Below are 61,486 nucleotides of genomic sequence, written 5' to 3' on the forward strand. Positions count from 1 at the left end.
CCCTTTCTAACAAAAGCTGTCAAAAAGTGACATCCCCGCTTGTATGCTACAAGTTACAAGAGAAACTGGCTCAAGTCGTCGCGCCCATAGTCTAATAAAACATGGTCTTCCATTCCCAGAGTGACACGGGGCTACGTCACAACAACATGGCCGCTATATATAGCGCTATCGCATATTATCATATAGCGCTGTCGCATGATGACGTAAGCCCGTGTCAGTTAGGTGACCTAGAAAAGACGGGAATGGAGCACCAGGCGGAGTATATTATTATACCATGGTCGCGCCATCTTTTTTCGGTAGTATATGAAATGGGAATTCCCCAACACCTAATATATCTGGTACAAAGGCTATATGTCGACAGTACTGCAGCAGTTCGCGTGGACGGAGTTGACTCGGAGAGTTTTAAGGCTGAAGCCGGTGTACGTCGAGGTTGCATTCTGTCACCACTCCTATTTAATATCTATACCGAATATATTATGCGAATCGTTCTCGAGGACTGGAAAAAGGGTGTGTCCATAGGAGGCCGGTAAAAATTAGTAACTTGAGATACGCTGATGATACTACACTTCTAGCAAACACAAAACAAGATATAGAGGACCTCTTGACGCACCTTGAAGAAACCAGTCTAACTTTGGACTTGCAATAAATAGGGATAAAACCAAGATGATGATAGTGGACAGGGCCAAACAGAACAGTCAAAATATTAATAAAATAGCGAACTGTGAAGTGGTACAGAACTACATATATCTTGGTTCCTCTATTTCCCATACCGGGGGATGTGATCAGGAAATAAGACGTTGCGCCATCACTAGGTCTGCAGTGGAGAAGTTAGGCAAGATCTGGAAAGACAGGAGAATAACCAAAGCAACAAAGGTTCGATTGATGAAGTGCCTTGTCTTGGTCACTAGATTTTTATACGTCAACCGTAAGATGTTACATCTGGGGCCCATTTCTCAAACGGTATTAGTCTAATATAATTAGTGTGTTGACATGGTAACCCAGACGACTTGACAGTTCGTGGACTAATAATATTAGTCTAATCCCGTTCGAGAAATGGGCCCCTGCTATGAGTGGTGTTGGGAATAAATGTGTCAAGTAGGTAGGTACCTTACTTTAGGCGCTTTAGCGATATAAAAAGTAAAAACAACATTCAGTTCTCATTATTTTAATGGGTAAACATTCGGTTACGAACAATTGATCTGCTATCTTACACTAGTCACTGGTTATGGACTCTCTACAACTGTACGTAATATACCAGCATTTTGACGGGCCTTACGGGCAATAAGAATGGGGCCAGGGGCCCATTTCTCGAACGGTATTAGACTAATATTATTAGTCCACGAACTGTCAAATCGTATGGGTTACCATGGCAACACACTAATAACTAATAATATTAGACTAATACCGTTCGAGAAATGGGCCCCAGCGGTGTCACGCACACGAATTCGAGCCAATCGTGCAGTCTAACGCCACAACGCGATTGGTTGATGAGTTCGCATCACGCACGCGATGGGTCGCAACTAGTTGCGTTAGACTGCACGATTGGCTCGAATACGTGTGACACCGCTGTACTGGCCCCATTCTTATTGCCCGTAAGGCTCGTCCTTAGATATACAATGTATGTTGTATGTCAATGAGCATTTCACAATTATTTTAACACTTTTTTTTGTAAGATGTGACGAAAACTTGTAAACCATTTGCGCACATTTAATAAAAAGTTAATACAGTTTCTAAGCGAAAAGTATATTTCATACAGTAGTAGAGTCTCATACAAAAATTGGCTTATCTACTTAGACCGTTTCCTAGTGCTTATTTAAAAAACGGCATTTCATTCATTTTACAGTAGTTTTAAGGATAATATTAGTTTTTGATTTGAGAAAAGATTATTTACAGTGTTTCTTTTACGCTGGAGTTTTCGATATAAGTATTCGTCTCTTTCTAATAAGGAAGTGTGAAAGAGAGAAATAGATTATATCGGTTTGACATGATACTGTTAGTCCCATTTTTGAAACTATTTGAGACATTACATAATTAGTTATTTATGTCTAGGTTGGAATAATCAACTCACTCAATTTATACTAACTATTTTTTATTTATTAGTCCTCAAATAATTTCAAAAAACCTCACATTTGTAGTTATTATTTTCGTTTGTATTGTTGACATTTTATTTCATAGAACTTTAAAAAAATCATGATTATACCAGGTGTGGCCTGTAACACGAGCAAAGAATTAAAACATAGATTGTACTCCTCAAACGGTGACACTTTTGTTCAACAACTTTTCAAAATTATGAAGTATTTATACTCCCTATTTTTCATACAAAATAAATATTATCTTCAATGGACGCCATCGCCACGCCATATCATTGTGATTGACGTTGCTTGGCACGCCTTAAACATAACAAAATTCGTAATACATTGCGTCTTAGAATAAAGTTTAAAGTGTAATAAAAATCAAACCACAAGTTATTTTAAAAAGTAGCTGAACAAATGTTGGTCAGTATGAGGAGTACAGCCTACAGTTTAATTTTTTGCTCATGTTACAGGCCACACCCAGTATAAATATAATGATTTGAACTATTGACACAATGTATTGATCTGACAACTTAATATGTATTGATAGTAGGTTTAGAATTCATTATTTAAATATAATTAATCTAACTACTTATTCTTTAGCTGTTTATAAAACCCCCCGCCTAGTCCAAATTTTAATAATTTAGAGTAAGTATTTACATTACTTTACATTTTATTGGAGAAGAATGAGTATTTAAAAGAAATTATTTGTTAATACTCAAAATGTTTCATTCAAACGATACAATTTTCCGAATTTAAGTCTAATTTTTGTATTTTCTAGGCATAAAGGTTCGTAATCAATATATATTTTTAGGTAAGTAAATCCAAATATATATAAAAAATACAGGAAATAATCTGGTATTGTAAAAATATGTTCAAATCATACTCAAAAATTTAAAATGTTCGAGTTTTCAACACATTAACTCACATTTATAGACGGGTCGGTAAATAAAGGTAATAAAATAAATTCGCGATAGACCCGTCTATAAATAGTATAAATATGAGTTAATACTCAAAAATGTCCCATAGCTCTTAAGACAGCGAATTAAGAACTATGGGACATATTTTTGAGTAAGTTGATGTCTACACCCGGAATTTTACACTTGACTGTAACAATAATCCAACATTAACATAAACTAATCCAATATCGAATAAAAATAATATCCACTTAATTTGATTTTGAACGTACCTACTTAGATATTATAATGCGGGATTTTTTTATTATCGCCAGTATAAAAGGGCCTCTCAATGAATGTAAACCTAAAATACTTAAAAAAATAGCTTGCAAAGTTTTTGCTTTAACAATAACCCTCAACCCCTCATTTAGTAAAAAGAGTCCGTCTAAGAGCGTTTTCACACTGTCCGATCTGATATCGGATGTCGGAAGAAAGTATAATGTAAGAAATATGTTTCTCTGTATTTATTTATACATTAAATATATCATTATAAAAAAACGATAGACAACACAAAAAAGGCGGACTTAATGCCAATGACACTCTCCTGCAGCTGTTTTTGTCACAGGCGCCTTCCGACATCCGATATCGGAAAGGCGCTTCCGATAAAATCTGCCATATCGGAGTCCCCCGTCAGCTGTCGGCCCGATAATATTTGTTTGTGTGCGTATGTGTAGGCATAATGTTTATTGTAGTGTGCGTGACCGCTAAAGTGAGCACCCGGGCGCCTCTGCGCGGCCTGACTACGGGGATGTAGGATCCCACATCCGATAACGGACCGGACAATGTGAAAACGCTCTAACCTAGTGCGTCGATTTGAACATAACAAAGTGAGGGAGTGTCATAAACGTCATAATTTCATAGAGGTTTGACGTTTAAAATAACACTGGCACAGTCTGGGCTATCAAAATAGCTGCAGACCTATCTTGATCTACTCGTAACTCTAACCGCCTGAGATAAGTGGTAGACGAATACCTACCCTCATGCTATCAAATAAGGTTCCTATTAGCTTGCTTATGCCAATGATGTTGGCACATTATGTGTATGTGTTTAAGTATATCCTCCTAAAGGGGCCCACTGATTAACAGTCCGCCGGACGGTATCGGCCTGTCAGTTAGAACAAAATTTTGACAGTTCCGAACAACTGACAGACATCAGTGGGCCCCTTCAGGCCCAGCCATACAAATGCAAAAACCAAAATTTTCCAATGAAATTTGAACCTATAGTGAAGGGAATAGGATTGATTTTTATTTGTTGGAAAATTTTACGTAAAAGAAATCTAACTCTGTTCCAATTAAATATGGTTTAAATTTCATGGTACTGAAGAAGTACAATAGATAGGACCTTGGGCCTTAGGAGGTATTAGCTTGCTTGTGGCAATGATGTTGGCACATGTGTGAAAGTTTTATACATATGTGTGTGTGGATTTGACAAATGACGGTGCTTAAGAGATTAACTTTAAACCAATATATCAATTCATTACAATTACCAAGGTTTTGTGAAAAGGTTATATTAGATAGGGTTGTGGGCTTATTTTTAAACAAAAAAACAGTATTTCAGTATTCAAAATTATATTCTAAAAAATAAGCACCTGCGTTTGCGAGGAAAACTTAAAGCTAATTAACATTACGTAATAAAATATTTAATAATGTAAAACAATTTCAATTCTTCGTATTATGTACAATCAATATTTCATTTTAGAATAAACAAAAAAAATTGTATTGATATATTATGTAAAATACAGAAATCCATTCTTCATTGGAGTATAAAAAGCTATAAGAGTGAATTGCAAAAAAATTGTACATAGTTAAGCACCTGTAATTAGTCTAAAGTTAATTGATTCCATTGTGTTACCACAGTTAAGCCATTTCTATTTAAGTTAGGTAGATGCATGAAAGTGTGTTAGCGTATGTTATAGACTTATATGTGTACGAATTAATTACAATAAATACAATACAATTTACATAGTTAATTTTCGTAACACAAATGAATCAATTAAGTTAAGACTAATCACAGCTTCTTAACTGCGCTTAATTACGTACAATTTTTTTGCAATTCACTCATACAATATTGTATAGGCAGAAACAAACGGTTCTTTATCTTCAAAACAAATGAATGATAATTGATAACTTGATAAGAAATATATTTTTCCACACATTTTTCCCTATTTTCTTAAACGACCTCATGCCGTCAATAACATGTAGGTAGTTACTAGTGTCCGACCGAAACATGTTTTTTTGCCGAAACCGAAACCGAATGTTCGGCTTTGGCTCTAGTTTCGGCCGAAACCGAAACCGAAACCGAAACTTTTGTAGACCGCTTAAAACCGCTTTTACACACATATTATGGCGCTGTCAACAACCAATGTCCTTGAAATTGATGTTACTTAAGCAGTTTTGTAAGAAAATTACTAGAGTTAAACCAAGATAATTCTGCAACGATTTTGATAACACACGCACTGCAAGTGTTATTTTAAACGTCAAAACTTCTATGAAATTATGACGTATAAATAACATTTACACTAGTTGCACTGCGTATGCTATCAAAGTCATTGAAGAATTTTCTTGGTCTAACTCTATTCATTCACCAGTCAAGCTAACATGTAGATGTACAGGGTCAACCAAAAAACCAACCAAAAACGCGAGCGCAGCGAGCGCGAAATTTTTTGTTAACAATATCGCAAGGCCGGGTACCGATCTTCACCTGGGCCTACAAGTCCGAAGTACCCCAGTGAGGCGAACTTTCATGCGAAGTCAAAGCCGTGCTTCAGGCTTCAGGATAAGTAGTTGAGCACAGACTTCAACCATTGTCCATTGTATTAAAAAGCGAGACCACAGGCCGAGCATGGCGCAGCGAGGCCAAAGGCTAAGCTGAAGTAGAGGACATGTGGAACACAAACCAATGGTAATTTGAGGTAAAAAGTGAGGCTAAGGTCGAGCATTCGTATGAAAACTGTACTGGGGACACTTTTAAGGGTTTTTTCTTCGTTTTAATCTATAGTCAGCTGTTCAGCCTCGCAAAATATTAACTATTGAGAAAATCAACTTTGCGGCACTAGTTGAGCGTAGCCTTTAGCCCCGCTTAAAATTTGCCATTAGAGGTAGATAGGAAAATGACTGATTAAGTGAGTGAATAAGAGCGAAAAAGACATCGTTCGACTCGGGCCGAGCTGATACTCGGACAACTGCTACGTGCGACAGTGCTATCTCATTCACTCCGATACAATTAGACAGTGTGCGCGTTATAGGTGTTGACAGCCTCTTAAAACTGCGTCGACCGTCCAATGGCGCCCTCATTAGTGGAATTGTGTTTTATAATAAACCAATTAATGTACATACATGTACGTACTGTACATGAATCAGTATATGCAGGTATTAATATTGTTGTCCTACTTATTCCCCAACTTTTGGTCTTTATCCGAAGTATCATTTCGTAAGTTTCGGCCCGGCCGAAAGGTTCGGCCGTTTTTTGGCCGAAACCGAAACTACAGCCGAAACATGATTTTTTGGCCGAAACTGGCCGAAACCGAAACCGAAACCGAACCTTCGGTCGGACACTAGTAGTTACGCTCAGATAATAAACTTTTCCTTATGCGTCTTACAGAGTGAAGTAGAGATGCGCAAACGCTTCACTGACTTGAAAAGTCCTCATATCTTTCGCTCGCGGTGATATATATCACTCAATTCGTTCATTCCGCTCAGTGGATCTGTAGACTATAATGTTCACGAGTGAGTTGAGAGGAATGTCAACCAATCAGATAGGTACACACAGCCATAACCTCCTGAGGCCAGCCATACAAATTAAAAATCCAGAATTTGCCACTGAAATTTGAACCTTTATTGCAGGGAATAGTGTTGATTTAGGTTTTGTTTGAAAATTGAACGAAACAAAACAAATGCGACTCTGTTCCAATTGAATATGATTTAAATTTCATCGAACTGAATAAGTACTATAGGTAGGACCTTGGGCCTTAGGAGGATAAGTGGGACCAAATGGCTTAACCCCTCGTATGATTAGACACGGATCCGTGCGTGTGAATTTAAATCTATTGTTGTAAATGTCAAGGTCGCTTTTTAATGATCAAATATGACAGGCCGCATAGGGGTCGTCCAGAAATCATGTGATCGTTTAGAGGGGGGGTGGGGGTAAGAAAAATATCACGATCGATCACGATGGGGAAGGGGGTTCAGAGATGATATCACGTGTAATGTTTTTTTCAAAGCGGGAAAGTCAAAAACATCAATATTACGCAAAAATTTAATCAGATCAAAAAATCCGCTCTATTTTATATGCCTTGATTGCAATTATCACGGGGTCTTGTGGCTGGGGGGGAGGGGTTGCGTTAAAATCACAAAATATCACCAAGAGGGCGGGGGGGCTCAAAAATAGGCCTAATATGATCACATGATTTCTGGACTACCCCATACGAGGGGTTGAATCTAAAAATGGAAACTTGACAGTGCTTCGTGGCAATGAATAGGCACTTTAACTATGTATAATTGCATCTGTCAGTTGTGTTCAAAATAATTTGTTAATTAGGGTATTTGACTGTATTTAAAATAATTTTCACCATGCATGATATAAAGCACCAGAAGATTAATAGAGAAACGTAGACAGCTGTTAGTTTTAGACATAATTTCTATTTTAAAACTCGCATAAAACTATAAAGAGTAGGTAATTTGATTGTGACGTCACATGCTAGTGTTTCATCTCCTAGCAAAATCGTTTTGACGGTTCGAAAAAACCTTGTCGACCTATCCGCAGCCTACGATACAGTGTGGCGACATGGCCTATACTTAAAACTGATGAGGGTTATCCCTTGTCGACGAATGACAAGCCTAATTATCAATATGCTTAGTAACCGAAGGTTTGTCGTCCATCTTGGAGATAAGCAGAGCCGCCCTAGAACTCTCCACAATGGCCTCCCTCAAGGTTCCGCACTTGCACCCTTACTCTTCAACCTTTACACCCACGACATACCGGAAACAGCGTCTAGAAAATTTATCTACGCTGATGACATCGCCCTAACTCACCAGCATAAATCCTTTAACTTCTCGGAAGCACAACTAACTTCAGACTTACAACTGCTGAATACCTATTTTAAACAATGGAGACTGGTTCCGAACGCGTCCAAAACGGAGATCTCAACTTTCCACCTGAACAACAAACTAGCTTCATACAACCCCGCAGTATCGTCTGATGGTAAAGCGCTTGTGTATAACCCACAGCCCAAATACCTTGGTGTAACCCTTGACCGTTCTCTGACGTACTGTGCCCATCTAAGCAAGCTAAGCAAAAAGCTCGGAACCCGCAACAATATCCTGCATAGGTTGACCGGAACAACATGGGGAGCTACCGCAGATGTACTCCGGACTACAGGCCTCAGCTTGGTTTTCTCTGCTGGGGAATACTGTGCACCCGTATGGCTTAATAGTGCCCACGTGGAGAAGGTAGATGTTCAATTGCGGAAAGCCATGCGCTGCATATCTGGAACCATACAGTCGACCCCAATCCAGTGGCTATCAACACTGAGCCACATTTCCCCACCACACCTCAGAAGACAGCAAGCCCTGCTCAGCGAAGCCACCAAAATCTCTAAAAATCCAGAAATGCCAGCCTATCCTGAATTCATGTATCCTCCCAGACAACGCCTAAAATCCCGCCACCCGTCTTACTCAACGGCACACGGACTAATGAAGGATAACTTCAACATCGGAGATAAATGGATGGAGGAATGGAATTCCAACCTGCCTACAGCGAATACAATCCCACTGAAAGGCCCAAAGGCTTCTCGGCCCCAAGACGGGAATGGTGCCAGCTTAATAGACTTCGCACAGGGCACGGTCGATCTGGCGATTTTATGTTTCGGTGTGGGTGAAAAAACTCACCGGAATGCGATTGCGGAGCGCCTATACAATCTATCCACCATATAATTCACGAGTGCCCAAAACGAATGTACCCTGGTGACCCTCTGGACTTAATAGCGTTTAGTGATAACGCAGCCCAATGGGTGAAGAACCTAGACATTAATTTGTAAATAAAACTATGGAACGACTCATAATGAATGCCATACGAATAAATAAATAAGTTCGAAAAAAGAAACTGATTTGACTAGAGTCAGACCAAGAATAGTCTGCAGCGGATTTGATAGCCCACGCAGGGCAAGTGTTATTTTAAACGTCAAACTTCTATGTAATTACGACGTATAAATGACACTTGCGCTGCGTGGGCTATCAAATCCGCTGCAGACTTTTTTTGGTCCGACTTTAGTAGTCAAATACCATATTGTCTTCGGTTACCGCGATAGTTACTCACGAAATAAAACTATTGGAACGGATTGTATCGCGTATATTGAATTCATACTACACCCCGACGTTTCGAACACTTTACAGCGTTCGTGGACCCGAACCACCCGTTGACCACGAACGCCGTAAAGGGTTCGAAACGTCGGGATGTAGTATGAATAGGGATGATGACACATGTTGAATTTTACAACAAAATCTAGTAAAATAGATAGCAAATGAGCAATTTATCACAATATTGTGGATATTAAAAAAATATATGGAAACAATACAAATGTACAGCACCTGAAAATTTCAACATTTTAGTTTTTTTTTTTTCAACTTCCAAAAACGACAAAAATAAGGATACCATTCGATTCCTCACATTTTATCCAAAAAAAGATTGTATCGAAACTATATACATAAACGCGATATTTCACCGACAAAATCGCAATTTTCTTGTTTTGTTCATACCACTCATACTTCAAGATGGACTCTCAGTGACCTTGATGTCACGGTGACATGCCGTTTTGTTCGGGGCGTTCCGCGAGTGAAGTACGACTGTCGGACTTTGACTATCATTTCTGACTTTTGTATTGCTTTAATGCAATGGGTCCCATATAGACATTTGATCCTAAAAACAAACCTGATCGATTGATACCATAAATAAAAATTAGTCATCTAGCCTATTCAATATACGCAATATAATCCGTTTCAATAGTTTTATTTCAATAAATCTACACTGTTCCGTATTCGCTCGACTATAATCTATCTAATAATTTATTCGTTCTAAGATAAAACACTGATTGTACATAATCTTTTAATACCGAGTTTAGTACAGCGCCCTTACAACACGTCAGTAACGTACTGAGATTATATTATAGGATTATTTGACGTCAATTAAGATATTCGGGTATTGACTCCATATTCTAGTCATCTTTTTAGAGTTCCGTACCTAAAGGGTAAAACGGGACCCTATTACTAAGACTCCACTGTCCGTCTGTCTGTCACCAGGTATCTCATGAACCGTGATAGCTAGACAGTTGAAATTTTCACAGGTGATGTATTTCTGTTGCCGCTATAACAAATACTAAAAAGTACGGAACCCTCGTTGGGCGAGTCCGACTCGCACTTGTCCGTTGTTTTTTTATTAGAGGACATAGAAATGTCGCTCGTTATCGGTAATATAGCTACTAGCTAGGTACCGTTTATGCAACACTTAATCATGTAGTTCATACGAAGCCATATATAGCAGCAAAGAGATTTTGAAATAGAGATAAATAAATTATGTAGCCAAAGTAAAGGACCATGGGCAACTTTGTATGGAGCCTGGACCCAACGCCAACAGAAATGAGAGTAAGGTCATTAGATAGGTATTTCTATGTACCTACTTCATTTTGTTCTATGGGCACCTAGCGGAATTCCATTACAGAACTGAGATATTGGCATTTTAGCCAAAATGTCGTCACCCTTATTACCTAGGCAATAGAGTCAAAGTAAGTAAATTAATTGCTGCAGGGTAGATGTTCGCGCACCGCCGGGCGAGCACACTGAATGATTTGCCGTGCTCGCCCGGCGGTGGACTCTATTGCCTAGGTAATAAGGGTGACGTCATTTTTGCTAAAATACCAATATCTCAGTTCTGCAATGGAATTCCGCTTGGTGCCCATAGAACGAAATGAAGTACAGATAAATACCTATCTAATGACCTCACTCTCAACTCTGTTGGTTTTGGGGCCATTTCGACGCATAGTCCTTTACTGCCATCTTTCGACAGAAGATTAAAACTATTAGAACGCCGTTTGACTATGATCCTTATTCATCAGCAATGTATACTCTCTCTACTAGTATGTGGATTCAATATTATGCCCAATAAGTGTTATGCTTTTATTATTATGCCTGTTCAATGTTATGCACAATTATGTTATGCCAAATCCGTTATGCGAATTCATATGACAATTAATGTTAGACGTATTAAGGGGCACCCGGTCTGAATGCCAAGATGAATTTGCTTAAAGGTGACATTCGGATGGCAAGGTTATGTATATATACCAAGATTAGCTAAAAAAGCCCGACGGGCCGCAGGTGGATTATCGCTGGGCTAATGTTTTATGCTTTCATTGTAGCTTAGTGCGTATGACAGCATTTAGAAAAGTCCTTATTAGGGAATGCAAATCGGTTATAGCCGTAACCGAAATAATCGGTTATAACGGAATATTTTGTCAAAATTTCATAACCGAATATTGGAAAATGGAATAACCGGTTACGGTTATTTTCGGTTATTTATTTATAACTTAAATTCTATGTTTCTATCGTCTAATGACTACAAAATCCTGTCTTTTTTGGATGTGACGCCTGTGACTATAATTTTTAGGGTTCCGTACCCAAAAGGTTAAAACGGGACCCTATTACTAAGACTTCGCTGTCCGTCCGTCCGTCCGTCCGTCCGTCTGTCTGTCACCAGGCTGTATCTCACGAACCGTGATAGACGAAAGACAGCTAGACAGTTGAAATTTTCACAGATGATGTATTTCTGTTGCCGCTATAACAACAAATACTAAAAACAGAGTAAAATAAATATTTAAATGGGGCTCCCATACAACAAACGTGATTTTTGACCAAAGTTAAGCAACGTCGGGCGTGGTCAGTACTTGGATGGGTGACCGTTTTTTTGCATTTTTTTTTCATTTTTTTTTTCATTATGGTACGGAACCTTACGTGCGCGAGTCCGACTCGCACTTGCCCGGTTTTTGTCATTCCTGTACTTTAATAATGAAAATATACCAAATTTACTTCCCTTATTTATGAAATATTTTTATTGAATATTGTATCACGTCCAAGGTCATATTTTACTCTTACTGTATTTTGTGTTTTATTAAAAAATTAAGACTTATACTCACATTCCCTAATACTGTTCCTTTATTTTCGTAATTAGTCTTCCGTACAAAACTTTGTTCACGGAACACTTATGGGATCACTTCGGTCTTGCAAATCAGTTAAATGCGTTTTTTTAAATTACTTCATTGTAAAATTATCATTATTTTTCGGGCATAACCGTAACCGAAACCGGTTATGAAGATTGGCCGGTTATTGCATTCCCTAGTCCTTATGTCTTTATTTAACCTCGTAAGACCCACCATAGAAAGCTTACCAATTTTTAATTTGAACCTTGTTCTATAAGTAAATTAGAATCAATTTCGCTTGTTTTAAAACGCAATGAAACAAAAGAAATGCTTCTTTATTTGCTTGATGTAAGGTTCAAATTAGATTGCAACGAATATGTACATTTTAATGTACATTTAGACTCAAGAGAAGTTATAATAAAATTGTTATAGATAGCAGTAAGATGACAGTTGTCATATGCAGAAAGCTAAAATGCAAACATTAACAGCGCCATCTACAATGATGAGGCACGCGTTGTATGGAGATTGTCAGTCTTCTATGTCTACTTGTCTTTGCTTATACTCAATTTCCATTTAAATTTCGAGATCATTTAAAATCACTGGTTATATTTATAAAATTAAAACCTTATATCATTTTTATAGGGTTTTAGAATAACATAACTGGATCCCTTTGTTTGACATAATTATTGAAAGTCATAATGTAATGATTGTCAGATTATCATTAATCGCAATTCTGAAACCGTTAACTTTTCAGGATTTTCGTAAGGATATCCTATAGATAGGTTAGGTTAGTTGTTTTATGGCAATCCTGAAAAGTTACGCGTTTATGAGAAAAACCAAATTATGACTAACGAAAATCTGGCCAAACCATACATTATGACTTAAAACAATAGAGACCCTAAAATAACTTATTTAACAGTCTTTTATAGCACTGAAAATGTTAAAGGACTCTGTACTAAAATATATTTCCGATTCAATTATAAAAACAACAAAAAAAATCACAGATGCCGAATTAAAAAAATATAAATTTCATATTTCACTTAAATAATAACTTAAAATAATACATTTTAATCCATAATACTCAATTGAAATTCAGTTCGAATCATATTTTAAACTTAATTCATAATTATATATTTAAAACTGTATTCAGATTCTAATGTTAGTTCTTATTTTAATAATTAGGAATATAAAATTATCGAATATTTGCATTTATGCCAAAATAATTTCATTCCACACAATTATTTTGTTCAAATATACTTAAGAAAATAAAATCCATTCATATATGTTTTGTTTTTATTTTCTCGCTCTGACATTCCTCTCTTTCTATCCATGATTAATTGACAGTGACAATTCTTAACATTTCCAAATATCTGTCAAATATTCGATACTTTTACATTAAAGTACTTAAAACCGTATTCAGACATTTCATATTTTAACTTTCTTTTACTATTGTTTTAATAAACAATAAATACATAATTGAATTTCGAAATTATACTCTGTAGGTATTTAAATAAAAGTAAACAAAGTCTACCCTCAAATGGCTCCTTAAGCCAGTTGAGGGTAAATGAAAATATTACATGATCAAATAATGTAGGTTAAAGTCAGGTCGTCCAGTGACTGATGGCGGTTTTGTATTTGGTTGGTTAACCAATAAATGTTATAACTACCCGAAAATTTTAAAATTGTTTGTTTACTTTTATTTAAATACCTAAAGATACAGACTATAGGACTTCTATTCACCTTAAAAAAGGAAAATTATTTCTTAAGATTCTTGAGTGGTGGTCTCCAACTGAGCTACCGAGGTACTAGCTCTAGTCAGCGAAATGATTCACATTTATTTTATGGGGAGTTTTGAGAAGATCCTTATACTTACGGAGAATGTCTGAATAATATTAGTTAGTTAGTTAGTAATATTTACTGTGGTTTATCCGGGGGGAAGGTAGCTGAAGAGGCGGTATTTATCCCTTATGTGTGGGCGGACGTCTTCTTTCTGCAAAAAAAAGAAACTGTAAGAAAGGGAATGTTGAAATTTTCATTTTCACATTTAACAGCTAGGTGATATAGTTTTAACGGTCTTAAAATCCAACCTGTTTTTGTGACGCCCCCTTATTCTAAAATATTCTGTTTTATAACCAATTTCGGTCTGCCTGAACCCCGGCCTGTACAGTCTATGGTGTTCCGTCACGTGGGTCCCACTCAGTAACCATTTTGGCCCACCTTTCCGGGTGCATGCGGCAGACATGTCCAGCCCAGTCCCACTTAAGCTTAGCGGTCTGGAAAGGAGATGGCGGGACGACTTGGACGCATTCTACCCCAAATGGTGGGATGGAGAAAACGAGGGGAGGCCTTTGCCCAGCAGTGGGACACCAAAGTAGGCTAATAAAAAAAAACAATTTGTGTCTTTATAACCAACACAAATACCAAAATGACAGATAGGGCTTATATAGTGAAACCAAAGGCTTATTAGATTTGACAGTTTCGGACCTGGGTATGTCCTACTGCGTCCAAAAAAGAGGTATGGGCACTGTGAATGTAATCTCGTTTTGTGTGTGTGGGCATAGCAAAACGGATGTCATTCCAGATCTAGAGCAGACCCCAACTGGGGAAGTACCTCCACCTTACAGAAAACCGCAGCCAAATAACACTAGACCCCACGCATAGTGTTGTGTTCCTGCCGGTGAGTAAGGTTGCCAGAGCTCAACGAGGGTGCGGAGAGTTAAGGTCGGCAAAGCGCATGTAACACCTCTGGACTTGCAGGCGTCCATAGACTACTGTGACCGCTTACCATTAGTCGGGCAAATTGTTTGCCACCGACGTAGTATTAAAAACGAATCTTACTCAGTTACCCATAGAGTAATATAAGGAAAGAAAGAGTGGTAACTCCATACATAAGTTTTCTTACCAAAACGCACGTTATTTCGTAGTCGACATCTAACGTTAAGTAGTAGAACTATCAGTACCGCTACTTGACACCAGATGGCACAAATGTCGCTACTGACGAAAAATATACTGCTAAAACAATTTACAACTAATATTAGAAGCAGAAGGAGTTGAAAATATAGTTTCGAGTTATCCGGTTATAATATTATCTGAAAATTGTTGAGCATTAGAGTTTTTGTTCGTCGCGACATCTATTGTCGACTAGCAGTACTGATATATTCCGCTACTTGACGCTAGATGTCGACTACGAAATAACGCGCGTTTTGGTAAGAAAACTGATGTATGGAGTAGAGATGCAACGGATATGTACATAGTTGTTTGGCCGAATACCTGATATTCGGCCAGACCATCGGCCTATATTCGGTATCCGGCCGCCGAATATTCGGCCGGAGGAACTATACCTACATTTCGGTTTCTCAGGTGTGCAGGTGTTGACTACTTTTGACCTGTTTCGTAGTTCGCGCGGACTCATTTCTAGGTTCGAAATGAGTGCACGTGCAACTGAGTGGAATGTTTAAATAGTTTTAAAACAATAAACGAGTACGATTATGACCGTGACTGTTTCTTATTCCAATTTTGTTTACTCCGAAATCAAGCAATGTTACTATCCGGTATCCCGCCGGTTAGTAAGCCACTATCCGGTATCCGGCCGGATGGGCCGTATACCGGATAGTAACCGAATATCCGGTGCATCTCTAGTATGGAGTTACCACTCTTTCTTTACTTATATTACTCTATGGTTTATTCAGACTCACCGTGGTCAGGTCCTCGAGGAAAGGAAGCAATTTCAGCAGCTCATTGTCGCTGCGGTCCACGAACCAGCTGTCAATGGGGATACCATTCTCTAGCTGGTAACCAAACGCCTGCAATAAAAAAAAGTAGTAAGCTGACTTTTATCAAACATGCGCGAAAAAATAACACTTTAAACTCTCGCGTTTTGTACACATATTTAATTACACAAACGGGTCTACCGCGATATAATTTCATTGTTCATCAGTCTTTCTTAAACGTCGGAATTTAAGGTAAAGACAATGAAATTATATCGCGGTAGACCCGTTTGTGCAATTAAATATGCGCAAAAATATCAGATCGCGTAATATAGGGAGCCTGCATGAACTATAGGGGGCAGCACAGGAGCCGCCAGATTTTTGGCGCGAGGCGTAATATGAAGGTTGTGCTTCCGATGTAACCCACAAGATGGTAGAACCTACTATGCACAAGAAAACGTACGAAAACGGTAGACGCAGCACTTGCTTCGGCAATATATTTACAATGTTTGTTTCCGATTCAGGCCACAAGGCAGACCCTCCAACGCGCACGGTCCCTGTTTTTTTTTTCAGATTATAAATTGTATAACCTCAAAAGTAGCGGTAACTTTTTTCCTCCAAAATTAAATCTGAGTAACTATGCACTGAATTATAGTGTCGTTTACATATGTAATGTAGTAGTAGTGTGTAGTGTGATGATATCTAATATTATTATTATGTATGTCTTTCCCATCACGGAACAATGGTGTTCCGGACCTTTGGGAGGCGTGCGCCGAGCCGAAGCCAACACGTAGAGGCCCTTTTGACACTTTAATGAAATGTAAGGGGTACACCGAGCGGATGCTGCCCTTACCCGTGTCATGGGACGCACGCAGAGGCAGCACCCGCCAGGGTGTAAGGGCTATTGAGAGTTGATGGAATCTAAAATGAACTAGGTCATTGGGTGAAAGCGATGGACTAAGTACTGAGCTATGGGGTAAAAAACCGGACGCCTGCCTAATAAAACGGTATGCAATTTTATTTCCGGCAGACGGTGACTCGCCCTCACAAGATGGGCCCCCACAAAAAGCGACATCTAGGATGGCTCAAGGGCAACACCGGTGTGAGCGGCTCAGGGGTGTCGAGAGGTGTGCGCCGCATATTATTATTTATTATTATTAAAGCTTTATTTATTCCATAGATTTAACAGTTTTTTTTAATATATTATTTGACATGAATCTATGATAGTTTTATATGGACCCCGTTTGGGTAAAAACCTCCTCCAACCCTAATATAGCGATACAATAATATTATTGTCAACCTACCATCAACCCTAGCATTTCGGAAGAAAAAGTTAATTACCACTATTTTCGAGGTTAGAAAAATTCAAATCAAAGGGGGGTTTAAATACAAATTCGTTAGTCATTTGTCCTTGGGTAGTGCCTTCTAAATTTTAAAGTTGTTAAGGGCGATTTGTAATAACCGTTAACGTCAGCTGCCGCTCCGTTGGTTTATATATTATGCAATCCTCCTCGATGACTGACTCAATGTCATCAGGTCCTCGCCTGTTTTCTCCTCGAAATCAAAATTACTGCACAACCAATTTCAGTTTTTTCAGTCTTGTCAGTATTGTGCCCTTGGATAATGAGAATGGGTTAAGGCGCTCTTATACTCGAGTTTTACGTTTTCAAGGGGGTGAAGCAGACGCGTGGTAGAACGGGCAGGCGGGCGCCCCGCGCGGCGCACCGCACCATTCCCGCGCAGCACGTCTACGTCCTTATTCTGACGACATCGGTATTCTGAATTGTCAGTTCCGGGATTTTTTCCGGCAATTAATATTGAATAAGATTTATTAGCAAATTCGAATTTTGATGAGTACTTAATGAAATTAAAAATGGTAGGTAAGGTGAGTGTAAATAATTATTAATTATATACAATATAAGTGTATACCGCGACAAACTGAGAATCTAATCAAATGATACCAAATTATTATGAGACAAAAGGGGGGGTGAAGGTTCCTTTTTTTAGTTTTTCGTAAATAACTCGTAAATGGTGGCCAATATTAAAAAATCTTGTTAAACGTTAATAATCTACACAAAATTTTGTACAAAAAAGATTCAGTACACTTTTAGCAGGGATCAATATTTAAAAAGATAATAAAGAGAGAAAGTTAATTATATTAAATTCTAAGGTTCCTTGTTTTTATTTTTTCGTTAATAATTTGAAAAGTATGACTCATAGCAAAAAAAATCTTATACATAAATAATAAACATAAAATTTCCTACAAGAAACATGTAGGACACTTTTCGCTAGGATCAATATTAAAAAAAACCGGGCAAGTGCGAGTCGGACTCGCGCACGAAGGGTTCCGTACCATAATGCAGAAAAAAAACGGAAAAAAATGCAAAAAGAAAACGGTCACCCATCCAAGTACTGACCACGCCCGACGTTGCTTAACTTTGGTCAAAAATCACGTTTGCTGTATGGGAGCCCCACTTAAATCTTTATTTTATTCTGTTTTTAGTATTTGTTGTTATAGAGGCAACAGAAATACATCATCTGTAAAAATTTCAACTGCCTAGCTATCACGGTTCGTGAGATACAGCCTGGTGACAGACGGACGGACGGACGGACGGACGGACGGACGGGCGGACGGACGGACAGCGAAGTCTTAGTAATAGGGTCCCGTTTTACCCTTTGGGTACGGAACCCTAAAAAGGGACCTTAGAAGTGATTATAATTGAATTTCCCGCCTTAATAATTAATATCTCTTTGAATGTTGATCCTAGCAAAAAATTGTACTAAATCTTTCTTGTAGGCAATTTTATGCAGATTACTTATGTAATAGAATATGTTTTGCTATGCACCACCGTTTAAGAGTTATTTACGAAAAACTAAAAAAAGGGTCCTTTAATATCAAATATCTCACTTCCGGTCAAGAATTCGATCAAGCAACCGGCAAATTCTGATTCAGCGGGGTCTAATTAGGTTAAAAAACCCGGTTGCCAAAAAGTAATACGATTTGCCAGTCGAAATCGATATTATGAAAAATATGACCATTCTAAAATATTTGAATCTTGTATATCTATGTTTAAAAATTATTCAATTTGATTAATTTTATAGCTTTTTAAAATATGTTTACACAATTTATCAATCGTGACTGAATTCCGGATTGGTTAGATGGGTGTGTGCCTTTGCTGCCCAACTTGTTATAAAATGACAATATGACGGACGAATGTCTGAAATGTCACCGTATTTAAGAATTATTTTGCTTTTCTTCGTAAGCATGTTGAAAAACATTGTGTGCATAACATATTTGCGTATTTATACTGTGATTACCCATTTTATGAAACGTCCGCTAAACTAGCATAGGTCCGACGCCGACAGTGGTCACGGGCGTACTGGCGTGTGATGGGTAACTCAGGAGTGATAGATAAAAAAGATATATATCTTTCTCGTTTCATGAATCACTCTTCTTGTCTTTACGAATCCGAATGTATCAGTATATCCGTACCGCTCACTCCCTCGGCAACGATTTACTAAAGCGAAAGCTATGACTCGGTCGCGCGTCGACCGAAGTAACACGAACGAGCGACAGCGGTCTAGGCTTGGGTCGGTCACGAACGAAGAACTGTTAGGAATGAAATCCCATAAAGGACCGAAAGGAACTAAATCCTATTTCTCGGTCTTAATCGGTCTTTAGGTCCTTTAGTTCAGTAGAGAGCGGTGACCGGTGAGCGCTTGACCGAGTGAAACGGAACGGAAAATGGACTGAACGTGAACGAAACGGTTGTACAATGTCGCCGCCACAAGGGCGAAAGAGATGAACGATTTTACGCTGCCGCGTCTTCAGGTTTGCTTTGGGGTCTAATAGCAATACACAGAGGTACAGACCGTGTCTATCGCCATCTTTGTCACTAGATAAGTAAGAGCGACAGAGATGAATATTGTCAAATTTCTAAAACGCACTTCATTTCATGGATATGTTTCGATTCGAACGAGATACTTAAAAGCCCTGCTACACGGCAGCCGACAAGCCCCCAAACCGCGTGGCCTTGGTCTGTCCCGGACCGTGTAGACAGTTGTTACCAACAAAATTTCGTTTGACCTCCGGACGCCCTTGGCATGCGAGCGCGCGCCAGCGACCGCGGTCTGAGCGGTCGGTCCGGAACCGTGTAGCCGCCCGACGCCGACCGCACTAGGCCATTTCGCTTGGAGGACGCGCCGTGTGCGCTCGTGTGGTTAATAGCCATGCCATGGGTACTCAGTAGCATTTCTAATAATTTATCAAATACTTTCCTCTTCATTCTCAGAACGTTATGTATGTCCCCGTAGCGTAGTCCAGCGAATTCATTAAGTTGAAATGACTCAACAAATGCCGTTTTTTGAGCCAGTGTTTCATTCATATACCCTTTTCTTTTTTTAACAAACTTTTTATTAACTTGCAATATACCTAATCGTAAGTATATAAATATGTTTGTACGGGTCAAATCTTGCAAGTTAAATTAGACCCACTTTCTAGTTTCCGATGGAGCTGAAAATTTGCATACATATATAAGTCGGGTGACAATGTATTATTATGGTACCATAGAGCTGATCTGATGATGGAGACAGGAGGTGGCCATAGGAACCCTGTGATAGAACAACGCGACCTAATTGTGTTTGGGGTTTTTAGAATTGTCTCGACGAGTATTAGTTGCCTATGGAAAGAAAAGTACAGTCAGCGATAAAAGCTTGTACCAAAAATTATTTTTTTGCCAAAAACTTATTTTTTTGTCATTGCACTAGTATGAGTAGGTAGGTCCGCCCCAGAAGTGAAGGAAGAAAAACAATATGCAATCCGCCAGGGGTGGCATACGCCGCCCTTAGGGCCATACGCCACTGAGTAGGTACTAATGCCACGCCAACTTTCTGAAAGGTTAGGGGCCATTTTGTCCGCTTGCAATACGTGTTGTCCGTCCGCGAGTTCTGAACACACTGTGGTAATGTGGTTTGCCACCGTCTAGCCAGACAACTCAGACGGACCCACACACCAAGGACAGACCAAGGTCAGACGGTTAGTAGGCTTGTCGGCTGCCGTGTAGCAGGGGCTTAATAGGTAGAACCGACACCGTCCTTGCCACTTACGTTACGGAAATCTGAATATTATGATTAACGTGTTAAGGATCAAATTGTTTTATTAGAATAATAAGCGACGTTCCTAATGTTGTGATACGCTTTCGTTGTTTATTACTTTATCAGTTAAACATTGTAAACAAACTTTGGTTTTGGTGGATAATTTGTGAATACATATAATATATGTAAATAATAGTGAAGTGAAGAGGATATTGTAATATTGTAAATAAGTGGAGTTGGTACTGTATAAGTGTATATGTTTTTTAAGTTATTGGACAAGTAAAAAGTACATAGTGAAAATGCCGCCAGTTAGAAAAAGAAGTAATATTTGGCAGCATTTTGCACCTGCAGATGAGCATCATGCTAAGTGTAATTATTGCCATCAGACTATTAGTACCAAAAATGGTTCTTTAGGTAATTTGAACCGGCATTTAAAGAATAAACACCCTACGGTGACTTTAACTATTGAAAGACAGCCGTCGACAGTTGAAACCACAAATTCTTCACCACAAAGAGACCTAAATTCTGTCCCCAATGTCTCCATCCCCACAACAAGTACAGGCTTCGCCGGCCAGCCTCAAGCTTCGTTGACGCACTCAAGGCCACCTCCATCCGGGCCTGTTACGAACACTATTACTAATTACGTGCGACGACCACCTGCTGCAAGCCGTGTCGAACGGATAGATCGACAAGTCGTGAAGATGGTGGCTAAAGGTCATCATGCATTAAGAATGGTAGAAGAACCCGAGTTCCGCACACTTATTGAAATGGTTTCTACATGCCCGGGTTATCAGTTGCCTGCAAGAAAAACTTTAAGCAACACACTGATACCTAAGATTTATCAAGAAATTTTTGCCGAGATCCAGAAAAAAATAGCTGATACCTATTCCGTCTGTTTAGGCACCGACGGCTGGACGGCCACAACCTGTGATGGATACATAGCGGTCACGGCCCACTTCATAGACGACAATACAACTAAGTTGTCGTCGGTATTACTGGGCTGTATACATTATAACGATCGGCATACCAGTGTAAATTTGTGTGCTTTTATTAAGCAATTAATAGAAGAGTGGCAAATTACTAACAAAATTTCAGCAATCGTAAGTGACAATGCCGCTAATGTGTTGGCTGCTGTGCGCTTGGGGAATTGGAGGTCCCTGAGCTGCTTCGCACACTCGCTAAATTTAGCTGTGCAAAGGGGCCTCGTCGACATAACAGACATTGTTACGAAAGTTAAATCAATTGTTGAGTTTTTCAAGAGGAGCAATGTCGCTCAAATTAAAATAACGCAAGTGATGCAACAAATGGGTTTGCCAGTTTTGAAATTGAAGCAAGATTGTCCAACACGTTGGAACTCTTGTTACGACATGCTGGATAGAATTTTAAAGATAAAAGAAGCTGTCCAGAGTACATTGGGTATTTTAAGCAAAACTGACTTGCTTCTTGACTCTCGAGAATGGATCATCGTCGAAAAAGCTGTGCCCATCTTGAAACCGTTCTACGAAATAACCAATGAAATAAGTGCGGAGAAAAATGTCACTCTGTCGAAAGTTCTCGTATTCGTACAATTCATGAACAAACACATGGTTGCTTGCGCCAACGCCAATGCCAATCTAAGTGAAGAACATGAGGAGATTAAGACTTTAATAGACACACTTACAAGGCAAATAGATCTCAGGTTTCATGACCTTGAAAAGAACATTGTGTACGCAGACAGCACAATTCTGGACCCCAGGTTTAAGAAGAGGGGATTTCGAACACCAGAGGCTTTTGAAAGAGCCAGCGAAAGCCTTCGTAAAAGAATAAGCGAGGTCCGGCTTCCTCTCCCCTCTCAGACAGAGCAACCGCAAATACAAGTACCACAGCCAGTACAGCCACTGCTGCAGCCTACCGAATCTACTGAGCCTCTACGACCAGAGCCTCAAGAAAGTACGATATCGAATATATCGATCTGGGACGAGTACGACCTGGAACAAGCTACAGTTATACAGCCGGAAAACCAAACAGCTGCAGCTATTAGAGAGTATGATGGATACCTTAAGGAACAATATATCCACCGAAAACAAGATCCTCTAGAATGGTGGCATAAAAAACGGGACATATATCCACGCGTGTACCTGTATATGAAACGAAGATTATCTATGCAGGCTACCTCGGTGTCTTGCGAGCGGGTGTTTTCCAGCGCTGGGCAAGTACTTAATCAAAGGAGAACACTTTTGGCGCCAAAAAAAGTGCAGCAGTTATTATTCCTGCATCACAATATGTAGGAATGTGAAAATGTATATAGTTAATAAAATGTAAATATATGTAAAAGTCGTAAAAAAAGAAAAAAAAAAAAACAAAAAAGAAAAAGAAAAGGCAAAAAAAAAACAAAAAAAAATTAATTTTTAATTACATTGTATATTGTGTACATAAAGAAAGAAGAGTTATGTAAATATGCAGATTTAAATCATCAACTAAAATCAGTAATCATTGTAAATATTTGATTTTTAAATACGCCTACGTCATTCTTTTTAAAAACATATAAGAATGACATGACAGTCCTAAGCCTGAAAAGTATGAAGGAAAATCAAATATAAATTGTTTTATTGTGTCAAGGAGTTTTCATTATTTAATCGTAATATCGTATCATACAACTTCATTTCATGTACACATGTACAATTTGATCACAGCTCATCGCTCAAATACGCAAGACCGCTAAAGGCAGGTAAAAAAAATTCAATTTTCGGTCGGCGCTCACCGCTCAGGTTCCTATTCATTCCCAGCTCTCAAGGACCTAACTGAACTAAAGGAACTAAAAGACCGAACTAGTTCGTTTGACCGATTGACCGAGAGCGGAGCGCTCTCTGAAGTGACCGAGCGGGCACAAGCCTACAGCGGTCGTTCAGTTCAGGCGGATTCGGACGCGTCATTCGCTATTCCGCGGGAACGAGAAGTAGATAGTATAGTATTTCTCGCTCGCGCAGGATGCAATGCAAATTGCAATGATGAGTTATTAATTCGGTTAATGAGTTAAATTGCATTGCATTTAATAAAATGTAAACAAAAAGCAATAAGGTAAAGGTATTTTATTAGGCAAATATATTCTTGCGCATGACAATACGAACCAAATCAAGCTTCCTTGTGAATGTACCAATCTATATCCATCGTGATACAAAATGTAAATGAAAATGTCGCCACGTTATAATAACAATTCTGTCTCTCTCATTAATAAGATGACGCAAAGTCAGTAAGTGTCGATACAGTTACGAGCGGGACAACTGATACACACGGATATAAAGATATAAAAGAGTGATACATATCCCAGTGGTAAAAAGATATATATCAATCTTTTCCCTCTACTGACACATTTCGCCCATCTCTACTGGCGTGAGGAATGGGCGCAAGGTATTGCCGCGTAGGGTGTAATTTAGTAAGCAAAATGTTGAAATCATCAAATGATGAATGAAAACATTAACGTTTCGATTAAAGGACAAGCAATAATGAAGATTTACTTAAAAGCTATCGACTGAAGTAAGTTTCATATACATTTTCGTCGTAGTACTTCTAACATAAGGAAATAAAGACAGTGTTAGGCATGTTTTCAACTTAAGATTCTATCGAGAAAATTATGAGCCGTCGTGTTTCTGACAAGCAATAACGTAGTTCAAGGACTGAAGTTATACATACTAGAAAATAATGCATGAAATCCTTGTAAAAGTCTGTAAATATGGTGACAAAAAAGCGCATTTTACTACACACCGCGCCTTAAGATACATATAAATATCTATCAATACACATACCTGTGGGCTATTGTCCACTATAACGGTTTTGCGCAGATCGCGGCCCAGGATCGAGAGGTCCTTCACATAGTTTCCGTTCACCAGTAGGCAGTGCTCCCGGAATAACCTGGGGACAATAATATAATATATAATAATCAAAATATTGATATTTAAAACGTGTTGAAGAAGTTTGTAAATAGTATTTTATACAACCGTGAGTAAGTTGAGGAAAATATGGAGGAATCGCAACATATATAGAGCCACAAAAATCCGACTAGTTCGGGCACTTGTATTCCCCATATTCTTGTATGCCTCAGAAACGTGGACCCTGCGGGAAGTCGAGAAGAAGAAGATAGACGCCCTAGAGATGTGGTGCTGGAGAAGAATGCTCGGAGTATCGTGGACTGAATTCCGTACCAACGAGTCTATACTTCGAGAACTCGGCATCAAGCAGCGTTTATCATCTTTGGTGCAGTCTCGTATCCTCACCTTTTTTGGTCACGTATGCCGCCGAGGGGAGGTGGCTATTGAGAGACTTGTGGTCCAGGGAAAGGTCGAGGGTACCAGGCCACGAGGAAGATCGCCTATGAGGTGGACTGACCAGATAAAGGCGGCAGTAAATGGCTCATCATCACTACATGAATGCACGAGGAAGGCGGCTATCAGAGAAGAGTGGCGACGTGTTGTGAAGCTTGCCACCAACACTTGAAGTGATGACCACGACCACTCTGTCAAGAGTGATACCGACGAAGAAGAAGACAACCGTGATATAATAGAGAGCTTTTCAGTCGAGTACCGTGTTTAGGCAACGAAGCTTGCTGAGTACATTGAAAAGCTTGATTATATCACTATTGTATACAATACTTGTTCTACGAGTCAAAAATAATAATACTTTAAACTAGTATAATCAAGGTAAACAAACCAAAATTATACAGCTAAGATACGCGAGCAGCCGCGATATCTTCATACTCGTAGCTATCCGGCCGCGGCCCGGCGGGTTGGTCAACGACACCTCGTAACTCATGAGGCCCTGGTACTTGCTCCGTGCTAAATTCAATTTTTAAACAGTTTTTTTCTAGATTTTAGCCACCGTAGCCTATGGAGACTAACAAGTAACGCTAAGCGGTTTTCGTAGTTTATGGCTGTTCCTATATTAAGGGTGTCACATGCGCGTTTCCGACTTATGCAGCAATTGTTCCTACAACCTACAATAAATAATTAATTTGAGCTATGGTTTTGTTTCGTCCTCTTGACTATAAGTCCAGCACAATTCTGCCGACTTACGGCGTGCAAATTTTACTATACATACTTAATTACTAACATGGTATATTTACATTTTACAGATTTATTATTACTTAATAACAATGTCAATATTTATAAATTGTTAATTACCAAAATGAGTATATATGTATATTAACGGATGTCTTACAGAATACTTGCATTAATTAATAATTAATAATGACATATCTTCTTCTTCCTCGCGTTATCCCGGCATTTTTGCCATGGCTCATGGGAGCCTGGGATCCACTCGACAACAGATCTCATGATTTGACGTAGGCACTAGTTTTTACGAAAGCGACTGCCATCTGACCTTCCAACCCAGAGGATAAACTAGGCCTTATTGGGATTAATCCGGTTTCCTCACGACGTTTTCCTTCACCGAAAAGCGACGGGTAAATATCAAATGATATTTCGTACATAAGTTCCGAAAAACTCATTGGTACGAACCGGAAATAACGACATGTATCCTGCTACAATGCTTGAAAGCGCACCCTCGCCCGATTTTTGGTATACAGTGTGGAAAGATAAATCGGGCCCTGGAGGGAAACTACCTTAAATCCTTAAGCTGGCTCGTTTTGCTTAAAGGAGACATTCCTTTATTTTTAAAAAGAAACAAAACTGCATTCATAGATTTTCTAAAACTCGCTTGCCTCGCCCGGGACTCGAACCGACTAAAAATTCAAAAAAATAAAAACTCGCAATTTTATTCTACTAGTCGATACCGTTAATGTTAATGATAATATTTCTCCAAGAAACATTAGGTCTTACACTCGTCTGTCGTACAAAATATCCATTAAATCTAATATTTAGTACTCAAGATTTTTATAGACAAGCCAAATTGAAGAAAAAAAGAAAAATATTTTGAATACAGTTTTGTTTCTTTTTAAAAATAAAGGAATGTCTCCTTTAAGTAAAATGAGCCAGCTTAAGGATTTAAGGTAGTTTCCCTCCAGGGCCCGACTTATCTTTCCACCCTGTATATATACTCTACATCAGCACTCGAAAGCGCTACTGTACTCTGCCTCGAAAGCTCTGCTTCGAAATCAGGGATGTTGCGGATGCAGATTTTTTGACATCCGCGAATGCGGATATTTAAAGGCTCACATCCGCGGATGCGGATATTTAAAGGCTCACATCCGCGGAAGCGGATGTCAAGATTAGGTACTTAAAAAACGTCAAATATTACATTTTAAGTATTTTTTATTAAGACTTTGAGCAAGAATAATAGGTGCGTTATATTTTATAAAGTTTATAATATAAACAGTAACTTGGCCGACTTTTCTAGTTCTAGACGATTTCGTTATAGGTAATGACGAAATTACCTAGCACTTACGCCGCCGCTAAGACGTTCCTGTACCGACTTGTTCGACATCGGCATCCGCATAAGCTCCGCATCGATTTTATGCGGATGCGGATGTTGAAAATAATGCGGAAGTTCCGCGGTTGCGGATGCGGATGCGAATATTCGCAACATCCCTGTTCGAAATGTGTCTCACTAATGATACAATACCTGTATTTGATCCAGCGTCGCTCCGGATCCAGCAAGTTGAGCAGCCGGTCCGCGTACACTCGCTTGCTGGCCGTGAACAGGATCACTTCGTATGTGCTATCTCTGTCACTCGTAACTAACGTCTCTACATGAATGTCTATAGCTACCTGTATTTGATCCGGCGTCGCTCCGGATCCAGCAAGTTGAGCAGCCGGTCCGCGTACACTCGCTTGCTGGCCATGAACAGGATCACTTCGTATGTGCTATCTCTGTCACTCGTAACTAACGTCTCTACATAAATGTCTATCTATAGCTACCTGTATTTGATCCAGCGTCGCTCCGGATCCAGCAAGTTGAGCAGCCGGTCCGCGTACACGCGCTTGCTGGCCGTGAACAGGATCACTTCGTATGTGCTATCTCTGCCACTCGTAACACGTCTCTACATGAATGTCTATAGCTACCTGTATTTGATCCAGCGTCGCTCCGGATCCAGCAAGTTGAGCAGCCGGTCGGCGTACACGCGCTTGCTGGCCGTGAACAGGATCACTTCGTACGTGCGCGACACGCGAGCCAGGAACTCTGCGAAGTGTGGCCGGGTGCGGACGAACACCTGGAAATACAATGACAGTTAAGAAGTAGTCTAGTTAGACCAAGCTAAGTTGGCAGCGATTTTGATAGCCCAGACCAGGGATCGGATACCGGTATTTTTTGTATGGAAACGAAAACGGTATTTTTCCGTTCTTTGTTATTTCATTTCTAATTGGGCAATATATTAATACGAAGTCGTTACTTAACAACACAACTGAGTCCTACATTTGGAGTATAAAATAATTCGAAATATATTGTTATTTCGAAGTTTTTGCAAAAAACCGGTTCTGATCCCTGGCCCAGACTGTACAAGTGTTACTTAAGGCTCATAATTAGATATAATATTACGCTTTGCTACTACAAAAGTATGTACAACCAATTCAATCGATCGATAAAATACGGCAAAGCGGAGACAAGTTCTGGCACCATTTAAATGAGTTAGAAAAATTGCTTCCTAAGTAGTAATGCTTTCCTTACCCAACTATAACTTAAATTAAATAATTACCTATCTATCTATCTAATTTTAATAACAAAACTTCCGTGAGACACAGACATATTAAATATATTAAAAACCCCCGAGTCATCGGGCGCGAAGAGCTGCGGCCCGCAGTCTGCGCCGGTCCGTCACCGTAAACGCAAGCTCCTGATGACACTCCTCGGTACGATGAAACATGTCGAGTGTTTTTCGACTTAAAATACGTGAGTGACCCGTTTTTAATATATTTAATATATCTATCTAATACCTTTAAACGAGCAATTCTTGTTTATTTATATATATATTTCGGGGATCTCGGAAACGGCTCTAACGATTTCAATGAAATTTGCTATATGGGAGTTTTCGGGGGCGATAAATAGAACTAGCAGGGTTTTATCTCTGGGAAAATGCGCATTTTTGAGTATTTATATGTTTTCCAGATATTACTATAAATAATGTACTAACCGTATATCGGCAGTCCTGGAACAGCACCGGAAAATGGAAGCTCGCGTCCGGAAGCTCCTGGAGGGAGCAGTGCACCAGCGTCTCGTCCAAATCCAGCACCTGGAACAACAATTAATTTAAATTAAGAAAATTTCCTAAAAAAATACTGCATAAGTAAGGTTGTGCACAAATCACGCGAGGTGTGTTCGGCTACTTTTTGACCCCCCCCCCCACTTGGTGATATTTGGTGAGGTTTTTGGCTACCCCCTCCCCCCCACACAACCTCACGTGTATTTTTTTTAAATTTTTCATTCGCCCTAATTTTAAGATAAATAGCATTATATATAGAATATCTTGTTTATTTTTCTATTTTCGTTAAATAGACTCGCTATTTTGAAGTGCAGAGTGAAGATTTATGTTTAACGAGACCGAGAAAAAGTATCTACTCATGTGGTAGGTTTTTTTTCTTAGTTTCGTTCACTGTAGAAAAATACACGAGAGGTCCCCTTATACCCCTCCACCCCAACGAGATCTGTCGTGATTTTTTTCGTGATCTCCCCCTCCCCCTATCGAACCTCGCGTGATTTAGGCACAAGCCCTTATTCAGTTCGATGAAATTTAAATCATATTCAATTGGAACAGAGTCTCATTTGTTTCGTTCATTTTTTAAACAAAACCAAAGTCAACTCTATTCCCTGGCACTAAAGATTCAAATTTCAGTGGCAAATTCTGGATTTTTTATTTGCATGGATGTGCCTTAGGAGGCTATAAAAAAACCGGATAAATGCGAGTCGGACTCGCCCACCGAGGGTTCCGTACTTTTTAGTATTTGTTATAGTGGCAACAGAAATACATCATCTGTGAAAATTTCACCTGTCTAGCTATAGTGAACGAAACTAAGAAAAAACCTACCACATGACTAGCTACTTTTTCTCGGTTTCGTTAAACATAAATCTTCACTCTGCACTTCAAAATAGCGAGTCTATTTAACGAAAATAGAAAAATAAACAAGATTTTCTATATACAATACTATTTATCTTAAAATTGGGTCGAATGATAAAATTTCAAATATCACCAAGGGGGAGGGGGGGTAAAAAGTAGCCGAAAACACCTCGCGTGATTTGTGCACAACCCCCAAGTTCTATAGGTAGGTCCTTGGGCTGTAGGAGGATAGAACCCCCCGTAGGTAAGATTACTCACCAGACTAAAGTCGGGGCTCGTTCTAGTCTTGAGCGGTAGCGCGGGGTAGCGCGCACGCAGGGCACCAGTCGCTACGCTCTCTAGCGGGGGCAGCTGAAAACATTTACTTGGTAAGGCAAGGCACAGGCAATAGTTATACAATACACCTCACACAGTTTACAGTAAATATACTTGGTCAATCAAATCATGTCAGTAACAAAAGGCGAGAAATTTGATAAATCGCGTGTGTCTGTGTTTTATCTGTGAAATGTGGATCGTGAATGACAGCCATCTTGTTTGTTTACATTCTGAATCGATGCTATTTTAGGAGAAATTTTTGCTGTCAATATTAAATACCACTATACTAAATAAGATTGGGCATGAACTTTTTAAGCAAAGTCAAGGTGCCTACAATGTATAATCATGCCCGTTGATCGTAAGTTTTGTAAAATTTGAGGTTATGATAATTAAATGTTTTGGTTCGATGTGCATTGCTGCTTTTCTTAGCGCAATACTGCTCTTTGAGTGTTGCCGTACTTCACTTTGGTGTACATTGCGACTGGCATACTTTGCTTGACAGACTATACAGGGTGTCCCATAAGTGACACGTCACAGTGACACTGGAGGTAGACCAGGCCAAGAGGAACCAAACCAACTTAACATGACCCCAGTAAAAGTGGCACGGTTTTTGAGTTATTGCCAAATTAAGGTTTTTCATGAATTTTGACCGTTTTTAACATTGTTAGTGCCAGTGTGCACTCAGAAAGGTCTCGAAGTTAGTTTTTTTTTGTATGTACGGCATCATGAATAGTTAATTAAGATAACAGAATAGGTATTTTATCGATAAACAATGTAAAATGCAAAAAAGTACTGGTTTAATCTTGAATTAAATTCACAGCGAAACATTAATTTCGACTTTGACCACCTGTCGTGAAAAAAAAATTACTAGAAAAGTAATGAGCAAATAACGTCATAATATTGAGCATGTTATGCAGATTCAAAAATGGTATAACACATGTACATAGCTTCCTGCAATAAAATATGAATTATTTATCATCTTTCGAAAGCCTCATAAAAACAAAGTAAAAACTGGAAATTTGCAATCCGTTGCTACTTAGTAAAAACCGGCCAAGTGCGAGTCGGACTCGCGTTCCAAGGGTTCCGTATATTACACAATTTTTAACAATCAGTGCCGGATTAAGATATTTTGATGCCCTAAGCATTTCTAGGTGCCCCCTCTCCCTAGGGTCATCAAGATTACATTGATTTTTTGGTAAATGGAGAGAAGTTCATTGCCGCATTACAGCTGAGAATGGAAATCAGTCACATCATTTTATCACGAAAATTGACAGTGCCGCAGCAGTAATGTTGCAACAGAGTACCTAATGCTGTTGCAGTCGCCACCCGAATGTCACCTTTATCATAGCGTAGAAAGTAATAGAAACGCGAGCGAAGCGAGCGCGGAAATTTTTCGATATAAAAACGCAATATGATAGACAGTTGTACATTTTTACTTTTAGTATGGAAATCAGTCACATCATTTTATCACGGAAGTTGACAGTACTGCAGCAGTAACGTTGCAACAGAATAATGTTGCTGCAGTCGCCACCCTATTTTTCGATATAAAAACGCAATTTTAGCTTTAGTCCCAACCAGGCGCGAATCCAGGATTTCATACAGAGAAGGGATGGGACAGTTTTCTATCAGCCTAGCTTCGCATAGGGCTCGATATTTAAGGGTCTCAGCGAGGTTGTTTTCATGCATAAAATATGCAAGAAAGCAGAGAGCTTGGAATTGAATTGGCGAAGTGTGAGAAAGGCAGTAGGCCCAGCTGCGAAAGAGGAAAGCTTGGATTTGGATCCACGCCCAAGTGTAATTAAGGCAGAAGATCAACTTTGCCGTAAGGCAGAAGGCCTCGCATAAGACCTAACGCCGAACCGCAAAAGAGTGGGTTGAAATCGAATCTATGCATGTAATCACGACTCTTCTACTGCTACCGATTGTTTCCCAAAGAATTACGCGCCATTATTTTTGCAAATTAGCTTTTGGACAGCTAAAAAAATCGTGTGGTAAAAACGATGTGTCTGTCCCTAATTTTAAAATTTGTTCACCTTTTTCAACCTGGCATTTTGGTGCCCTCCCTGAACGTGGTGCCGTAAGCACGTGCTTGTTTTGCTTATTGGTTACAAAGTCTTTATTAATTCAACCATTAAAGTCGACGAGTACAAAAAACTTTGAGCTAGCTCTCAATTTAACATATTTTTTTAAACATTATTTTTAATTTGACCTTACAATTACTCGTAAGTAGGTAAGACCGTTAAATATTTAAAATGATTATCTTATCAGAAAATTATCACCAATTACTCTAAGAAAACTACTACTCTAAGTAATCCGGCACTGTTAACAATGTATTTTTTATGTGAAACGTGAGTGAAATCTCTTTAAAAAATCCGTAGGGGTCGGATCAAAAACTGTAATTAAGTCCGACTCACGCTTGACTGTACATTTCTAATAGGTTTTCCTGTCATCTATAGGTATAGACCTATTTTATGTATTTGTTTAAAAATTTAAGACTTAGTAGTTTCGGAGATAAGGGGGGGGGGAATGGTCATTTTTTGCCTATTTTCTTGAATAACTTCTAAACCGTTTATTCGAAAATTATAAAAAAAATATATTTGAGATCCTTACAATAAGCTCTTTCATTTGATATGTAACATGATATAGTTTGAAAAAAAATTTTTTTTTCATTTTTTCATTTACCCCCCAAAAGTGGCCCCCATGTTTAAAATTCATTTGTTTACGTTATATGTCCGTATTTGGGTCACAAACTTACATATGTGTACCAAATTTCAACTTGATTGGTCCAGTAGTTCCGGAGAAAATCGGCTGTGACAGACGGACAGACAGACAGACAGACAGACAGACAGACAGACAGACGCACGAGTGATCCTATAAGGGTTCCGTTTTTTCCTTTTGAGGTACGGAACCCTAAAAATAACGATTTATATTAAGATATTTCATTCTGGATACAGAAATAAAAAAAACGCCTATTCAGTAATTGCCGAATGCCTAAAAGAAAAAGATGGAATATGCTTATCTCCCTTTTTAAGGATATCATTGAGTTGATAGCTGAGATAGAGGTTGAAGTTTGAAAGGGTAGGTTGAAAGATAAATTTTACTCCAACCCAATAAAGTCCCAAGAGGAACTACGACGGCATGTTCGAGGCAGCACGAAACATATCCAAAATTAATTTAAGAAAATTAACTTGAAGTTTTACAAGTCGGTGTCAAGCATGCATACGAGCCGGAGAAAAGCAATTCGAGCACCTATTGTAAAATTATTTCAACCTACCCTTTCAAACTTCAACCTCTATCTCAGCTATCAACTCAATGATATCCTTAAAAAGGGAGATAAGCATTTTCCATCTTTTTCTTTTAGGCATTCGGCAATTACTGAATAGGCGTTTTTTTTATTTCTGTATCCAGAATGAAATATCTTAACATAAATCGTTATTTTTACTAAGTAGCAACGGATTGCAAATTTCCAAGTTTTTACTTATTTTTTATGAGGCTTTCGAAAGATGATAATAATTCATATTTTATTGCAGGAAGCTATGTACATGTGTTATACCATTTTTGAATCTGCATAACATGCTCAATATTATGACGTTATTTGCTCATTACTTTTCTAGTAATTTTTTTCACGACAGGTGGTCAAAGTCGAAATTAATGGTTCGCTGTGAATTTAATTCAAGATTAAACCAGTACTTTTTTGCATTTTACATTGTTTATCGATAAAATACCTATTCTGTTATCTTAATTAACTATTCATGATGCCGTACACACAAAAAAAACTAACTTCGAGACCTTTCCGACTGCACACTGGCACTAACAATGTTAAAAACGGCGAAAATTCACGAAAAACCTTAATTTGGCAATAACTCGAAAACCGTGCCATTTTTACTGGGGTCATGTTAAGTTGGTTTGGGTCCTCTTGGCTTGGTCTACCTCCAGTGTCACTGTGACGTGTCACTTATGGGTCACCCTGTATATGTGATTCCGCGCCGCGATATCCTTTTATTTATTACAAACTGATCGACGATTGGCCCTAGTCACACCTGATGGAAAGTGAAGACAGAGCTTAAGATGGAGCTCACCGGTTCAGTAATAGCCAACTTTGACCCATTATACATATATTTCTTTAAGGGGCTACCCGAGGTTTTCATCGATTTTTGACAAGTTTTGAATCGTATCTCCTACTTTTGCACTACAGATGGAATTATAAAACAAACGGTTATCGGTTCTTCAATCTTTTATTCCCATTTTTGTGTACCGGATTTTGAAAGAAATGAATACTTTTTTTAAACATTGTCTAAAAAATACTTTTTTTGTATCTAGGTTGCTGTGAAAGATCTTACATATACGAAATCTACATATTTGGGTTCGTCTCTGACGACTCGAAAAACGTGTCTAGTTTTTAATTCTAAACTAGTTAACACAAAAGTTATGGCCAGAAAACCAGTTTTTTGGCCTAAAATTGTTCAACTTTGGTGCCAAATATCTCGAAGACAATGAACTTTGAAGTAAATATGGGATACTATATTGCTTAAAGCCGTTGCTGTTAATATGATAAGTTACAAAAAACATTAGAAAACTAAGGGATTCAGATCGAAGGTCATTGGCGTGGGGGAGCCCCTTAACATATATGTGGAATCACGGAAGTTTTCAAGTTAATAACATTAAATACCTGCTTGATGAAGAGATAGGGATCAAAAGCGTCGACCCAAGAGGAGATCTGTTCGCAGTCAACTCGATTACTGCACGACGATATCACGTCGGCTGCTTCCTCCTACAATAAAATAACAGGTTTAGTGAAACATCTAAGAGGAATACATTTTTCACCACACCAGCTCGGAAAGGCTTACTTTGCACTTCGTAAACGGATAGCAAAGTTGCACTTTGCTATCAGTGATTCACATGTGAGGCAAAGTAATCAAATGCAAAGTTTGAGTTGTTTTCTTATGTTTGCTGGTAGAATTGACTTTTAAATGATGATTTTGGATGATAAATATTTAATAACATTCATTTGAATTTGATTTTGTTTGATATTTTACATTTAATATTTGTTTCGGGTTGGTGTGGTGAAAAATTTGTGTTTCTCTCGGGGGCAAATTTTGTTTAACCCTCGTGCTTTGAAACCTTCGCAACGCTCAAGATCCCATTTTTCGAACCACTCGCTACGCTCGTGGTTCAATTTTGGAATCTTTTGCTTGCTTGGGTATCAATATTAGCACGAGTGGTTAAACAACAACTTGTAAAACAAATAACTATTAAACAAACCTCTTGAATTTCTCTTGTCAATGTTCATAAATAGCAAAGAGAATTTGATATATAGGCGGAGTGTCAGAGTAAATTTTGTAGCCACAGTAAATTTACTGACATCTTTCAACACAAGATTAAAACTTTTAGAACGCCATTTGACTTTGATCCTTGTTATTTCACTGATATGTGTTAAATTTGTTAAATGTGCAAAAGTGTCGCCATCTACACGCGCATAGGCCAAAGGTATAACGCTATGGCGCCATCTTTTCGAGCGACGGCTCACTGTGGCTACAAAATTTACTTTGACAATCCGCCTGTATATACTAAATTATCTTTTGTAAATAGGTATATGTGCGTAATGAACTGTGTGATCAAGCATTCAAACGCCGATTAAGAGATTTTTTGTTGGATAAACCGTTGTATTCTGTTAGTGAATTTATGAATGATGTATAGATTTTGACGATCCACCACAGGAGATACTATCTTGACATTATTTTAAAAACTTATCATTTCACTTTTAATTTGATATTTTATTGATTATATTGTTGTGACATCCCTGTTTTTGACGATCATAATATGAATTCCTGTAGATTGACATGCCTGCAATTTATAATGTAATCTGTATTATGAAATAAATAAATCTAATCTAAATCTAATCTAATCTATGATAGTTTTCTTCAAAAATTTCAAACTATTATTCAAACAGGTTTTTTTAGTTTGGCATCCAATTAAACAGAATTTAGTATATGTACTTATGAAAAACCGATACTTAACAACACAATCTCATGATGATAGGGTAAAGTCATTTAATCATCAAAAATGTAAAATTATGAATTATCAATCTCATGATGACATTAAACTGTTCTAAGAAGGCCATAGGAATAGTAACTAGGTGATAACCAACAATCTTATTAACCAAACCCACAGTTGAAAGAAAAATAGAATTGGCGATAAAAGGTGGTTGTATAGGGGTCATCCATTAATTACGTCACACGAATTTCAAGGTTTTTTGACCCCTCCCCCCCTCCTTGTCACACTTGGTCACATTTGGCAAACCCCTCCCCCCCTGGTGTGACGTCACATTTTTTCAACGAAATCGGCAAATCGAATTAAGTATTATTAAGTTTTTGTCAAAATATTAGTAAATTTATAACCCAAAACTGATTATGAAAAAAAATTAAACTAATAAAAACGATTATCGTTCCAAAAACTTGTTTTTGAACTGTACAGTAAATAAATGATGAAGTTAAAGTGACGTCACAAAGTTTTTCAAGTCACCCCTCTCCCCCTTGTCACAACATGTCACATTTTCTTGACCCCCCCCCCCCCTAAATGTGTGATGTAAATAATGGATGACCCCAATTATATTTTTTTTATAAACTTTAGAAAGACATGGCGGGACGACGTGGATTCATTCCAGCGGGATTGGCGGGGTCTTGCTTAGCACAGGGAGGATTGGAAGGGGGGAGGCCTTTTCCCAGCAGTGGGACACACACAGGCTAATAAAATAAAAACTTTAGGACTTACCTCTAGGTCAGAAGGTGGCTGTTCATCATGACAAGTGAGTGATGACTCATCAGCAGTTATGTCTGAAGTGCTCTGAAAATAAATAATATTTATACAAGATGTCTAGGCTGTGGCACATAATAATAAATAGTACTAGTATCGGAAATATATCCTGAAGGACGGTACGGTCGACATTTGTCGGGCATGCCGCCGTCCCGGAGAGTCACTCAGGCATATCATTTCCGGTTGTTCTCATCTTGCTAACGGCGAGTACTTGCACAGACATAATCTCGTAGCCAGAATTATTCACCAGCAACTTGCTCTTCTATATGGCCTTGTGGACCGCGAAGTACCGTACTACAAGTACTTACCTGCGCCTGTTCTCGAGAATGGTCATGCCACGCTCTATTGGGATCGATCTATCATCACAGACAGGACTATTGTAGCCAATAAGCCTGACATTGTGATAATAGATCGATCGCAACGTCGGGCCATGCTCGTTGACATCACCATCCCCCATGATGAGAATCTCGTGAAGGCCGAGAAGGACAAGTCCAGTAAGTACCTAGACTTGGCTCATGAGATAACCGCCATGTGGGATGTTGATTCGACGATCATTGTCCCGATAGTCGTTTCAGTGAACGGTCTAATAGCGAAGAGTCTCGACCAACATCTTGAGAGACTCTCGCTAGGTGGTTGGATCAAGGGTCAGATGCAGAAGGCGGTGATCTTGGACACGGCGCGGATAGTCCGCCGGTTCCTCTCTCTGCAGCCCTGACCACCGGTAGCTTGGGCCTTGCCCCGCTGCTGGCGGCACCCTAGGTTAGGTTTTTTATAATGTGTTTATATGTATTTTTTATCGTTTTGTAAGTGTTTTTATATTTTACTTTTATATTCATATTATAAAAACCCTAACTTAAGACGAAAAATAAATAAAGAATAGTACTAGGTACAGAAGGTTCACTCTACAAAACGCGTCTATTACGACAGATATGACCGCTAGGTGGCGCAAGCGCGAGCAGGCAGCCATTCCATAGCGGTGCGCGGCAACTACTACTGCTAGACACCAAAATTGGTGTGCGCCGCATGTACTTGTAGCGACGCGTCGAAAGTCGCGGAGTGAGCCACGTCTGGCTGTAGATAAGTCTTAAACGGATGGATCTTTTATGGATATTATTGATTGAATATTTGTTAACCTCAAATAAAAACGGTAGGGACTCAAATAATGGGTACATATATTATCAAAAATAATAATTGAGATCCACCAAATTGACATAAGGAGTACTTGTTTTTTTTTTATAATAAAATAATAAAACACAAATTTTAGGATTTTTACATACCCATCCTGCAGCTTCAGCCACAAGGCTCTGCGTTATTTCATGTAGGAAGCCCTCGCTGGGACTCCTCGCTGAAAGCGCCTCCAAGCTTTCAATAGCCGTGCCTTGGGTGTCGCAGGTCGATGAGATTTCACACTCGCTGTCTCGCACGTAGCCGTCCTGCTCTAGCATTGTGACAAAGTCAGGCTGCGGGAAATATAGTATATTTGAATACGGAAGGTCCAAAAACTTATTATATCATTGCATCATCAGGATGTGGATTGGTACATTTCTAGTTTATTGTTGTAAGCTCGTTGTACTCTGTATCCTTAGGTATTTTAATAAAAGTAAACAAAATCTACCCTCAAATGGCTCCTTAAGCCAGTTGAGGGTAGATGAAAACATTACACGATCAAATAATGTAGGTTAAAGTCAGCTCGTTCAGTGACTGATCCAGGCGGTTTTGTATTTGGTTGGTTAACCAATACATGTTATAACTACCCGAAAATGTACAAATTGTTTGTTTACTTTTATTTAAGTACCTGAAGATACAGAGTATAGATATAGTTTATTGTTGTAAGCTCGTACTGTTAGAGTGAGACAGACGTACCTGCACGTATTTGTGCTTATGTTTGAACACATCGGTGTCTGCATCGTCCGTGGTAGATGTGGGTTGGTACATTTCCAATTCGTTGCTGGATTTGCGACGCGCTTTCTCTGTGGTCATTACCTGTGAATATATCAAGTAAGATTAGTATCAAAAACAGTTTTTTTTTTATAATTATCCTAACCATAGAAGAAAAAAATGCCAAGTTCGTAATGTAAGGGGCTATTCATAAATTACGTCATTTCAAATTAGGGGGGGGGGGGTCTGGACATCGGATGACGGTAGCATGAAGTAGGAGGAAATGGGGTCATTTGAAGCATGATTTTTGGATGATTATAGGGGGGGGGGGGGGGGTCCAAAATCGTCAAAAATCGATGACGTAATTTATGGACAGCCCCTAAGGCATAATAGCAAAGAGGATAGTGTGTAGAGAGTTACTGTCATGGTAAATTATGTAGCCACAGTACAAATTTACTGCCATCATTCGTCAGAAGATTAAAGCTTTTAGAACGCCATTTGACTTTGATCCTTATTCTTTCACTGAAATGTGTTAAATATCAAAAAGTAACGCCATCTACTCTAAAGTAGGCCAAAGGTGTGGTGCCATCGCTCGAAAATATTGCACCATAGAGTAGATGGTGTTACTTTTTGATATTTAACAAATTAATACATGTCAGTGAAAGAATAAGGATCAAAGTCAAATGGCGTTCTAACAGTTTTAATCTTCTGACGAAAGATGGCAGTAAATTTACTGTGGCTACATGATTTACTTTGACAATCCGCCTCTATTTCAAATTCCCTTTGATAATAGCATTGTAATATTGCTATACCCTCACAGGGCCCATGTGAACCGATTCAGATTTTTAAATTTTTTATTTAACAGTTACATAATTAGAGATGCCACGAATATTCGGCAACTATTCGGTATTCGGCCGAATGATGTTTACTATTCGGCCCAATGCTGAATATCTGTTGCACCTTCCTAAAAAGAAAAATTATACAATAACCGCAAACCACTATATTTTATTTTAACCATGGTCTAATAAAACATGGTCTTCCATTCCCAGAGTGACACGCGATTACGTCAAAATAACATTGCCACTTTATTTCAACATAACATGTTACATGGGTACATTATACCTATGGTTAATAAGTTAAAATATTTCTTTATAATTTTATAATTTTCATTTATATGTATTTTAGCTTAAATTTTACAATAACACGTCATTTTTAATTACTCGTTAGCAATATCTTCCGATTCACGAAAGAAATTTCAGACTTTCGGGTAATTCTGTTTATACTACTGGCAACACAGGATAGCGCTGTGGACATTTGACAATTCGGATCTAGATAACTTCATGCCCTGACCGTCATCCTTGTCGAACGCGTGTTAATTGTTATTTCCTTCTCGCTCAGTGTCAGCAGTCGCAGAGTTTTCCAAACTTTTCACGTCGTAAGCTTGGTAATTAATGTTTTGTTACGAAAATGGTTGGCTGTTCTATTCGGAACTGTAAGAGTAGGAGTAAAAAGGGCAGTATAATCAGATTTTATACGTTTCCGAATAATGAATCCGTAGCCAATGAATGAAATGAAAAAAATCGTTTGTAATCAACTCCAGAAGAAATTAAAACGAAAATTGTTTAAAGTGTCGAACACCGTTTATTGATTAACTGTGAATTAGTTTTTCAAACGTTTGTCTTGTATAGATAAATAAAGTTTAATTTAATACATTAGATTTGTTTTATTTTACTATGTTTCTACATGAATAACTTAAAATTAATGCCGTTAAAATAATTTTCACCGTTGGTTAAAATTCTCCCACATTTCAAAGTTTGAGAACCTGTAAACAGCATGATGACGTAGGCGCGTGTCAGTTAGGTCATACGCGAATCTCGGAATGGAGTACCAGGCGGAGTATATTATTATACCATGATTTTAACATGTTTTCATGGAAAGTTGTTAAATCCAAAGACCCTGTTTTTGAGCATTTGTTGATTACAAATATTTTTATTTTTATCATGGGTCTAATTTAATTGGCTCTAACTACATTCTCTAGTTCTGAGCAACAAAAGTCAAATCTTAACAAACATTGTGCTTTGTTGGCCAACAGTTTTCATAATTAACGTGACTCAAAATGTTCGCATGTTATGCCGAATATAGCCGAGAGAGGTGCCGAATATTCGGTATTCGGCCAAAATCACTATTCGGGGCATCTCTATACACAATCCTTACCTTAGCAGCTCTATCAGCTAAGTAGTTAATATCCTCATCTTCAGCCGGTAAGTCCTGGTTGATCAGCCTGGCGCACTCAGCAATAGCCATGAAATCATTCAAACAGTCATTCGGAAGACATAACGATGACTCCACCTGCGTCTCCGAGTCTGATTCATCATGCTTCGGAGTCGGGAAGTCCACAAATGTAGTTGTATGCGGCTCGTACATGGTTACATCATTATCTTCCGTATTCCAATTGTTTTGCTCCGGAACTATAGCTGCTTTGGTCTTAGTTTTCTTCTTAGGGCTTTCATTGGTTGAGCTTACAGCGATCTTGCTTTTCGCTGAAGGTATACCGAGCTGACGGACTTTGCGGATCGGTGAACTGTTCAGCGAAGCAGATTTCTCATTTTTATCCATACGCCTGGTCTTTCGAGGAGATGATATCTCAACGGATTCAGACTTCTTCTCACGATTGAGTGAGCTGTGTCGAAGTTGAACACTTTTCGTGGTTCGTACATCTTTAAGTTTTGGCTTGGAAGTTGTTGTAACTTTATCATTCTGCGTCTTATCCCTTAACTTTGTAGTGGAAGTCACTAGATCCTTATTAGTGCTACGTACAACTGTTTGGAAGATTGGTTTCTTTGTGCTTTTCAGCTCTTTTTTGTGCTCCTTCTCCATGCTAACTAACTTGGTTCTAACGGGTCTAGTTTTTAGCTGTGACCGAGTGCAGATTTCGGGTAAACCATTTTTGGCAGTGTCCCGCTTGAGAACTTTCTTCCAGGTGGTGTTGGGAGGTGACAAGCGGCTATTTAATGGTTTTGCCTTCAATTTTGTGACTTTGGATGTGTTCCTCTTGACCGAGAGGGGCTCCCTCTTCCTACTTCTTAACCGCATTGCAAGTGCAGAGGGGAACTTAACCTGTAATCAATATAAGTCATTAGTGTCATAATTGGGATCTCCAAAGATACTGATGATGGACAGAAGAAGAAAGGATAGTTACTATAGTTAGGTAAGGTAGAAGATTTTATGTGTGTATATTTGTTTGAATGCTGGGGCAATTTTTAACACAGAATAAATTTTTTGATCTTTTCTTCATTGGAATTTGTTCGTATCAATTGTCTTAGGTTAAAGTCTATTTATTTCTCAACCATACAAATAATAAGCGCCTTTGGAAAGACAATCCTTAATTGAATTTGTTACATCTGGACTTTCCGTCATCAGGCCATCGTTACATTCGGCTAATTGACGATAGACATTATGACACCTAGCTTTTCTGACACTTGGACATATATGCCCCCAAACAATTATGGGTCTACTGTTTAACTGGAGGGGTGGGATTGGCTGCATATAGCAGATCTGTATCAAGTTAAGTAAAAATTTACCCTCCTAAGGCATACAAATGAAAAATCAATATTTGCAACTGAAATTTGAACCTATAATAGAGAACTGAAGAGGTATAGGTAGGTAGGACCTTCAGGGTAGTGTGTAAACTAGTTTTAGTTCCAAACCGCGGCTACCTTCTACTACAAAATCACCATGCAATTTCTTAACTAAACACCTCAGTTAAGTATTAGATGTACAATTAAATTTTGACTCTAATCTGAAATTAATCTGCATTGACCGGTACAAGTGAAGAAAATAAAAAAACTATCAAAACCTTTATAAAATCAATACATTTTGAATTAATAATCAAGTTTTACTTTCACCTATATAAAATTTCATTAATATTGCTAAGTGGAAAACAAATGACAGATAATGATACAAAAACCAAAAATCTATGTTTTTGCTTCTCTGATCATACACATTTTGTCAATTGATTAAAAATTAGGGTTTTTTTTAATTCTGGCCCATCAAACATTTTATATGTAAGTATGTAAAATCATTATAAAACACAAAAGTAAATGTAAATTCGTAACATATAAAATCTAAATAATGCTTGATTCTGTGTCGATTGTATGAGAATTTCGTATAAGAAATCGGAAATCAAATAGTTACCTACTTACATGAACTTATGTGCAGAAAGATAGTTTCCACGACATGTACCTCCAGAAAAGTTGTGCGAAATTCAGTTATAACACTTGCAGGGTTTCGTAAACATAACACGAAGCTCTAATGTCTTTGTTTCGCACAAACACTCAGTTTTATTTTCGTCCCAAAATCTACAGCGGTAAAAAGCGTTCGCGCCTTTTTGACATCACACATTTAATGATATTTCATAGTTTATTCTTAAATATAGTTAGTTAACCACACAGATCAATACATTATTTCACCTATTTAAGCACTTAATCGTCTAAAAATATCAAATTATACACGAAATAAGCATCGAGAAAATAAAAATGCGGCACGGGCGAATTTATCGATTTATGCGCTGCCGAACCGAAACGAATATTGCTGATGCACCATATTTCAGTAATCGGCTAATAAGCGAAACTGTAGTGAAGCGAAAATGTAAACATAATCGCTGTTGCACGCGTAATTACATGATAATTTATATTTATTAAGAACAAAAGCCAAACAAATGTCAAAATGGCGGCGTTTCTTTTTTTGTCTCTTCTATTTTTCTGCAGAGGGCGCTTTGCTTTGTTCTATCGCGCATGCGTTTTGCAACTGCTTTACGTGATCGATAGCGAGGAAGTGGAATTTTAATTTCCGTGCATTTCCGCAAGTGCAGTTTCAGCAATTCAACTGGAGAATTACATAAATCGTGTTATTTAAATTAAAAGAAGCAGTTTTCTCGTTCTATACATCGTCGTCAGAGTTAATTAAAGAGCAAATTATAAAGCGATTTCTAATTTATTTACATTTGCGGTCTATTTTGAATACATTTTTACCCCTTTAGCAATTACTATATTCAGGAGAGTTTTACATATTATAGATTATGACTATGAAACCTGAGGGGCTACCAAGAACATCAAAACAAAAGTATAGTGTAGCCGTGTAGGTAGTAGGTATCTCTGCCTTTAAGTGTCATACTAACCATGTTGAAGTGAAAGAGATGGAAGTAGAGTTTCGATTTTTCAAAGTTATGTTTCAAACAAAACATTCGACTTAAATGCTTTATACACCTTTTTTAATTCAGTCATCCTATCTGGCATCCTACATAATTTAGTGAGAATCTACGTAAAACAGTTGACGTCTTGTTGTTCCCCACCAAAGCTTGGAGGAAACGGACAGCAACGAACCCGACTAAATTACTTGGGTTTGTTTTTGGCATGTTGACAGAAATATCTATACGTACAATACGAATGCGTAGTGTGGGCCTACTGTGAACACCGTATCTTTCTCTGTTACTCTAATTACGCCTTAGTTGGGGTAAAAGAGAAAAACGCCCGATGCCCTCTGACACTTTCATCAGATGTTTGGCTTAATGGTGTCGTAGCCAGGCCATAAAATAAAAAAAATAACTTTTCTGCTGTCACTGTCAGTGTCACTGTCACTGTCAGTGTCACTGTCACAGCTTACATGTAAACCATATAAAGTAACCAAACCGTTGGAGCTTTTAAATAAAGAAATAGTTTCTTTGTTTTATTATGAATTAAGTTTAATTCACAAAGGGTCTAATTTATATTGCATTTAGTTAAACAATCCAACAATGTCTACTACATCAGTGACATCGTCAAAGAACGAGGTAAAATTGTTGAACCAGAAATAAGAAAATACTTGTTCAGGAAATTATCATTGTAATATTTAGCAAACTTGTTTTCATTTTTAGAGAGCTGGATCAGATTTGCCAATGGAGTTGGAAGCGGCTCGTGCATTGAATAACTACCTACGGACACATTTGAAGAATATAAGGATCCTGAAGCAAACTGTAATTCAAATGGATGGACACCTTAGAACCTTGCACAAAGTTAACAACCAGTGGCTTGATGTTGGGAACAGAACGAAATGATTTGTTTTTTTTTCCTTATCGATCATGGCAAAGGTGTTATTTGTAAAGTGTGTTTATTTGTTTTTTTTTTATTCATAAGCCATAATTTTGTCATAATATTTAATTTGTTTTGTTTTCAATGTTGTATAAGTACACTAGAATCAGGATGTAATGGTGATCGAGGGACAGTACAGTCAGCAGCAGAAATTGCGAGGCGGGCGAGGTGTTCAAAATTACCTTGACATACTCTTATTCTCTTAACAATGAATTTCAATTTATTTATTTATTTTAGTTAAATATTAGACATTATGTGAGCCAATTGGCTTGGCTTTGGGTTTTGTTACATACAAACACAGACATTTATTTGACAGGCAGGCATATTTTAACCTTTTGACAGCCACAGACGGCTATGGCCGTCATCGGAAAGTCTTGCCATGGATGCCAATGACGGCTACAGATGTCAGCTTTGCCAATGCAATAGGAACTTACGTGATCACCTGGCATCTGGGGCACGGCATATTCCTGTCATCTGGTGTTCAAAAGGTTGTATTAGGTAGTAATCTTTCAGGTAGCATACTTCATTTTTGAGTTGTTGGAATTAGTTTCTGATCAAGCTAACTCTGTGAAAATAAGTTTGTATGAACATATGACATTTATAATGACACTATCACTTTATTTCATATTCATATTTTATTGATAAAGCTAATTACATGTCAGGAGTACATAAAATAAAATTACATTTCACTAAATGTAAACATAATTGATTCAATTGATTAAACTTAACAACAAATTGAGCATACCTAAAGCAAAACAGAAATACATATGACATGTCAATCACCATAAATATAAATTAAAAACTACATTAATTCCAAGTTTCGTTAAATAATTTGAATAGTTAGATTTTGTTTAGGAACAAAAATACTAATACACCACAAAGAAGTAAAATTGTAGGTGCCTTTTGATATATAAATAATATGTACAATTTTAGAATATATTAGTATTTATGTTGTCCTATGTGGAACTATGTTGCTGTGTCCTAACAGGGCGTCACATGAACAGCTTAAATTTAAGAACACCTGTATGCTATGTGATATGCAATAAACGATTTCAATTTCAATTATATCTGTGTATGTATTTAATAAATGTTTATTATTTAAAAAAAAGTGTTAATGCAAAATTTAAATGATTTGATATTGTAGGGAATTCTCTAGCAGGTGTCTTTTCCCAAGGGTCATCTGACATCCAATATTGGTTCTTTGGTCAGTGTGAAAACACTCTTTAGGCCCTGTCAATGAAGAGGACTCGGCTGGTCCAAAGGAGGGGAATCAATAAAATGTTATTAAACAATTTGTTTTATTGTTATTTTGTTAGATACATGGAATTTCCTACAAAAGTATAGTATGAATTATTTCAGGTGATTTTTGCGGGCTCGGACCCTAATCTGTTAAACAAAAGATATTGTTTCCTTTATGCAGTGGTTACACCAGTGGTTACAGTGGTTACACCCTGATTGTTCTCTGAACGAGCTGTCCCATGAATTTGAACCTTAATACTATCACAATAGTTGCTTTTTAAACGAAATGGTTGCTTTGGCACGTGCTGTAGAGCGCTCTTAAAAGAAACAAAGGCTTTTGTTTAACGGATTAGCACACGAACCCGAAAAAATCATCTTAGATAATTTATACTATACATTAAGCAGCATTTCCTTCTAGTCTAGCTTAATTTATTTATTTTGCATAACATAAGATCCATACATTGCAATAATTAACAATTAATGATTAAATACACTAATCACAAATAATGTTAATCTCTATGAAATATACAAAATTCAAATGTTTTGCTTTATAAAAATAAATTTAAAAGCTACTCGACGCTAGATGGCGCGATTATAAAAAAGTTGCCTAACTTAGTATATTAAGCTACTCGGGGTCAGAGGGCGCTGTAATTAACCTTTTCGACGCCGTATCAAACACAAAAGCTGTCACTCGGACGCCACGTCACCGAAGTGTCAAAAGAAATTGAACTTTGTGCACATGCACGTAGGTCTATGTTGCTCTGTGGTCTGTGACCGATTAATCCGTCTTTGGCGTTGAACCTGCGGATATATCTGTCATTGGCGTCTAAAAGCTTAAAAAATATAATTTCATACGTCCTGCTAGCATGTTTTGCGTTCTCGCGCGCGACTTCATACAACTAGCGCGACTTCAACTACCTATGGATTCTATTCATACATGAAATTTTATTTGGCTACTAGACGCCAGGTGGCGCTGTATGAAACATGCCCAATTTCTCCAACCACAAGCAGGTAAACAAAGTTGCGTGAAAAAGTATTTCAGCAAATCAGCAGATTTTACATTCCTACGCGGGCACTACCTTGCACAGGGAATATTATAATTTCTACATTCTACAGATGGGTCAAACACATTTCTGAAATAGGTCTCTTATGTAGACAATACAACAAAAGGTAACCCGGGTACATATTTATTATTAATCAAGTTTTTCTTGAGTCTAAAATATTAAATAAATGTATCACGCCTGTAACAGTGCAGCGGAAAAACTAGCTTTTGATTCTCTTAACTTTGCGATGTCTACAGGAAAAACGCGAAACAGTTAAGCATACAACAAAATGTGTATGACCCACACATGGCCCACATGGCAAGCAAATAACTCAAATCAGTTTATCTCCAATTATAGAGGAATAAGTACTTAAGCATAGATAGAGACACACGTGACATCTATTGTCGAGTAGCAGTACTGGTAATTCCGCTCCTTGACGCTAGATGTCGACTACGAAAATAACAGGCGTTTTGGTAACAAAACTGATGTATGTAGTGAGCACTCTATGCTTACTGATTTTACTATGCTCTAGTTTACTAATATGGTTTTAAGAGAGCCTAAGGGCTCATTCGCAAGAGCGCTTTTACAACACGCGTTAAAAAGCGTTTGAATGACACATATATGGATACATGTGTATTTATTCACTTTTTATCAAGCGTTGTTGGATTTTCGAATTTAAGCGGTGGTCGTTAAATCGAATTTAGCGTGTGGTCGGATTCAAGCGCTTTTTTAACGCGCGTTGAAAAAGCGCTCGTTAATAGGTCTAAACATAACCTAACTTAGTTTGATCTATTTGTTAGTAACATTATCAGTATCCTTAAATAATCCTTCCGAATGAGGAACCTCCATTGCCTCAGGGACGACCACCAGGTTAGCCGGCGTAGAAATGACAGGTGCACTTTCCAGTTTTGCGTGTGGACTTTTCTCTGAAAATAATCGAATTCTTAAACATTTGACAGCCTGGCGCCACTAACTTGACAATTGACACTGAGTCGTATTTATCTAAATATTTGTTACTATTATTTGTTTTGCGTATAAAAACAAAAGATAGCTATACCTACTATCGCCCACACTGTTAACATCAGTGGACCTTATTACAAAAGGCATAAGGCCGACCCATGTACAGTTAGGAGTGTTTGTACTATGTACCTACGATAAGATACTTATATAATATATGTACAATTTATGGCAAATAAGGTTCATATAGGAACTAAATTTTCTTTGGTATTTCGAGGGTCGAGCGGTCAAACCCTCGAGCAAAGGGTTTTTGAAATTAGAACTGTATGTGACGGGCGTAGAGTTATTTTTAAATGAAATAAATATCGTGACATTTTTGACGTACCTATCGGCACAGAATAAATAATAGTACTAGGTACAGGAGTCTCACTCTCTAACAAAACGCGTATGTTACGATCAGGACAGATATGGCCGCTAGGTGGCGACAGAGCCACGCGCGGCTTATGGCTTTCCCCAAAATTGTTGTGGAACGGATGTACTTTTAGCTACCTGTAGCAAAGCGACGAAATCGCGGAGTGAGTCACGCTTGGTATCGGGTTTGACCGCTTATCCCTCGATCTATTATAATGTCTACTTTCAGTTTCTAAATAAATTACTTACCAATCATACAAATTGAGTATTGAGGAGTATCACAGGGAAGACCATAGACGAGTCCCTTCAAGTGGTCTTGTCTGTCCAAATTCAAGCATGAGTTGTCCCTCGTAAAGTCTTCATCCAACCACGGCGCCGTCTGTCGTTGAGTAGCGGAAACATTAATAGTAACATAAGAGAGATTAGAGTTACACCAAAAAAGTCTGCAGCGATTTTGATAGCCCACGCAATTACGCGGTTAGACACCAAGTCTAACTCTAACACGAAAGTGGAGGACCCGCGCGAAAACGCCTTTTCATACAAAAGTAGTCCTCATTTTCCTTTCAGGATATTAACATTATTAAAAATATTTTGACACAATTTGATGTATACGTATGATTTTTTTGTTTCGAATTTTTAATTATTCAGAGAGGGAAATGGGGACTACTTTTGTATGGAAAACGGCCGTCCCCTTTCCTCTTAATTAAATAATAGAGACGCGCTACGGCGCTAGTTATGATTGCGTTTTTGCTTTTTACACATTGCCATTTAGATGTAACTATTGTATGACAGGTAAAAAACTGCATATTAAAAGTAGTAATAAAAAAATCTGGGGGCCGATTTTTGAATTCCGATCACTCGATTTCGGCACTCGAAAATCGGTGGAAAACGGAGAAATGTAAATTTTTGAAATACGAGCGATAAAAATTTGGAGTCTAGTGGTTATATTGACCACTCGTTTTCAATTCTATTAGTAGAATTTAAATTCCTAGTAGTGGAGATATTATTGAACGAAATACACGAAATCGAGCGGTCGAAATTCAAAAATCGGGCCCCTGCCTGTGTATATGTCCTACTGTTAGAAGCGGGGTTTGAACACGCTACCTCCGGAATGAAATGAAAAATATTTATTTCGATTTGTTAGTAGACTTACGTTCCTAACTAACATTAGGAATATAATATTCAACTATAATATAATATTTTATAGGAATATAATATTTTATTATATATATATTTATATTATTTAATGTTTTTATTATTATATATTCTAATATTTTTCATTTCATTCATTTCATTCCGGAGGTAGCGTGTTCAAACCCCGAATGAACACATCGTTACGCTACTGCACTATTTATCAAGACAGTTTGAACTTACATAAATTCCTTGCGAATTCCTTCGAGTCTTCGGGTCGGGAATAGCCTTGTTGTTGAACGGGTTATACCATCCGTATTTAATGTCCTCTGTGGCAAGGTCTTTCGTTATATTTAAACGGCCGGATATCCAAATATGTTCAACAGCTGCAAAATATAATTATGCTTAAATAATCCATACTATATATAATATTATAAAGGCGAAAGTGTGTCTGTCTGTCTGTCTGTCTGTTACCTCTTCACGCTTAAGCCGCTGAACCGATTTAGTTGAAATTTGGTATAGAGATAGTTTTGAGTCCCGGGGAAGGAAATAGGATAGTTTTTGTCGGAAATCATCCCTGAAGAGAGTGCAAAGGGGGTGGAATTGAAAGAGTGAATGAATTGCCTAATTGAAGTAAGCAATACGCGAATTGAATGATTGCTATTAGAATTATCCAGGCGCTATACCTACTTTAGCTGCTGTCACTAATTCGACGCAGACGAAGTCGCGGGCAAAAGCTAGTCAAGAAATAATTATGACGTGTACTTTGTTCAACTGCAGTCTGTTTTAGTTTTATGTGTCGTTGGTGTTTTAATATTTATGTTACTAGCCACTAGATGGCGCTGTAAGCAATCGTACAAAACTTACGTTGCTCCTTGTTTTCTCCCATTAGAAGCAGCAATTGCGTCATTATTTCCGAAGTCTCCGGATAGGCCAACGAGCCGTTCATTTTGTTACAGTTCTCGTAAGCGTGCTGCCAGAATAGCAGTTGTTTGACGAGTACGTAGTAATAGGAGTCGTCGCTAGGTAGCGGCGTGGCTGTTCGTAATGCCGGTGAACCTGAAAATATGATTGTGATATTAAAAAATAAAACATAAGCTATCTATCACGTTATATGGAAACAGTATTGTTTTCGAGTGCTGAAAATTTGACTTATACTCGTATCTTTGACGCTCTATTTTCTAGTTTCATCTCAGAGGAACATAATATTTGTGTAAAATTTTGTCAATATTAGCTATTGGTTATCAATCTGTAAGTTTATCAAACTGACTGGACTTTATGCGCTTCCTAATAAAAGAAAAAATACATGATGGTGTCATATGCCTCTACTCTCCGCTAGATGGCGCTATTATCAAAACCTTGTGAAATGGTGTAAGATCATACAAGATACCTTGTATACCTTGATAGCAGATAAATTGCATCTTTCTTTCGCAGCGTGCCTCCAGGAATATCGGTGGGTGGTTAGCGTGCCGGTCTAGTTGGAGGCAGCCATTTTGTTTTACTGATGTTCTGTCTCTGAAAAAAAAAAACAAAATAGTGAATGGGGCTTACCAAATTATCACCTCGGTTGTTACACATGTTTATAGAGTTAGACCAAGATAAGTCTGCAGCGATTTTGATAGCCCACGCAGTGCAAGTGTTATTTTAAACGTCAAACTTCTATGAAATTATGACGTATAAATAACACTTGCACTGCGTGGACTATCAAAATCACTGAAGACTTTTCTTGGTCTAACTCTATATATTAATGTTTTATGGTAAATTGTAATTTTAATGATCATTGGCAATTCTACTGTGGCTGGGACTTTTTGAAGTGAAAACTTCTTTAGCGGCCCTGTGCACAATGTGATGGGGAAATTTTTTTAAACTCGCGACAGGTCTCGTGTCCGTAAGACGTAAGATTCGTAAGACGGACACGTGACCTGATCGAAAAACTGTTACACAATGTCATTGAGTTTTCACTTCTGCCGGCACTCCCGGAGTGCAACCCGTTGTTTTTTTTATTGATTACCTCATAGGTGGCCACATGGCTTTATCCACGTCGCTGTAAGGGCTGGGCAAGAAGATGCTAGCTCCCGAGTCGACCCAATTCCATTTCCCGAGCTCTCCTTTTGCTCCGACCCACGCGTTCTCGATGCCTGTGCAGTTTGCAAATGCTATCATTATAACTAAATACCTAAATGTTATTGGACAATTATACTGTATTCTATCTCTGAAAGGGTTGTGGGGACAGCATTGAGATATTATTACTATTCTTCCGTAGCGACACTTGTGACATCTATTGTCAACTAGCAGTACTGTTTAATTCCGCTACTTGACGCTAGATGTCGACTACGAAATAACTCGCGTTTTGGTAAGAAAACTAATGTATTGGAGTCACCACTCTTTCTATACTTATTACTCTATGATAACGGTTAGCTAAGTCTTATAAATATGGGGGTTAGATAGTATACCTATAAACTTTACTGATGTTATATTTGAGCTAAGAATTGTCAGATTCTCAGGGCCAATAAAAGATAAAAGGCTAGAGAGGATTAGAATTAGGATTTTCATAACTTACTAGGTCTGGTCTTTAGCATTGTGGTGCCAAGTTTCTTCAGACATTTCATCGTGGCGATGTTGGCTAAGCTGAAAACAATTCAAAATCATCATCATCAGCTGTAGGATCTTGCTTCTAGTACTAAAATTGACACTATTAGTAGTAGAAGTCTTTAAACTCTCCCCTTAACTTTTCACCCCTTTTTAGAGTTCCATACCCAAAGGGTAAAAACGGGACCCTATTACTAAGACTCCACTGTCCGACTGTCTGTCTATCTGTCCGTCTGTCTGTCTGTCAGTTGAAATTTTCACAGATGATGTATTTCTGTTGCCGCTATAACAACAAATACTAAAAAGTACGGAACCCTCGGTGGACGAGTCCGACTCGCACTTGTCCGATTTTATTAACTTTAGAAGACGAAATATACCTACCCTATCCTGTACTCTGTATATTTACGGATTTAAATAAAAGTAAACAAACATTTGTACACTTTCGGGTAGTTATAACATTTATTGGTTAACCGACCAATTACAAAACCGCCTGGATCAGTCACTGAACGACCTGACTTTAACCTACATTATTTGATCGTGTAATGTTTTCACCTACCCTCAACTGGCATAAAGAGAAATTTGAGGGTAGATTTTTTTACTTTTATTTAAATACCTTAAGATACAGAGTATAATATACAAAGTATTACCTATAGTAAAGGGCTTATATATTAGGTTATACTCTCTCTATGTAAGTACTTACCTCATCTTTCTGATCACGCAGTACGCAGCCGCCTGATGCCAGTCCAAGAGCCCGTCGTACATCCGGTACAGACCGGTCCGGCACCGGACTGTTTTTAGCTCCTTTATCAGGTGCCGGGTCTGCGCTTCTGTTTAAAAATAAAATCATTTCACAAACATATTGCCAGTCACTGATTTAAACTTTCACGGTTTTTACCCATTCTTCACAACGACGGGATTCAAAATTGAGGCTAAAATTGAGTTTTAAGACCAAGTGCGGGTAGTTCGAAATACTAGAAGATGTTGATATCATGGTATAATAATATACTCCGCCTGGTACATGGTATAATAATAATACTCCGCCTGGTACTCTATTCCCGTCTTTTCTAGGTCACCTAACTGACACAAGCCTACGTCATCATGCGACAGCGCTATATGATAATATGCGATAGCGCTATATATAGCGGCCATGTTATTGTGACGTAGGCCTGTGTCACTCTGGGAATAGAAGACCATGTTTTATTAGACCATGGCCTGGTACTCTCTTCCGAGAACGCGCGAACCACGTGACTGACACAAGCCTAACGTCATCATAGTCTGGGAACAGCATGATGACGTAGGCTTGTGTCAGTCACGTGGTTCGCGAGTCTCGGAAGAGAGCACCAGGCGGACTATATTATTATACCATGGTTGATATCATCTTTAGCCAGTCTTCTCCGACACCACGGGGACTCCGCACTTGCATCGTAAATAACTATTACGAAATTTTTCGTAGCATCTGTCATATGTTTTTCTATTTGTTTGGCGTTTGTCGATACACGATCGATACCTTGGCTATTCCCCCTGATTTCTTTTTAAATCTTTCTCACCTCTTTCACAGACGAACGGTCTTTCCAGCTCGCAGGGAAGATCTAGGAACACTCCTCGATCGTGAGACACTCTTTGGACGGCGACACAGTCGGCTCCTGTGTCTGGGACCGGCACGTGCGTTCTGTTCTGCCACTGGAAAGCAAATAAAAAGTTTGTATACTCTGTAAACCATTTCCGTCAGAAAAGAGCGGCAAATAAAAATAAAATGTAGATTTGTAGTAAATTTTAATTTCGGGCCTTTTTCTACTGACAAACTTGTTTGACCAGCTATAATCATTAAGGATGACCTGAATGGCTCACGTTAGAACAGTCCGGGACGTCCTTCAGGTCTGCTCCACCGAATGTCACCAGCTGTCGCAGCTGAAGCAGGTTTTCCCAGCGTTAACCATCTTACTTCTAGTGATATACAGACAGATGATATTAATCTCTTACCGCTGGATATTGGTCCACATCTTCAGGACTGCTCCTCCGGTTGTCATCGGCTGCGCGACGCAGTTCCAATAGATTTCCCCAGCGGTAACCATCTTACTTCGGGTGACTATCCCAACCAGCGATAACCAACCAGCGGTAACCATCTTACAGACAGAAGATATTAGTCTCTTAATACCGCTGGATATTGGTCCAGGTCTTCAGGACTACTCCTCCGGATGTCATCAGCTGTGCGACGCAGTTCCAGTAGGTTGCCCCAATGGTAATCATCTTACTTCGAGTGATATACAGACAGATGATAAGTCTCTTAGCTCTGGACACATCTTCAGGTCTACCTACTCCTTTAAATGTCACCAGTTGTCGCAACTGAAGCAGGTTTCCTCATCGGTAAACAAATCATCATCATCATCATCATATCAGCCAGAGGACGTCCACTTGTCCAACATAGGCCTCCCCCAAAGAGTGCCACAAAGACCGGTCTTGCGCCACCCGCATCCAGCGGACTCTCGCTTCGGTTCCGCAGCAGAACCAAAGTAACCGATGTAGCCCTCCGAATCACTAAACTTGAGTGGCAGTGGGCGGGGCACATTGCCCGTAGAACCGATGGCCATTGGGGCGGAAAGGTTCTCGAGTGGCGACCACGTACCGGAAGGCGTAGCGTGGGTAGACCCCCCACAAGGTGGACTGATGACCTGGTAACATCTATATATGTCTCTTACCGCTGGATATTGGTCCAGGTCTTCAGGACTGCTCCTCCGGATGTCATCAGCTGTGCGACGCAGTTCCAGTAGATTGCCCCATCGGTAGCCATCTGGGTCGTCGCCGCCATGTCTCCGAGCACCAACCCATACAGAGTCGATCACTGAAATAAACAGTTTCTCTAGCAAAATAGCCGGAAAGCTTAGGTAAGTACCGATGGATCGATGAGGTCCAGAAAGACCCGTGTGACATCCAAGCGGCTGAATGGCGTCAGATCGCACAGGACAGGAACGAATGGCGAATTAGCGAGTCGTATATATTATCGAATCTAGTGTCGGAGGCCAAGATCCACTTCGGGTCGATGAGCCAGTGAAGTAAGTAAGTATGTACCTATAGTAAAATAGGTAAGTATCTACAGTTAAAACCTCTCTGAAATTCTGAATTATGATAGAGTGCGTGTTAAGAGCATTAAGTGGGCATTAGGTCCGCCATTTGTACAATTTTGTGTCTTTATAATAAATTTTAACCCCCTTATTGATAAACGCGCTACAATCCTCAAATAGCTCATAATCGTTTGTCTTTATCTGTCATTTTGTCTTATGTATTTGTAAGATAGGAAAAAAACATAATTTAACTAATTCATGTCCGTATAGTTTTATGCATAAGGGGGTATATAATTGTTTAACTTACCAAACTGTGATTCAGCTAAAGCTTCAGCAAGAAATTCAGCCTTTTCTTTCGTATCTAATATAGCCAATGTTCCATTGTGGTGACCACTGGAAATAAATAGTAATTAATTAATTAATTTAAATCAATATAATTAAATTAAGTATCACATAAAGTCAAGTGTCAAATGGTAGGTATGTATAACTTTACGAGAGACGTTTTAAGTTAATTTTGAAGATTTTTTTTTAACTAAGAAAGGAAAAATGAAAAAAATCGCCATCATGGATAGAGCATTCTTACGACGCCTCCCTAAGGTGAGGTGAATAAACAATAAGAAGGAATGGAAAAAATCAAGTCTCAGTTGGTTAAAAGCGATTACACCGGTGTGCCAAAAGGTCGCAGTCGCAAGTTCAAATCATGCCCGAAGCGGTGAACTTTTCAAATTTTTTTGCTTGATAAAATAGTTTTATTCTGCACAGATTAGTGACAGAATGTGGAAGTGCCACCATAAAAGGCATATCTAACAAAATATGTTTTTAACTACTATCAGTCAAAATACTGTTAGATTAGGCTTTTGGATTGGACTATAACTTTTTGCATTTGTTTGCAAATATTTCATTTCAACTTTATGCATTCGAGACCCCAAGGAATATAAGGAACCCCAAGTAGGTACTCGCTAGTTCAGACTGTTTAAAACCTGGGCTTAAGGAGCCATTTGAGGGTAGAATTTGTTTACTTTTATTTTAATACATAAAGATACAGAGTATAGGATGCAAATGGGATGACTTGCCGGCACATAATCTTAGCATTCTCCCAGGTTATCGGGAGATTCTGGATGACATATTCCTTATCCTCGTACACGAAGGATTCCCATTTGTCCGTACAGGTCTGGGGCACTGAAAAATACATCGTGCCTACCTTAAAACCATCAATACAACTAATCCTATTAGAAATTAAAACTTATACCTAAACATACTCAATCATTAAATTACATTAAAATACGATCATGTAGGTACAATCAGACCATCACCCTCCGCGATTGTTGCGCCATTTAGGGTCCTAGCTAAATTGGTTCAGTACTTACGCTATAGAATTTCTAATTTAGGAAGAACCTCTAAAAAACAAAGTACCCTTCCGTCTATATTATGTTAAGGATCCTTACTAAATTATTTGCTAACTTTTTATGCTTTTTTGCACAAACGAGGTTTGAACCCACTATTTTTGACTAGCACACACACACGAAATATAAGGTACGAGTATATAAAGGTAAATAAGGACATTTCTACCCAGTAGCTCTTTCGGTTCTAAACTTTTACCTTTAAAACGATAATAGCCGGAATGGTCATTCTGAATAATAAGACATAAAAATCATAAGTCCAAAAAGTGGGTAGAAAGTATGTTTGTTCTAGAAAGATTACCCTCTTGCAGAAACTTTGAAAGTTTCCCAAAAACTGATAAAAAAACTATACAATTAGCGAACCAAAATTGAGAATAGAGCGGTCATACGATACATTTTCGCCAATACTGAAATGGAGGCGCTTTGAATAAAAGCTTTTACTCTCATCACTCTCATGTATATTTTTAAAATTTACAAATTAAGGCTAAGTTACGTTACACAAAACATTAATTAAAGGTACTATCTATTCAAATAAAGCGCATTGAACAAATTGTTCTTTACTAGGACCAATGAAATTCTCGACCACATTTTCTTTGTTATGACTTCATTTCTTAAATCCATTTTTAAATTTACCTCTATACTGCTCATGAAAGCTGGCCCCACACATCGCCACACACAAAATAATCACCAATAACATAACTACGTGCTCTCACAGGCCCGCAAGAAAGAGTTATGGGACATTTTGAATCGATTTTCAAAATGGCAGCTTTGATTTCTTGCGATTATTTTTCGTAGGGTGACCATTATGATGGCGTGTAACGGAACATTCTGAACATGTTATACCATACCGCATTGGACCTAATACTTAAAACTTAAATAAGTTTTTGGCACAAAATTTCATTTTTGGTACAAGCTGACTGTATTTTTCTTACGACAGATAACTAATACTGATCGAGACAAATGTAAAAACCTCTAACACAATTAGGTTGCGTTGTTTCATCAAATCATCACAGAGTTCCTATGGCCACCTCCTGTCTCCATCATCAGGTCAGCTCGATGGTACCATAATATCGCATTGTCATCCGATTTATACATGCATGCAAAATTTCAGCTCAATCGGAAACCGGGAAGTGGATCAAATTTAGCTTGCAAGATTTGATTACAGACCGACAGACAGACAGACAACGGGACAGGTGAAACTAAATATATTAAGCTTGTAATAAATTGGGACACGTATGAGTTACGGTAACTAACTACCTATACGGTGTATAACACACATTTTTAGTATATTTAACTCGTTCGCGTCTTTCCTGTAGACATCGCAAATTTAAGACAATCTACCTACAGCAGATTTTTACGCTACACCCTTACAGGCGGGATACAAGTTTTCAGTAGGTACTTGAGACTCATTAAATTATCGTCTTATACTTTTTCATTCTGAGTATGACTAGGTAGTGTAAAAATATGGGTGCACTCATCTACTCAATAATATCCTAAGTCAGCGAATTAAAAACTATGGGACATATTTTTGAGTAAGCTGTATGCACTCATATTTTAACACTTGACTGTACAACAGATTTTAACGACCCAACAAATCGACACCACAAAAAACGGCTTCCATTAGTGTTGGTTACTTAAGACTCGTCCTTTGATTTCGACAGTCTTTATCCGAAGGCTCGACTCCTTTTAAGAGCCAACGGGAGTGGTCATTTCTCCATACAAACGTACTGCTCGTTTTCCTCCGTGGTTTTTGAAGCTAGAGCAATGGTTTTTTCAACACAGATTAATATTGTCAATATCTGTGTCGGACCGTTTTGCTTTTTTTGATATTTTTGTTTTTTAAGGCGCGAGAGCCCTTCAAAAATGGCCAAAATGGCCTAATTGACTATGCCGCAATGAGAGGCGTGGCATTCAAAACAAATATCAATTAGCCAAAAAAGCAAAACGGTCCGACACAGATAATTTCATAATCATTTAGATTTCCAAATTTGGTTACGATTGGTTAAGTTTTGGAGGAGGAAACAGAGGAGTACGAAACCTCGATTTTTGAGATTTTTACGCAGGATTTTTCGCCTTGTCCTTATCGCACTACTGTTAGATGCCGCTTCCGTTAGCGAGACGGGTATATTTACCTAAAATATTTAAAACTCAGCTCCTGTTTCGTCTTAAGTTGCCCTTAAAAGACTCAATAAAGCACTCGACTCGGAACTCAAAAGAATCGAAAGTTTTTTTAAGCGCAGAGTCGCGTAAAAGAACGAGTGGAGTTCTTCAAATTTAGACTCAAAAGGAGGTAGGCTGACACTGCGGGGTTGCGAACTGCATCGCAGCCATAATTGTGTGTTTTTAGTTTTAAGATATATTTTATAATAATATGTATGCTAGTTTTAAGATATTTATCTATGGGCCAATAGTTGCCTGAAAATAAATATTTTTATATTTTTTCATTTCTAGTTCCTACCAATATTCGTTTCCATGGCCACCCTAACGTAGACGCGTGAGGTTTTCGTGTTATTGTACAAGGCCCATATTTTCACAACATAGGGAGGAAACTGCACGCGCCATGTTTTGAGATCCGGTCACTAGGTTTTAATAAACTGAGGGAAAACATTCCTTTTCCATGATTTTGCTTGTGCAGCTGAGGTGACTGGTAGATCAGATCATCCACGGTTTTAACTATAAAACCCCCATGGAACCTGCTCCCAAAAGTTCACGAGACAATATGCAATATGGTGTAACTGCTCTCAAAAGTTCACGAGACAATGTGGTGAATATTTTAACACCGTTTGATTTTGGATTTTACAGGTCGGTCTATCCCGGTCTTTTGATAGGCTTGCGAGGGGGGGGGGGGATATATAGATCCAACACGTAGAGCCCCTGGAAGAGCTTTAAGGCCAGCGCAAACCGGCGGAGCGCAGCGCAGATCACCGAGGAGGATTTACGCCGCGCAGCGCACACCGGCGAGGTAAAATCCCCCGCGATACCGCGAGCGCCCGCCAGCCCGATCGCTGGCGGCCGGCGCACCTGGGAGCACTTCGGCGCAGGCCGGGGATGCCTGTACTCTATCACAAGGGATTGGTGACTAGTGTGCACGAGTTCCGTCGTCCCGGCGCTACTCCGGCGCACTCGGGGAGCCTCGACGCATGCCGGGGGATGCCGTGGCATGCCGGCGCCTACCGCCGCGGTATGCTCTAGCGTGCTCCTCGATGCCGCGGAGTAACAATCCTCCGTGATGTTCCGAGGTCAATCTCAAAGCATTTTAATTTATAGGTACCTGAAGGTAATTGAAATAGGGAAGAAAAACATTGATAATTTTAAAGTGATCTGCGCCGCGCTTTGCCGGTTTAGCAGGCCTTAATGTCATGTAGAACGCCTGCTGGGTGCAACAATAAACACCCATGAACCGGTCGCATCAGGCATTGGGACTATTGTAGAAAAAGTGAACAGTATACCGGTCTATAGATTGAAGTTTAATTGGGTGGACAATGAGACTGGGCTATTGTAAAGAAGTCCGGACACCTGCCATAACAATATTATACTAACCATAACTATGCCCCGTTCATTTCTTTTTTTATTAAACTAAGAGCTTTTAAAAATTTATAATAAATTAGTTTCTTGCTTCTAATTTTTATATAAACTAAAAATAGATTCTAATTTATCAATTTGTTATTGTTTTGAATTAGTTTTGATACGACCTTGACGAATCGTCGAGGTCGTATCAAAATAAGATCAAAACTGTAACAAGTTGTTCAATATAAACAAAAAGAATAGATAGTATAGAGGGGTCCTGTCATTGTAAATTTTGTAGTCACTGTAAATTTACTGCCATCTATCGACACACGACTAAAACTCAAAATGAAAACGTATAAAGTTATCAAAAAATGTATAGATATGGATAAATGATTTTATTATTTTTATATCATTTTGACCCATTTTCATTCACTGATATCTATGTGTTAAAATTGTTAAATATGAAACGGTGTCGTCACGCCATCTAGCCGAGGACAGGCTAAAGGTGTGTGCGCCATCTATTCGAGAATGACTTATACTTGAATTCCGAGGCACGTTTTTTCCTTAGACTTTATTCGTCTTATACGAAGTTACATATGTCTTTGATATAAATCACCGAAATTCTCAAATTGCGGGGATCTTTCTCTTTTACTCCAATGATGGTGTAATTAGAGTGTTGCAAAGCGACGAAATCGCGGAGTGAGCCACGCCTGGCAGTGGGGAGACACGTTCGGCTCAGCATTGCTCCGAGCAATTATTAGGGTTGACACAACTTGACGTCCCTTTGCGTGCACGACCACAGATAAGATATATTGAATTTTGACAACCCTAAATAGCCGAAAGGGATAGTGCCATAAGTTAGAGGGATATCATGATTCGACCCTGAATCGCTGTCAAACTTCGGTTTTGTAGGAAGTGTCCTTTCTGTACGGCAGTACTATTACTTATTCTGTGGTGTGGGTGATGTTACGGGGTAAGTTTTATAATAACAAAGCCGTAATTTTACACTTAAATTACGAGTTTTGAAAC

At 38.5% G+C, this 61,486-nt stretch overlaps 2 protein-coding genes across 2 annotated transcripts; both read right to left on the reverse strand.

Moving 5' to 3' along the window:
- Window positions 1-14,082: 14,082 nt before the first annotated feature.
- LOC134802735 (uncharacterized) lies at window positions 14,083-43,931 on the reverse strand. The gene is made up of 12 exons (XM_063775404.1): window positions 43,199-43,931; window positions 41,211-42,113; window positions 38,982-39,101; window positions 38,396-38,578; window positions 37,077-37,148; window positions 34,975-35,076; window positions 30,249-30,341; window positions 29,070-29,168; window positions 28,003-28,151; window positions 24,793-24,898; window positions 15,905-16,012; window positions 14,083-14,199 (listed from the first exon to the last, which is right to left on the reverse strand). Exons 2-12 carry the CDS (start codon window positions 42,087-42,089, stop codon window positions 14,134-14,136), a joined length of 1,977 nt encoding a protein of 658 aa, XP_063631474.1. The 5' UTR covers window positions 42,090-42,113; window positions 43,199-43,931; the 3' UTR covers window positions 14,083-14,133.
- Window positions 43,932-46,204: 2,273 nt separating this feature from the next.
- LOC134802692 (uncharacterized) lies at window positions 46,205-57,778 on the reverse strand. The gene is made up of 13 exons (XM_063775331.1): window positions 57,584-57,778; window positions 56,624-56,729; window positions 55,858-55,943; window positions 55,188-55,330; window positions 54,039-54,171; window positions 53,192-53,318; window positions 52,463-52,530; window positions 51,914-52,040; window positions 51,302-51,417; window positions 50,770-50,961; window positions 50,146-50,288; window positions 49,021-49,150; window positions 46,205-48,329 (listed from the first exon to the last, which is right to left on the reverse strand). Exons 1-13 carry the CDS (start codon window positions 57,645-57,647, stop codon window positions 48,193-48,195), a joined length of 1,572 nt encoding a protein of 523 aa, XP_063631401.1. The 5' UTR covers window positions 57,648-57,778; the 3' UTR covers window positions 46,205-48,192.
- Window positions 57,779-61,486: the final 3,708 nt, after the last annotated feature.

This window comes from Cydia splendana, chromosome 25 (assembly GCF_910591565.1).
Source record: "Cydia splendana chromosome 25, ilCydSple1.2, whole genome shotgun sequence".
Lineage (NCBI taxonomy): Eukaryota > Metazoa > Arthropoda > Insecta > Lepidoptera > Tortricidae > Cydia > Cydia splendana.

Bases quoted from the DNA above. Each gene is read 5' to 3' on its own strand.
- LOC134802735 (XM_063775404.1), bottom strand. From the start codon at position 42,089: ATGCGGTTAAGAAGTAGGAAGAGGGAGCCCCTCTCGGTCAAGAGGAAC. The intron at 39,102-41,210 runs GTAAGGATTGTG...ATATATTCACAG, and splicing joins TAGCTGATAGAGCTGCTAAG to GTAATGACCACAGAGAAAGC. The intron at 37,149-38,395 runs GTATGTAAAAAT...ATTTATTTTCAG, and splicing joins TGGCTGAAGCTGCAGGATGG to AGCACTTCAGACATAACTGC.
- LOC134802692 (XM_063775331.1), bottom strand. From the start codon at position 57,647: ATGTTATTGGTGATTATTTTGTGTGTGGCGATGTGTGGGGCCAGCTTT. The intron at 54,172-55,187 runs GTAAGAGACATA...TTTGCTTTCCAG, and splicing joins ACCTGGACCAATATCCAGCG to TGGCAGAACAGAACGCACGT. The intron at 50,962-51,301 runs GTATACAAGGTA...TCATATTTTCAG, and splicing joins GCAATTTATCTGCTATCAAG to GTTCACCGGCATTACGAACA.